This window comes from Candoia aspera, chromosome 3, assembly GCF_035149785.1.
Source record: "Candoia aspera isolate rCanAsp1 chromosome 3, rCanAsp1.hap2, whole genome shotgun sequence".
Classification (NCBI taxonomy): domain Eukaryota; kingdom Metazoa; phylum Chordata; class Lepidosauria; order Squamata; family Boidae; genus Candoia; species Candoia aspera.
In genome coordinates this window covers 137,088,057-137,160,145 of record NC_086155.1, presented here as the reverse complement: position 1 = coordinate 137,160,145, position 72,089 = coordinate 137,088,057, and the positions used below count along the sequence as shown (strand labels likewise).

Below are 72,089 nucleotides of genomic sequence, written 5' to 3'. Positions count from 1 at the left end.
CAATCACCCTATGGCATTGATACAGCCAGCTTTACAGGCTATTCATGCATCCTTGAACTCTTATGATTTTAAAAAACTCTTATGATATTAAAAAATAAAACATTTTTTAATGGCATGAATCTTAGTCTCATCCATTATATGAACTTCAGCATCACTATTAAGAGGATGGAAATGAGAGTGTTTCGAATTGCTTTCAGACATGAAAGATGCTATTGGAAACAGAAAAATGCACTATTTGTCTGCATTAACAAAAAGGTGATGAGATAAACCCTCTGGCCCTGTAAGTTACTAAGAGTCATCTCCCTTATTTGAAAAAAAATGAAGTTGTTAAATGCATGGTATTTCAGGTTTGAGGCTATCCATCTCGCATGAATGGATGGAAGTGAAAGAACCCAACGAAACAGTTCAGCCTCTACATTTAATGTCTATTCAGACACAACACTTTATTTCCTACTAAGACTTCTGCACTTACTAGCTGTTGAATCTGTAGCCTCCTCTCAAAAAATGATGTCAGAGAGGGTTTCATCCCAGGATGAGAGAAAATTAATGGCAGACAGGATGAAGATTGCCTTGCTTCTCTATAAAATTGTATATTAGAAATAAAATAAATTGCCAGAGTTAGGCAACCTGGTGACCACCAAGTAGTTGGACTACATTCCCATAGTACCTGACCTTGATTATACTGGTTGTAGGAGCTATAAGAGCTGTAGTCCAAACCACCTGGAGATATCCACTGTAGCAAAGTAAAGGGTCAACATTGCCTGTTTCTCAAAATTTTCTTTTAAAATTCTTTGTCACCACATAAGCAGGGAGATAAACTAAGAGCACACAATATGAAAGTCACCTCATGACAAACAGGCAGAACCTTGACCTGTTCAACTTCTTTGAATGTTTTATGAACACTTTGTGAATGCAGCTAAATGCCAGAAAACATCCAAATCTCCTTTTCATGGCCACCAGTGCTATCCACCAGTCCTCAAGCAGGCAGAAAAATATGCCAGCATAAATTATGATTTCCCCATTAGGGGGCTGGTGAAGGATGCTGTCCTTATGTACCTATTGCAGGCCTAGTTAAGGAAAGGGATTGGTGGATTCCCCTTCTTTCATTTATCCTCCACCTGTCAGCAAGAAAGTGACCACTCTTCCTAATGTGAGGTGGAATTAAGTGTGGTGCTTAGAGATGGAGTTATCCCCCTGTCAAGTTGTCCAGTTAACATTTTGTAAATACAGAAGGGTGTGTGGAGTGAAGAGGGAGGAAGCACCACCAAAGCTTTTGCTCACAGCATCCCCTGTGTCTGTCATTTTGGATATTTCTCAATGTGGTTCTAGCACTCTTTGAGAAGAGTGCCAAACCCATATTCAGAAATAACCCAGGTGACAGGTCACAGACATGGAAGAAGTGAGGTGGGGTACTCTGTGATAAAGCAACAAATGATAAAGAGTGAGCTCCATCTTCAGATATGGCCACAAAAAATGGCAGTGCTGACAGTGAATGACTAAGGAATCCATTTCTGCCTTTGTGGCCAGCAAAACCTAGTGCCATCAAAGCAAAAATGGAATGGGCAAAATGGCATTTCTCCCCCCAAAGTAAAACCAGTAAAAAGTAGACCACATGAAAGCCCTTGCTAGCCAAAGGCAACATCATGAGGACATGGTAATATAAAATGGTTACTGAGACTTGTTCATGCCATGGATAGGAGGCCGTGAGAATGAGCCCTGGATCTTCATAACATTGTCTTTGTCTCATCTCCAGCTCACAGCGGAGGCAGCTTAAAGCCATATTTAGCTGTTCCAATTTAAAGTAGTACTTTTCTTCTGAATGTGATCCACCCTGCTTCATAAACAATGTGGTTGTTGATGTGGTCAGGAGTAGAATTTGTCCAGCTTCTACTTGTCACTTCAAGCTGCTGTAGGCATGGCCCCTCACTTCCAGGCTCTGAGAACTGCCCTCCATGAACATTCAGCTTTGGGCTGCAGGATAGATTGGGTATGTGATCTCCACAGAGGTATCTGCCTGCATGTTTCAGCAGCACTTTCCACACCTGTCAGCTCTTATGGAATGCTAAGTCTATTTTATTAAAACTTAGGTTTAGTGCTGTTTGGAAAGGACACTTGATCTGTGTTTTAAAAATAGGACTAGCACTCTTGAGCGAGCACTAGCCCTGGGCTGCACAGAAGGTCAATTTAGACCAAGAAAGATGGGTTCTGCCAGTCGTGTGTGGCTGGTCCTGTCATCTTGGGGGCAGTACAGGTATTCTGCTGCCTCTGCCAACATGGAGTGTCAAAAGCCAGAAAATGCCAAGAGAGGCTTTCTAACATGAAGATCAAAAGAGTTTCTATCATCTTTCCTATATTACTTAGCTAGTGTCCTTAAACTAAAACTTGACTCTTAATGACTTCATGGACACACTCAGGCATTTTCCTTGGCAGCAGTACAGAAATGGTTTGCCAATACCTTCTTTGGGGAAGTTTTTTGACTTCTGAGTCTAGCCTACAGTCCTGGTCTTCCCTGCAGGTCTCCCATCCAAGTATTCACCAGCCCTGCCCTTGCTTAGTTTCTGAGCCAGGCAGGCCTTGCCACCTACTGAGGAACTTATCGTACTTGCCCTTTTTATTTCATTTGTTTTTCTTAATTCCACTCATTTGTCCAAGACATTCAGGCCAGCCTAGATGTTGAATTCCACCACCTACAGAGAAAATTCCATGTTTGCTGCTAAAGGCACCCTGAGTACAATCAAGCATTAGCATGACATAAACAAGCAAATGTCTGATTGCTCTGTAATCACTTAAACCATTTTTTTTTGCCTGTATCCACTTCCACATTAAGAAGATTGCATTTTCTGGGATCATTCTCCCATATTTTGCTTCTTCACTGGTGAGGCTATTGCCAGCTGCGCCTCGTGCCTCCCTGTTCATCACTCAGTCACAGTTGCTATACTCCAGTTGATGAAGGTGCAGTTGATGAGAACAACGCAGAGGAAAAGCAGGTAGAGTATCTGATGGCTTACAAATGGCTTCAAGAGTTATGCTAGGGAAGCGCTGCTTGTTTTGGCCCCGCAGTATTCTTATAAGGTTGATTCAGAAGAGAAACAGCAACTGGCCCAACATCACCAAATGTTAGGTTCATACAATACACTTAACCTGATTACTGAATTAGCCCATTTTCTGTGTTTCCATAATACATTGATCTGTAAAGTAATCCTAAACTTGTCGTCTGAACTAAGTCTTTAATTGACTCTGTTAGGCGTGCTATATGAATCCCAGACAGTGAGATTCCCGGATAAGAAACAACATCATGGCATGCTTTTATGGGAATGGACATCATCCTTTCAATATCCTGTGGTGTGAAAAAACGTATTTGGAAGTCTAAAATATGTTGGAATATCAATCTATTGCTCAAGCAGCAGCTTATTCCTTACAAGAGAGATAAATTTTAGAAATGGCTACAGAAGTAGCTGAGACATTCTAATGAATATATTTCTTCAGGCAGAAATAATATCAGCAGTTGTGCCTCTAGATCCCACAAAGATGGTTAGCATTTCTATTCTCAATATAAATAAAAGGCACAAAGAAATTGAGAGATAAAATAAATTTGTATTTAATAAGAAACCTGCCCTTTGGAATATGGATAATATTTCCAATTACCTGTGGAGAAGCTGATAGATTTTCCTTTCTTTTCTCAATTCTCCACAGAGATACTTGAATATAAATGACCATCTTCTATTTAGAAAAAGTGTAAAATGAATTCCACAAGTAAATAAATAGTCAAGCACTGGGGAGACATAGCAGAAAAACAAAGTTAGATATTTTCAACTTCAAGATACATACCATGATGACAATTCACTATTTTATATCCTAGTGAGACTGATCATTTTTTAAACTTGTACTTCTTCTAGGCATGCTGTCATTTTGCTGCAGATAATTCTAGGTACATCAGCACATTTTATCTAGAATTATATAGTCCTAAGCCAAAACATACCACCACAAAGTTTTGTGGAAAGAAAGATGGCTTGGAGAACTATGGCCTTGGTTTCATATTCTTTAATTTTAGTCTCAGATATAAACTGTGAGCACAGCATAATATACTGTATATTCTGACTGGTGAAATGTATGGTGTTATTTCTTTTTTATTTGTAAGAGAATAGATGTCAAACTATTTAAATAATTCAAAAAATGGGATTTTTATTTATCATACATACTGCCTTATGCACATTTTACAGGATTTCAGACACTCTCACCTTTGATTTCTAGTCTTCCTGTTTCTTCTGTCTTGCTGTATTAGAAAAACACCTACTAAGGATGGAAAGATGGAGAAACTAACTATATAATGTCTATTCACTGGTAACACTAGACCCACCCATCTCTGTCTAGTCTCCAACCATCCCTTTTTGAGAAAGATTGTTGAGAAGGGCTCTAGAAGAAGTGGATTATCTGGACCTGTTACAGTTGGATTTCAAACTGGGTTTCAGTACTGAGATGGCGTTGATTGCACTTATAAATGACCTTTGGTGGGCTTGGGATGAGGGTAGTGTATCCATCCTGGCCCTCCTTGATCTCTTGACAGTTTTCAATACCTCCAATCATGGTTTCCTTCTGGGCCAGTTGAGGGGGTTGGGAGCAGGGAGGCACACTTCTGCATTGTTTTCCTTCCTTCAAGATCAGTTCAGTCAGTTTGTGGGGGAGGGAGGTCTAGGGCTTGACTCTTGTAATGATATGTGGGAATGACCTTGGGAGACAGGAGGGAGAGCCACAGATTGGACAACTGGCATATAAAAGCTAGTACTCCTGGCTATGCTTCTTGCCTGGACTACCTCACAGGGCTAACAGCTCTCTCCTTGTTCCCATTTAACATCTTCATGAAGCTGTTGAATTAGATCATCTGTCAGCATGGGGGTCAAGGATCGTCTCTGCCCTGGGCTGTCCAAGTGATGTCATCAAGATGCTTTCCCAGTGCCTGGAGGCACTGCAGGTCTGGATGAGGAAGAATAGGCTTTGGCTCAACCCTGACAAGACTGAGTGCTATGGGTTTTAGGGCCTTCCTTATGTAGTGATCTTCCATCATTAACTCTGGATGGGGCACTCCCCCAGACAAAGTTGGTGCACAATGTAGGAGTCCCCCTGGACTTGCACTTTCTGCTCAAGGAGTAGATGGCATCCATGGCCAGGATGGCCTCTGTACAAACATATCTTGTGCACCAGTTGTGTCCACTCCTAGATTAGGAGGCACTGCTCATAGTCACTCATGGCCTAATCACTTCCTGATTTGACTACTGCAATGCAGTCTACATGAGGCTGCCCTTGAAGAACATTCAGAAGCTTCAGCTGGTCCAGAATCCAGCAGCATGTGTAGTACTGGGTGCACCACAGTACATCCATGTAATACCACTGCTACGTAATCTGCGTTATGGAACAGCCTCCCCCTGGAGATTCAGAATGTCCTGACCCTGTTGGCCTCTTGATCATTAGATTTTAGGGCATTTCCACTTCTAAGATACCCATATGGGGGCAGACTATGTCCAGATGGGACTGCACTCCAGAAAAGGAGCAGTTATTGGGTAGTTGTTGTAATAATTTTATTTCAACATTTCCTAATATTAGAATGCAAGTAATTACATGTGTGCATTGCTGAACACTTTACTTCATCTTTATAAGGAATCAGTATTATCAAAATGTTCATTTAAGTCCCTGCCTGTTTAGGAGATCTGTTTAATCACTATACAAGTGCTTAGGATAGTATTGGATGTGCCAGCAAGTTACCTTAGTGTGAATTTTATTACTTATTTATTTAATAGTTCAATTTATATGGCCATCCATCTCAAATTCATGACTCTGGGTGGCTAACAGTATTTTAAAACATCCTCCTGCTTCAATTACATTGAGCAAATATACCAATACAAATGTTCAGGGCTGATCATTTGGCAAACTCACTTCACTTCTTTCTAATTGCACTCGCTTCCCCTTCCAAGTCTACTTATTTCTTGTGAGGGTGTTTTAAACATCACTATTTTCCTATGAAGAAGCAGGACTGTGGTATTAGCATTCATGTTAGTTAATAATTGTGTTTATTTTTGGTTACCATGGTAACTCATAAAAAATAAAGAACTTTCTTCTTTGGGTTTTGCTTTTACTCTTGAAGAGCCTGGGAGGGACTATTTCTTCTTCTGGAAGAAGAGAAGAATTAACAAAAGCTTTCTTCCGGTTGCTGTTATGCTATGTAACTCGTTTCTTGAATAGACTGAATATTCCCAATGGCTAGTCATATATAGAAACGAATCTATTTTATCAGTGATGTAAAATATCCTTGTTACAAGATGGACCTGTGCCAGATACTTTGGTCAGTTGAAATGTGCTTTGCAAGCTATCGTTAATGAAAATCATGACTTGCCACCTTGCTTCAGAACATGGCTTCTTACCTGGTTTGTGGTATCTTATCTTTGTTTTTTTTAAACATAGTGTGGCATAAACATAAACAGAGAATCAGAAGAGAGACCAACATTTATTTATTAAAATTATGCCCCATTTTTTCTCAGAGGGCTTCCTAACAGTGCTATGGGGTGGGTTAGCATGAGATTGACTGACTGACCAGAAGTCACTCTTGGACTCCACAATTGAGTAGGGATTTGAACCCAATCCAAGCCTAACACCTTAATACAGCAAAGCTGGCTGGAGAATTCTGGGAGTTGAAGTCCACACATCTTAAAGTTGCCAAGGTTGAGAAACACTGCCTTAATACATTAAAGTGGCTCACTGATTTAGCACTACATCTAAAGCTTGCTTAGTTTTAAGCAGGGCAACACGATAATGCTGACTTTCCTGACAATTGCTTGTTAATTTTTCCCACTCAGTGGTGGGCTGTTCAAATGTGTATAGATGATGAAATAAGTGGGCCACTGACATTTTCCAGAAGCAAAGCTGTAAGAGGAAGAATGCTGAATCCTTCTCCAGATGCTGCTTTCTCCTTGCAACCCCCTTCCCTCTTTGGGCTAATTTGGTACTCAGCAAATTGATGTCTGATATTATGGCTCTTGTTCTTAAGTATGAAACTCCATACCATGAGGGAGATGTGGTGCAAATTGCTTGTATATCCCTAAGTGTCGCCACAGCAAAAGGAAACATGTAACTTATAATCTGTGATGAAATATATACAGCGCCTAATCTTTCTCTACAAAGAAATTGATCCACCGTATGTGAAATGATCAGGTGGAATCCAGCCAGATGTTATACAAATTATTTAGAAATACTGTAGTTGCTGCTAAACTCAGTGAGATGTATATTCAGTTGTATGCACCAATGCATCTTAATTTCTTATTACAAAATACGACTTTTAAAATAATTATATACCTTCTAAGATGAAAATTATGAAGTCAATCAATATTAATGGCCAACATTAGCAGAGAAGCTGTTTGTGTGAGCGCTCCACTAAGGTAATATAATCCAGAAACCACAATCTGCAATGACTTTGTTAATTAGACCAATTTGTATGGTGCCTACATAGTAGACTCTACACAGTTTACATGTCTAACATAACAATAAAATTAATAAAATAAGATCAATAAAATCCCCACAGTCCTCAAGTATGGAGGACGTCCCATCTCAAACACCCTACAAAAAGGATTGTTTTCAGTGCCTTCCTTAATGACAGAAAGGTGGGGTCTGTCTTGACCTTGGGTCACAAGCTCTTCCACAATCAGGGGGCTCCTACTGAGAAGGCCATCTTACTGGCTCCTACCCTCTTGATCTCTCAGGCAAGGGTACCTGGTGTACCCTGCCCCCATAATTAATCCTTGTTAGGTGGGCAGATTCCACCTAGAACAACTAGTCCCAAAGGGAGCAAAGGCCCAAGCCATATAGGGCTTCATAACCACCAACACCTTGAATTGGCACAGAAGCTTATTGTCCCAAGACTCCCACAAGACAGATGTTATTCTGTTGAACCAGTTATTGCTGGTCAGTAGGCAGACAGCTGTGTTCTGTGCCAGCTGCAGCTTCCAGGTCATTTTCAAGGTTAAAGCAGATTGCAGTGGTCTAACTGAGAGTTGAAAAGGGCTTGACTTATTGTCTTCTGTGCCTACAGGTCCAGGAAGCTAGCCAAAGTTTATCCTGGCCATGACTTCTAGCTGCTGTTCTCAGACATCATGCCTACTCCTTCTGGGGAAGGCAGTCTGATCAAGAATAGAGCCTGTAAGCCTTCTACACTAACAGCAACTCCATCTTGCTGGGAATCAATCTGAGTCTGTTCTATGCCATCCAGTCCCTCAGAGAGTCCCAGTACCAGGTCAGCACTCTGACCACATCTCCTGCTCAGCCTAGAGCAGAGATGTAAAACTGAGTATAATTTGTATATTGATGACATCTAACCCCAAACATAGATGACTTCATCCAGAGCCTTCATGTAGATGTGAAAAAGTATAGTGGAGAGGGCCAAGCCTTGGAACACTCCTTACTGAATTCTCTGATGGCTCCATTTTTCCTCCCCTATTAACTACAATAGGAACCAAATCACTGACCCTGATCCCTAATTCTTGCAGCCACTCTAAAAGGATACCATTGTCAATGCTACTGAATGCTGTTTGCAGATCTAACAGGACCAGGAGATGTAGATCACCCTCATTTGAGTCCTGTTGCAGGTCATCCACAGAAGTTGCCAAGATGGTTTCTGCCCCATGCCTGGCCCTGTATCCCAACTGAAAAGTATCTAGATAATCTGTACTTATAGCATAACCACCTTCTCTACAATATTATCTAAAAAAAGCAGATTGGAGACAGGTCAACAAATGTCTAGGGCAGCTTGGTCAGGTAATGCTGTTTTGAAGAGGAAGAATGCTGCTTCCTCCTTCAAATCCAGCAGTATGATTGTCCCTTCCTTTCTGGGAGTCAGGAAGAGTGCAGATCTAATTTGCAGGTGGTTGAATTCATTCCACAGGGGGTCCTATTCACTTCCTCAGGTATCACAGGCTCATAAGAGTCCCAAATGACCTTGTAAGTTGTTACCTTGTCATCTCATGAGATGGTGTCTACCTCAAAGTGACTGTGAGTGATTGTATCTATAAACTGGCCACAGTGAACAGCAGGAAGGCCTTCTGGATCACAGTTCCCAAGAGGAACTGAGTCATCCTAATAACAGTGCTGGTTGGCATTCCAAAGGCTCAATAAGTGTGGAGAAGTATTGACGCTTCTCTGCTCATACTGCCATAGCACATATTCAAATTTCTGTCCACGCGCATATTTGATCATCCTCACTCCACATCTTCCACCACTCCAAGCATTTCCTCATGTGCTTGATTTCTTGGAGCTCTTCAGTAAACCAGGAAGCATCCCTGGATCAGGAGAAGCTGAGGGGGTAAGCCTCTCAAGCACTTTTGTGGTCTCCATATCCACAGCAGTTCATGAGCAAATTCACAGCTCCCATGTTACATTCACATAAATAGTGCAGTGTAAGGGCCTTTCTCCACTGCTAGCCACCCAATCTTGACTCAGCACAAAACATAAAGTTTGCTGGCCCCAGTGCCAGCATAAGCTGTGCTGTCAATTGCTAACCCCTTTTCTGCCTCTGTTGTATATCTTCTGAGTCATTGCTGAATGGTATTCTTCACTTGCTGTTGAAAAAGTGATTAGTTTTCCCCTGATTTTGCTGCCACCCCCCCTCAATGTGCTACCAGCCAGCAGGGAAAGCATCCACCAGTCAGAATGAATGGGAAGGTCTGACTTCAAGACCTCCCCTGGTTTCTTGAGGCTGCTTGGTCTTCCGCACCCCATCTGGGCATCTCCCAAGTTAAAATAAATGTGAAGAAACTGGGCAACTAGCTGTTTCCTGTAAAATAGGAGACATAAACTTTCTAGCTGCTGGGCAACCATCTCTCATACTTGTGGGGTGAAGGGAATGACTGAAACTAATGAATAGTGAGAAAGTGGCAAATAAGCACAAATACACGTCCTCTTTTTCTCTAAAAAGTCCCTTTTGAGAGATGGGCAGTGATAAATTTGATTAATAAATAAATAAGGTTAATAAATAAATGAAGCTATTTTACCCTATGGGAAGCCTATAGAGATGTTGCTATTAAAAAGAGAATGGGGTAGAAATGACAGACAAGAAAGGAATTTGGGAAACAATGCTAATGAAGAAGCAAAAGCTGCAAAAGGGGTGGTGGAAGAGAGTAGTTAGTGACAGGGACGTGCTTACATGTCCCAACACTCCCAAAGAGGCCATCTTCACTACTGGTCACCTGATTTTACCTCCAAAGCAATAGGTGGCAAAATATAACAGATTTTATTCCTTTTTTTTACACATCTGTACACACCATTGTTAGAATTGGAATAAAGGGGGAAAAGCTGCTTTGATACCAGTATAGCTAATGATGACTTAAGTGTGTCTCATTTATGGGCTGAGGACAAGATATGGGCAACTTTACAAAGGGTGCAGGGAGGGTGAGATTTGGGTTATCAGGCCATCTTTGTGCCCTGGTTAAGAGTACGTTGGGGTAGGATCTTAAGTTGAAATTGACTCTGAGGTTATGCAGAAAGCGTTTCTGCTTAGAGAAATACAGTTCAGCAAGGTTTCAATCGTTTTTGAAACACTCTACTGCATGTTAAAATGAATTCATGACAGCTGCAGTAAAATATATAAAAAATGAAATGTGTGAAAGGGGATATGATTTTCCCCCTGACTCATCTGCTTCACAATAGTCAATTTTTAGAAATTTATTCTGCCAGCCTGAACATCACTAAGCAGTGGCTTACTTCTCAACTTTATCCAATTGACAAATATCCATAATTTCCGTAACTTTCCATGCAGTTATTCAGGAAGCCAAACAATGATGCAATGTACACCATCCTTTATCTTTCATGGAATGTAATATAATTGCATGCAGATGGGACAATCTGGTTCTATAAAGGAAGCACCTTCCTAGAATCAGATTTAAAATCAACGGGGAACAAGTCAACACCCCTTGAAATACCACCCCACTCCTTCCAGGCAGACCTAAAACCATCCCACTCAATTTCAAGAAATGTAACTGAGCCTGCCCAGTCCCGCCCTCCCCCCTCAATGTGGCTTTCTTTGCTCAAAAGCAAAACCCTTTGACTTCCTCTTCTGTACTCTCCCTCTTACCAGTGCTGTCAAACACTGGAATTCGCAGCCAAAACTTTTGTCGCTCTAGCAGCATTGCATCACCTTGGGCTTCTCTCCAAGGTTGCTTTCTGGAGAAGCTGAGGCAAGGCCTCAATTCACCATGTTCTCATCCACAGTCCGGTCTTCCCTTGAGAGGTTTTGCTCTGCAGCCGTGGCCTCCCACATCAGTTTTTCCACAACATAATTTGAAAAAATAAAATCTGTCTCTGAAACAACGTTGAAGCCAGATCCACGAGCCAAGACCAGACATCTGTGCTTGTGTTTAATGAGGCAGCTTCTCCAGTCCAGCCTGAGGCGGAGGTGGGAAAAACTTTACTTCCTCCATTAATCATGCCTGTGGTGGGTCAGTGGCACTAAGCAACAGCAAAGTCCTAACAATCTCCCAGCTCCGAAGTGAGGGTGCAAAGCTTTCCTGTTCACATATTTTAATTTCAAATGGAATGTGCACTTAAAAAATATTAGTAAACTTCCCCAAGAGTTTTTCTTGTGTTTCCTCTTGATGTGTAAGGAACTGTGAAGAACAGAAGGATAGAAGAGTGGTTTCATTACAGGGCTGACCTGTAATTTAATACCTGAATAAGAAAATCCTATTGATAAGCTTCTCCTGTAATTAATAGAGCCTGCAATCCAGCATGAAGCAGTCCCATGCCAGCTAATATTAGTAGAATATTAGTGGAAGCTTGAGATGGATTACCCTGTACAGGATTCTGGCACTCGGTGTATTTTAGGCTGCTTAAAGGGCTACTGTGCTGCTCTTAATGGCATGGCTGAATCCACTGCTTTTTATGACTCATCATTTTCTTTTTTATATATAATTTTTATTAAAGTTTAGAGATACAAAGATTAAAAAACTAATTCAAACTAAGGAAAATATAAAAGAATAAAAAGAATGCAGAGGGAAAAAATTAAAAAGGAAATAGAAAGGAAATAGAAAAGAGATATATAAATAAATGACTTCTCCCTTCATCAATATAAGTACAAACAATTTCAGTAACTTATCACCTTCTCTGATACTACCACAAAAGAATGACTCATCATTTTCAATGTGGACCAATGGTTCAGGACTAGTGGATATCAACTTTCCTTTTTCCAGGCATGATCTTTTGTGGGGAGAAAGAGGGAAAAAGGTTCTCCAGCATAGGCATCAAAGGCATTTTTATTTGCATCTGTGTAAACTGAGGGCATTGTTTCATGTGACAGTGGTAGGATTTGCCTGATCACCTGCTTTTGGGGAAAGCCTAGTGTCTGGACCTAAGAATAGCCTTTCATGTCTTTTTTTTCATCCTCTCTTCCAAGAAATGCTGGATGACTAAGCATAACTGCCATTTAATCAGGCCACTGTAGGAATTTAAAGAGGTAGCAAGGCGTGACACCAACCCTACCATTAGACAGTGCAGTATCTGCAGCAGTCAGCAGATGTTGGATGTCATGAAAGAGCAGCTAATGGGTAATTATTATTACTGTCTTTTAACTGGCAGGGGAATACTGTGGGATTAGGTCTCAGGGCCCAAAATAACTGCCTTGGGTATTATGCCTGGCAGGGAAGGAGGACACTGTTTCAACTCAAGCAACCAATGTTTGGGGCTAGTCCTGAGTGTAGAGAGCCAGTTTGGTGTAGTGGTTAAGGCACCAGACTAAAAACCTGGAGACTGGGAGTTCTAGTCCTGCAGGAAGCCAGCTGGGGGACCCTGGGCCCGTCACTCTCTCTCAGCCCTGGGAAGCAGGCAATGGCAAACCACTTCCAAAAATCTTGGCAAGAAAACTGCAGGGACTTGTCCAGGCAGTAACCAAGAGTCAGCATTGACTAGAAGGCACATCCTGAACACACACAGTCCTGAGTCTAACATTCTGCCATCTTCTTACTATTAGGAAAGGCCACCACATCCCATTGATCTCAGAGGGGGCCAAATGGGCCCCGAGTCTAGCCAAACCTGGAGCTGGCCCTGGCATATGCTCTTCCTGGGTCAATCCTTTGGCTACACAGAACTGAATTGCTCAATTTAACGTGATTTTACATGGGGCTGGCTCAGCGGGGATCGGTTCTTACAGCTGGTACCCCTGCTTTCTCAGTTGTACTTTGTGAGCCTGGATTGCTTAGCACTCAGATCTGCTCCGCCCTTTCCAATTGTTGCAGACAGAGCTTGGGACTTCACTTCTTTCGTTTCCGAATAGCCCTCGCCGGGAAGGGACTTGCGTGAGTATCCGCGCCACGCTCCGCTTCTTGACACTTCAGTGTAACTCACACTCAGCGGAAAGGAGGAGGCGCGTAAATTGGAGACGCGCCAGTTGCTCGGCCGGAGACGAAATTGGTCTCTCCGGAGCGGGAAAGAAGCCACTGGTTTCCCCCGGAAAATCACTTTGGATTTTCTTGCAACGAAACAGGGAGAAGTTAAGCTCTGACCTCCCCAGCCCCGCAGGACCAGAGATACCGGGAGGACAGAGGGAAAAGCCAGCGTCCCCGCGGTCTTTTCTGCCCACGATCCACCGCACCGTCTTTCTCCAGCAAGTGGTCAAACCAATCTGTTTTTCGCGTTGTTGCGTCGCGGCCTTTTAAGAGCATGTGTCTACAAAAATCTGCCAACACCTGATCGAGAACTAATCTTCCAGCACTTCCCCTGCCAAAAGAATCGGGCAGACTAGATTCGAAGCAGCGGAGCGCATTTGCGTCTTCCTGCCCCTTTTTCCTTCCACGTGTGGATTTGAACCTCGGCGTGGAGTAAGAAACCTGAAGCCCAAACACCGAGTTTGCCTGTGAGGGGGCGCGTGCGTTTCGTTTCAGACCAAAATCTTCGCCCTGCCTCCCAAACATTCAGGAAGATTGCAAAAGAAAAAGGAAGAAGCGTCAAAGACACAGAAGCGACGCCACCCGGCGAGCAAGTCTGCTCTTTCGGCCTGAAAAGAAGAACCTCGTCTGATTTGCCCGACAGCTCCTCTACCCCGGCCCGCGCTTGTGACTAGCAAGCGGTGGCGGCAGCAGAAAGCAACCGTAGTCAAAGAGAGGCGGCGGCCGGCTGGGCCCTCCCCTCGTCTCTGCCTGGGCAAAGAATACCGGAGGCGCCTGTGGCCGCCCTGCGCGGAGCTTGAAGACAGCGCCTTGTGCTGTCGACGCCCAGCTCGACCATGGTGGCTCCCTCTTCCTGACGCCTAGTGGCTTAGCGAAGGACGGAGGATCTCCGCCGTCCCCTCGCAGCGGGGTGGTATGCGCGGGCAGCGGCGGGATGGCCTCGGCTGTGTTTGAGGGCACCTCGCTGGTGAACATGTACGTGCGGGGCTGCTGGGTGAATGGCATCCGGAGACTGATCATCAACCGTCGCGGGGACGAAGAGGAGTTCTTCGAGATCCGCACCGAGTGGTCGGACCGGAACGTCCTTTACTTGCACCGCAGCTACTCTGACCTGGGCCGCCTCTTCAAGCGCCTGCTGGACTCCTTCCCGGAGGATCGCCCCGAGCTGTCACAGTCCCCCTTGCTCCAAGGTTTGCCGGCCGCCTCGCTTTCTGACTTTCTCCCCCACCCTCTGCCCACTTGGCGAATCGCCGCTAAGTTGAGAGGAAGTTCCCTGAAAATGAGCCGCGCTTCCTTCCCGCCACGATTGTGGGGTCGGGGAGTGGGGCGGAAGCCTTTTCGCCTCCTTTTGAGTCTGTGTGCTGCCGAAGCCTAATTAGAGCCGACGTTTTCCTTGAATTCTTCCATGTAGTAGAGTAAGGCGACCAGGTTAAGGCACAGCGTCTCTAAGAAGGTTTCTAACAGTGACAAAATGTTCAGTTTTCTGCTTAGCCATGAAGGAGGGCTATAGGAATAGAGGGGGAGAGAGCCACGTGGCTCCTCGGCTGCACCCTAGACTTCCTTGAGTTCAGCTTTTGAGACAGAGAAGTCCTGTGTGGATCTTTAGGCTTCTGTGGGTGTTGAAAAATGGTTGGCCTGTTGCACTGCCCCTTTAATTCTGAGGATTGTTCAAGCATGTCCTAAAATGAAACTTTACTGTAATTGTGGTCGCTGCTATATGGGGAGTTGTGATGGAATACGTTCATTTATTGGGATATTTTGGCTTTGGGGGCACTTTGGCATGGGGTTGCAGCAGCCCTCAAGCATTCCCTCAAAACTGAGATAACAGGAAAACAGCCAAGAAGTAGCTACAAGGCACATTTTGTTCTACAGGTACCAATTACTGATTGCTCACACAAGTGAGCCCTGTTTGTCCTTTGGACTCTCAGCAGTCACTTCTGTCTGTTTGCAGCTGGTGTGAGTGCTGGACATCCTGATCCATCCAATATTTACTGGCCCAAATGGGTAAACAGCTACTGCAGCAAAATAAGTGAAGCAAACAATGAGACTCAGGTAAAGTGACTTTGCCCGGGGATCCATGATAGCAACATGGAAGGCAGATTTATCATTTTGTCCCTTCCAGCCCTATTCTGCTCCTTCAGATTTCTAACTTACTATAAAGATTCAAACGGCTTGAAACATACATTAAAATAGATGCTTTAAAATAGTAAAAACCGTAAGAAACGTGCCATCACCAACCAGCATTTCTCTGCTGTTTCAAGATTATAAATATTGCAGGGACTTGAACTTACTTAGGTCTCCAAGGGAATCCTGTAATTATAGTGCAGCTCTCAGAAATGCCTCTTCATTCATCATAGGAAACAAAAGTTGAAACAAAAATGACTCAGGTGGAATGCAGTCAGTGTAAATGTTAGAGCAGATCCTCAGAACCAACTTATCCTTGTCATAAATTGGTTCTCCCCTTTCAGTATTGAGTGATCTTCCTGATAATTATTGAAGATGATCCCAGAAAAACACTTGCCACAAGGGGCAATTAAGCTACAGTTTTGTATTCCCAACTCTGTAATTCAGGTGTAATTACCATATTGGCAAGTTTCACATGTGATATTTATATGGTTGCATCCAACATATATACATCTGTTTCAAATAACGTATGGGACTCTCACAGGCAGATTTCATTTGATGTGTAAAACATGTTCTTACGAAGAGCTTTTGACTCCCAGCTACTTGGTAGCATTTGTAAGACTCAAATATTTCAATGCAAAGATGCACTTAAAACACCTTGAAAAGGTAAACACCCTGTATTACATTTTTTATTCCTGTTATCATAACACCTCCCTCAGTTGAATCATATTCCCAGCCTAAGTTATATCAGATAACCTGTATTTATTTTATTTATTTTGGGTTGATTTTAACTGAAAGAAAAGAAAGATATTAGAGAAAAAAGGCAGGTTAGGATCAAGATTTTAAGGTTTTTTTAAAAGATGTGGCTTGTTTTGAATAATGAATACAGAGAACTGCAGCCCTCAAAAAAAGAAAAGAAAATGGTAGTGGTTATACAGTGAAGGGGGGAGAAAAACCTAGATGTATTACGGTGATTAAACTTAACTAAATGTGACAAAAAGAAGAAGAAAAAAGGCTAATTGACTAAAAAAGAGAGAAAAGATCCATATAATATCCATTGTTATTGATATAAAATTAATACAGCCCTTAAGCTTGTAATTAAATATAGACCCCTCTCTGCAATGTTAAGAACCCTTCTCCCCACTCCATTGTTCCTTCCAAATTGTAGCCTCAGCTACAGTTGTGTTTTATTATCTTTTTTAAAAAAAAGAAGAATGAAATGCCACACTGTGAAAGGCCTTGGTTATTCCTTGTGTGACTTTGCATGGGGCCATGTATACTATGGCAAGAGGATGGCCATGAGAACAAGCACGGCAGTCAAGTCACGTTAAAACGCTTGGCAGGCGGTTTTGTTGTTAGTTCTGTGGTCGTTCTTTGGCTCTGATTGCTGGGAAACTGAACGGGGTACTCAGGCTCTATGTACACAGGCTGTACATAGTTGCTGCTGAAACCGCTGAATAGATATGCAGGGAGAAAAAGTTGGATTTTGGTGTCCTCTGTTTCAGCAACTGTAAAACTGTGGAGCGATCTCCTGGATGGCGAGCTCAGAATCAAAACTTGGAGCCTCAGAGCTAGTTCTCTGCTGTGGGATACCATCCTTAGGGAAATCTGAGTATTTGTGGTAAGGGTGTAAATGCCTGGTAAGTCTCATAAGGAGTAAAGCATCCTGACAACAATGATTTGAGGCTGATACCGATAGTTCAAGTAATACTTTGGAGGGCACTGTGTAAAGCCCTTGTGTGGTGACCTAATTTTTTTTTTTTCTTCTTCTTTTCTTCTTTTTTTCTGGCTGGAGGAGAAGTGGCCTTGGGTTTGGCAGTCTGAATAGCAGTCCAAATAATAGCTTACTGAATGTTGCAGAGCAGTTTGAGTTGGCGACTATTTGATGGCCAGAAGATGTAACTCAGAGTAGTACCACATCATTTCTAGTTGGTTGATTATCACAACTAGGGATTAGTCCAAAGGGCAGAGTTCACACACTGTACATAGATGGAGCTTCCTTTGGTCAGTAGAACTGGAAATCACCAATTGGCCGCAATACATTTGAATGGTGTCACTGTTGAGCTTGTTACATCTGGTAACAATTTAGAAATTGGTCCTGCTTTATAGTTCCTCTAATCACACAATCCATTGAATATGGTTACTTAGCAACTAGGTGAGGTTCATAAGACATGTTAAGACCATAAACAAACCAGGGTTAAAGCTAATCAAGCTTACCGTGCTATGCTTGATGTCTTTTCCTGACATGAGCTCCTATGATGTCTTTTCCTGACCTGTTGGATGCTGGATGAATATCACCTGGGAGTGGGGATGGGGATAGGTATCATGCTGCAACTGTATAAACCAGTCTTTCTCAACCCTGGCAGCTCTAAGACTTCAACTCCCAAACTGGCTGGGGAATTCTGGGAGTTGAAGACTACTCAACTTAAAGCTGCCAAGGTTGAGAAATGGTATAAGTTGTATAGGTTATGCATATTACATATTGTGTAGGTAAGGAACTGGTTAATATGACTGAGGTATTCATTTATATCTTCAGCAAAGGATCGTTACCTTGTCGTGGTGCTGGAGCTTGAGCACCTCAATGATGCCATGAGCTAAACCGTGAAGGGCCACCCAAGACGGGAAGGTCATGACAGAGAGGTCAGACTAAATGCGATCCCTGGGGAAGGTAATGGCAACCCACCTCAGTATTCTTGCCGTGAAAACTAAATGGATCAGTACAACCAGAGATATGTCGGTATACCATCGGAAGATGAGACCCCCAGGTCGGAAGATGGTCAAAATGCTACTGGGGAGGAACAGAGGATGAGCTCAACTAGCCCCAGACGTGATGACGCAGCTAGCTCAAAGCCGAAAGGACGGCTAGCGGCCGACGGTGCTGGTGGTGAACGGCGAATCCGATGTTCTAAGGATCAACACACCATTGGAACCTGGAATGTAAGATCTATGAGCCAGGGCAAATTGGATGTGGTTATTGGTGAGATGTCAAGATTAAAGATAGACATTCTGGGCGTCAGTGAACTGAAATGGACTGGAATGGGCCACTTCACATCAAATGACCACCAGATCTACTACTGTGGACAAGAGGACCACAGAAGAAATGGAGTAGCCTTCATAATTAATAGTAAAGTGGCTAAAGCAGTGCTTGGATACAACCCAAAAAACGACAGAATGATCTCAATTCGAATTCAGGGCAAGCCATCTAACATCACAGTGATCCAAATATACGCCCCAACCACAAATGCTGAAGAAGCTGAAGTAGAGCAGTTCTATGAGGATCTGCAGCACCTACTGGACAACACGCCTAAAAGAGATGTTATTTTCATCACAGGAGACTGGAATGCTAAGGTGGGCAGTCAAATGACACCTCGAATTACAGGTAAGTATGGCCTGGGAGAACAAAACGAAGCAGGACACAGGCTGATAGAATTTTGCCAAGACAATTCACTCTGCATAACAAACACTCTCTTCCAACAACCTAAGAGACGGCTTTATACATGGACTTCACCAGATGGACAACACCGAAATCAGATTGATTACATCCTTTGCAGCCAAAGGTGGCGGACATCTGTACAGTCGGTAAGAACAAGGCCTGGAGCTGACTGTAGTTCAGATCACGAACTTCTTCTTGCACAATTTAGGATCAGACTAAAGAGATTAGGGAAGACCCACAGATCAGCTAGATATGAGCTCACTAATATTCCTAAGGAATATGCAGTGGAGGTGAAGAATAGATTTAAGGGACTGGACTTAGTAGATAGGGTCCCGGAAGAACTCTGGACAGAAGTTGGCAGCATTGTTCAGGAGGCGGCAACAAAATACATCCCAAAGAAAGAGAAAACCAAGAAGGCAAAATGGCTGTCTGCTGAGACACTAGAAGTAGCCCAAGAAAGAAGGAAAGCAAAAGGCAACAGTGATAGGGGGAGATATGCCCAATTAAATGCAAAATTCCAGAGGTTAGCCAGAAGAGATAAGGAATTATTTTTAAACAAGCAATGCGTGGAAGTGGAAGAAGACAATAGAATAGGAAGGACAAGAGACCTCTTCCAGAAAATTAGAAACATTGGAGGTAAATTCCAGGCCAAAATGGGTATGATCAAAAACAAAGATGGCAAGGACCTAACAGAAGAAGAAGAGATCAAGAAAAGGTGGCAAGAATATACAGAAGACCTGTATAGGAAGGATAACAATATCGGGGATAGCTTTGACAGTGTGGTCGGTGAGCTAGAGCCAGACATCCTGAAGAGTGAGGTTGAGTGGGCCTTAAGAAGCATTGCTAATAACAAGGCAACAGGAGACGACGGCATCCCAGCTGAACTGTTCAAAATCTTGCAAGATGATGCTGTCAAGGTAATGCATGCTATATGCCAGCAAATTTGGAAAACACAAGAATGGCCATCAGACTGGAAAAAATCAACTTATATCCCCATACCAAAAAAGGGAAACACTAAAGAATGTTCAAACTATCGAACAGTGGCACTCATTTCACATGCCAGTAAGATAATGCTCAAGATCCTGCAAGGTAGACTTCAGCAGTTCATGGAGCGAGAATTGCCAGATGTACAAGCTGGGTTTAGAAAAGGCAGAGGAACTAGAGACCAAATTGCCAATATCCGCTGGATAATGGAAAAAGCCAGGGAGTTTCAGAAAAACATCTATTTCTGTTTTATTGACTATTCTAAAGCCTTTGACTGTGTGGACCATAACAAATTGTGGCATGTTCTTAGTGGTATGGGGATACCAAGTCATCTTGTCTGCCTCCTGAAGAATCTGTATAACGACCAAGTAGCAACAGTAAGAACAGACCACGGAACAACAGACTGGTTTAAGATTGGGAAAGGAGTACGGCAGGGCTGTATACTCTCACCCTACCTATTCAACTTGTATGCAGAACACATCATGCGACAAGCTGGCCTTGAGGAATCCAAGGCTGGAGTTAAAATCTCTGGAAGAAACATTAACAATCTCAGATATGCAGATGATACCACTTTGATGGCTGAAAGCGAAGAGGAACTGAGGAGCCTTATGATGAAGGTGAAAGAAGAAAGTGCAAAAGCTGGTTTGCAGCTAAACCTCAAAAAAACCAAGATTATGGCAACCAGCTTGATTGATAACTGGCAAATAGAGGGAGAAAATGTAGAAGCAGTGAAAGACTTTGTATTCCTAGGTGCAAAGATTACTGCAGATGCTGACTGCAGTCAGGAAATCAGAAGACGCTTAATCCTTGGAAGAAGAGCAATGACAAATCTCGATAAAATAGTTAAGAGCAGAGACATCACACTGACAACAAAGGCCCGCATAGTTAAAGCAATGGTGTTCCCTGTAGTAACATATGGCTGCGAGAGCTGGACCATAAGGAAGGCTGAGCGAAGGAAGATCGATGCTTTTGAACTGCGGTGTTGGAGGAAAATTCTGAGAGTGCCTTGGACTGCAAGAAGATCCAACCAGTCCATCCTCCAGGAAATAAAGCCAGACTGCTCACTTGAGGGAATGATATTAAAGGCAAAACTGAAATACTTTGGCCACATAATGAGAAGACAGGACACCCTGGAAAAGGTGCTGATGCTAGGGAGAGTGGAAGGCAAAAGGAAGAAGGGCCGACCAAGGGCAAGATGGATGGATGATATTCTAGAGGTGACGGACTCGTCCCTGCGGGAGCTGGGGGTGTTGACGACCGACAGGAAGCTCTGGCGTGGGCTGGTCCATGAAGTCACGAAGAGTCGGAAGCGACTAAACGAATAAACAACAATTCATTTATATGGTCATTGTCAGATTGCACTTCTTCTGGCAGATTAGATGTTCTTCAAAATCTTCTGATGAGGTCACCAGGAGCATGAGCTAGCCTTATGTACTAAGTCTTCTACTTACCAGAAATCAGCTGTGTACAATAGCATTTCCCATCATTCTTCTTTGTGCATATCATTACAGCATCATCAAAAGCTTTTAAGGACTGGCACTTAAATCAGCATCAATTAGGTGACACTTTCTGGCATCATGACACATGTACTCTTTCTAGATGGTGTTCCCAAAACACATTAATTTCATTTTTAAAATTACTGTAACCAAAAATGACATAGGGTTGACAATATCACAAGATTTCAAACAAAAATGGCAAACTTTGCAAGATTTAGCTATCTCTGTGTATATTATAGATTTATTTTTATTTTTTGTACCTGTATTATGAATTACTTGCAGTATTCTTGCAGGCTACCAGTGGTCACTGGTCAAAGGATTGAAGACCACTAATAAGGAACAAGCATGCCTGAATTTGCATAGGGTTACTTGATGATGGGACGTGGTGGCGCTGTGGGTTAAACCGCTGAGCTGCTGACCTTGCCGATCGGAAGGTCGACGGTTTGAATCCATGGGACGGGGTGAGCTCCCGTTACTAGTCCCAGCTCCTGTCAACCTAGCAGTTTGAAAACATGCAAATGTGAGTAGATCAATAGGTACCGCTTCAGCGGGCAGGTAACGGCATTCCGTTTAGTCATGCCGGCCACATGACCATGGAAGTGTCTACGGACAAACGCCAGCTCTTCGGCTTTGAAACGGAGATGAGCACCGCCCCCTAGAGTCGGACACGACTGGACTTAATGTCAAGGGAAACCTTTACCTTTACCTACTTGATGATAGAGAAGAAATTAGTTTACTGAGAAACTTGTCAGCCAGAGGCTTAGTTTTCCGGGGGGGGGGGTTGTATTTGTTGGGCAGAGAAAGAGGGTGACAGATATACTGTTTTAGCAGTGTTAGGCCTGTTGTCTTCAATTAAATTTTAGGTGTTTCTGGTAATCTACCTTATTGCAGTGTGGTTCTCAGGGAATCACAGAGTTTCACTTCTGTTTCTGCCATGTAATCTTCATTATATTGCTCTGGGCTGTTATTTCTTTTTCTGATTTTGGAAATGTGAAGTTATTCCCACATTTGTTTCTGCTCAGCTGGAAGCAAGAGGCTGAAAGGATTTTGGCAGAGACTCACTGTCTTAAGCTGCCATCTGCAGTCAGATCTGCAACACTGCTGCAGAAACAAACAAATGCAATTCCTTAACTAAAAAAAAAGTCTTTCAAACATTAATAGTTTACAGCAGCCTTTCTCACCCTTTGACCCTGGAGGAACCCTTGAAATATTTTTCAGGTCTCAGGGAACCCCTGCACATTCAGGCTCAAATATAGGCCACTAGTTACAAAATTAATATATTCATTTTATGTGTAGGCCTGTATATATGCATTAACAGTATTCTTAAACTAAAAATAAAGAATGAAACTTACCTCTTTAATGTGAAGATGCCCATATTTGAAATATTTCTTTTAAATAAATTGTGATCTCCCAGGGAACCCCTAATGCCCTCTCGTGGAAGCCTATGGTTCCACAGAACCCTGGTTGATAAACCCTGGTTTACAATGAATTTGAGCAAAGCATAATGGAAATATTTTTTGCAAAGTTGGTTGTGCCAAGCACCTAATGTGTTACTTTGCAGGATTTGATGTGGGAGTTTCAGAATAGGTGAGAAGATAATTTATTTCCTTTGAAAAGACAATGTGCAGGAATTTGCATTGCAGAGGCCTGTTTAGAAGCATAAAGAATTCTGTGCAATGTCTATTTTGCAGAGCCCTTTATAACAGCCTTTTGTATAAATAGGGATGATGACTGCCTATGATCCTCCTAGAGTTGTCAAGTGTTATGATTCTGTAGGATGTTTTCATGATAAATAAAATAAAGAAGCACACATACTATTATGCAAGATTGCACAGCGGAGACCAGTGCCTGAAAAGCGTTGACATCCTCTGACTTATGCAAATAATTTGCTTTGATATATTTACCCCTATCACTGCCCAAAACGTTTAGTACTGGATCAGACCTACCTAAAGGAGCACTTTGCAAAGAGCTGAGAGAAGAAGAAGCAGAAGCTAACTTTATCGTTCTTCTTTTCCCCTACGCTTGTCCGAAACTCTGGTGTGGAGGGCTGGGGAATTCTTTGGAGCAGCCTAAGAGGCAATATAAATAGCTGTAGAGGCAGTTGATGGAAACCCTTCCTCTCCCTGCTTGGAGAACCTCTGGATGCAAGTGCATTTTCTGCACAAAAATGGGCTTTTCTCATCCTGGAATGCTCTTCCCATTTCTTCTGTAAAAGGCTACTTGTGCCTAGCAGAGGTATGAGTAGGCCTGTGGCTAGTAAACAAAAAATGTAGACTAGAAACTTCTGTGGACTTATTTATAAGGCTAACTTGGTTGCAATTAGCTTACAGGGAGTCCTTGTTCAGTGACTTGACTCATTTAACAACCATTCACAGTTAAGACAGGGATGAAAAAGTAACTTTGCGACCAGTCCTCGCATTTACAACCTTCACAGATCTGTAAAGTATTGGAAAGCTGAAGTAATATTGTAAAATGTGATGTTTCCCTTAGCAACTGCTTAGCTTAACGACTGAGTTGCCGGTCCCAATTGTGGTCACTCAATGAGGACTACCTGTATTCCTTAAAAAAGAACATACATCAACTCAAAAGCTAATATCTGGTTTCCAGGAATGACTAGAGTAGTTGCAGCACATTGGCAAGATCACTTTACCAAAATGCATAAAAGCAGCTGATTCCTACCAAAAATGCAAACAAACTTCTGATTTTGTATGTTGTGCCTCATGATGTTCAACCGCCACCATTAAAAAAAGCAGCAATTACAGGAGAACAGTACAGCTAAAAATTTACTTTCAGTTAGATAATTAAAGAGTCAGATCCTTTGTTTACCAGGCAGGGCTTTATTAATGGACTGTTGACATTGCCACAATAAAACGTGCCACAGTTGATGAAACTAATCCTTATCACTGCAGCGTAGCAACAGCAGCTACTGTCTGTGGAAATAGCTAATTTACCTCTAGATCATAATACATCAGTACAAATGCTGCTTTCTACCAGTAGTAACTTTACTGTATGTGAGTGTGCAAACACAGCGGTATTTAAAATAAACCCCCTGCAATCAGTGGTACTTAAGTCCATCAGAACTAATTTGAGCCCCATCGGTTTCAGTCCATTTACATACATATGTCTAAGACTGGATTCAGTTGATTGTATATAACCAGATGTTGTCTGAATGGAGAGGAAAGGGGTTTTTTTCCCCATTCTTTTGCATAGCTGATGTTTAGATAAAGTAAATGCATAGACTTTATATTGTTACTCCCCAAACAAGGAAGAATGGTTTGTTGCCCAGTTATGCACTTCCTGGAGGCAAATGGCTGGCCTCAGCTGAAAAGTGGATCTAAAATAGTGCTACCATACCTGGGTGCAAAGATCCAGATGATCACTGGATGGCAGCAACATTTACAGGTAGTCCTCGGCTTACAACAGCAATTGGGACCAGAATTTCCATCACTAAGCGATGCACTTGTAAAGCACGACTGCATCACTTAGTGACAGCAATCCCTGCAGTCCTGGTTGCCATTGTTAACCGAATCCCATGGTCATTAGGCAAGGCAACTTCCTGCTGGCTTGCCAAAACCAAAGTCAGTGGAGAAGCCAGCAGGAAGTTCTAAGTCCTAGGCCTGCAGGCAGGTAAGTGGCTGCCGCCGGGTGGGGGAGGAAGCGAGAGGGTGCAGGTGTGTGTGTGTGTGGGAGGGTCGGGGAGGGTGTGCGGCAGTGCGCAAGAGGCAAGGCATGGGTCAGTGAGGGGTTGCAAGGGGTGTGTGAGAGGCACGGGTCGGGGAGGGTGCATGAGGGTGTGAGGGGTGCGCAAGAGGTGCAGCGCAGGTTGGGGAGGGTGCGTGGGGGTGCGCGAGTGGCCAGTGTGGTGCGAGCACAGAGGGCTGTGGGCGGGTGCACGGGTGGGGGAGACTTACCCCAGCGACTTGCAACCTTCTCTGGTGGCTTCCCGGTTGATTTTCTGGGGAAGCCGGCAGAAAGGTTGCAAATAGTGTTCATGTGATCGCAGGGCGCTGCAACTGGTTGTAAGTGTGAACCAGTTGCCAAGCGCCCAGATCGTGATCTCATGACTGCGGGGGTGCTGGTACAGCCAGAAGTCCAAGGACGAGTCTTAACCACCATTCATTCAGCACCATCGTCGCTTTGAACAAATGGTTGTAGGCTGAGGACTACCTGTAGTCACATTCAGCCAGGGGGCTCTTTTGATGTTCTTCAGGTTAAGTACAGCAGTTGTCCTTGCTCCAATAAGGTGAGCTTGTATGAGATTTCGCGGTATATCGCTGGCATGGATGCTGCCTTTATACAAATTGCCACTGCATGGTGTCCAGCAATCACTCTGAGATGATACCGGGTGGCATCTCCTGCGGAAATGGACAAAAGCAACTTTATCATATCTTTGCACAGAAAACATCTCTAATGTTTAAAATATATTTTGGGATTTCCGTGTTTTCAAAAATGCAGCCTATTTCAATCCCTGGGCAAAACGTCCAGAAATTTTTCTAATGGCCATTGTAATTGTAATGTAATGCAAGAGAGATACCCCATAAAGACAGCCCTACACATTGTGCATATTTATGAGTAATTTAATTATTACATCAGAACAATTAATGCTGGAGAATTTTTAGCATGGCTTCAGTTTGCTGTTTCTAAAGTCAGACACTCAGGACAGCATTACATAAAGTTCTGCTCAGTGTGCTGAACACAGATGCAATCATTACAATCCCACAAAATAAGGTTGCTGTTAAGTTTTTTCATAGCAAGGAAATAAATGGCATTTTGTTGACAGCACTTTTAAGAATATCCTTGGGAGAAGAGCAATGACAAATCTCGATAAAATAGTTAAGAGCAGAGACATCACACTGACAACAAAGGTCCACATAGTTAAAGCAATGGTGTTCCCCATAGTAACATATGGCTGTGAGAGCTGGACCATAAGGAAGGCTGAGAGAAGGAAGATAGATGCTTTGGAACTGTGGTGTTGGAGGAAAATTCTGAGAGTGCCTTGGACTGCAAGAAGATCAAACCAGTCCATCCTCCAGGAAATAAAGCCAGACTGCTCACTTGAGGGAATGATATTAAAGGCAAAACTGAAATACTTTGGCCACATAATGAGAAGACAGGACACCCTGGAGAAGATGCTGATGCTAGGGAGAGTGGAGGGCAAAAGGAAGAGGGGCCGACCAAGGGCAAGGTGGATGGATGATATTCTAGAGGTGACGGACTCATCCCTGGGGGAGCTGGGGGTGTTGACGACCAACAGGAAGCTCTGGCGTGGGCTGGTCCATGAAGTCACGAAGAGTTGGAAGCGACTAAATGAATAAACAACAACTTTTAAGAATAAGCACACTCAGTGTATGAAAGAACAGATGTTTGTCAAACTATGAGTAAGTGGCAGGATGCATTCATTTTTCAGATGGTGTTTAAAGAGAGAGGAAATCACCCTTATTTCCACATTGTGTGTCAGCGATAATACTAATGTGTTTCAGGAAAACTTGTGGTTACTTTTAGAAGTCACTCCATTGATGTTTGGCCAAAAAGTCATGGCATAAATTCCATTGAGGTTTTTTTTTTGTGCTTGTGAGCATTTAGTGGAGTTCCAAAGTCCAACTTAATAAATATTTTCTAAAAACATGATCCATAAAAATAAAACCCAATTTTAGGAAACATCAAATCCTATAGCATCTTGAAATGATGAGCTTTCTCAACAGAAATCCCAATCTCATTCCTAAAAGAAACATTTCTATCACTGTTGAATTCCTCAGTTTCATCCATTACATCCCCAACCGGATGACACATTTTAGAGCTCATATTTTCCACAATGTCCTGAATGTCTTGTATAAAAACTTGATAGGAGTCAGAAAAGATCTGTTTAAAATCTTGATGGAAGTCAGAAAAAATCTGTTTAAAATCCTCCATGTCTTATGCAGTAGATTATGGTGCCCCCTAGGAGCTTAACGAGTGAAAGTCAAAATTATGGAAAAGTTCTGAAGTATGTTTACACAAAGTGAAAGTGAGATAAGCAGACAGTTCCCAAGGGAAAGTAGAAACAGAAAGCTGAAGGTTTAAATCAGCCAATTCAACATGTAGGAAAATGCTAATATCTTCAAATTTAATACCAAAATAACAGGAAGTCAATTGTTTACTCTCAATCCTCCTTTATATTAGGAAGGAAAATGAATTCCAAAACTTAAAAAAAAAAATTTTTTAAGTAGTCCCCAAAATAACGATAAGCACTTTCTACACTCCTTGCTGTAGAAAGCCTCTCTTAGGGTGTGCATATTTAAAATATATATATAAATATGGTGATTTAGAAATGGGACAATGGGTCTTAGTGTCCCTTTAAGGCTACAGCATGTCTTGGAAAGTGATGACGTCCCAGCCTCCCAGCTAGCTCTTACCAGTCGAATGGGAAATGCTGTTTGCGATCTTCTGGCTGCAAGCAGCCATCCAGAGGACAGATGGGGTAATTCCAGGTGTTTTCCTTTATCCAGAGAACACTCCTGGGCTTCAGGAAAACCTGCCTGAGCCTGAAAAAAAAAAGCTGCATTGTCAGTTCTGCCTGCTAAGCCTGGTGCACAGGTGCTCAGTCCGCTATGTCCCCACCGGAAGTCCAGGCTGTCCATGACTCTTGTACACAAGGTCTTGAGTTCCAGGTGGGGTCAGGAGTAACTTTGGGGAGTGGTTGAAAAAGTCAATTTGGTGGCAGTTGGCTGTGCAACCAAAGCTTCAATTGTGTGGTCACAGATGCCATCTTGACTTTTTGGACCCTCCATGGATATCCCTGGCTGCCAGTTAATACTGATGAAGGAAGGACCAGACCACCCCCAAAAAGGAAAGATGAGACAAAAGAACACAGAATCACCAAGAATCGGACACGATTGGATAGCACCATCAAACGTGTGTACTGGGAAAGTCCACATTAACATACAAAATCACAACAATTTAGAAAATAGATGAACAAAGATAAAAAGGGGAAGCCTTCACTAACAGCACTGTAAACAAGGGAAGCCATTGCAGGAAAGAACACCCAACCAATTTTGGACGGAAGACCATCAAAAAATCCCAGGGTTATAAGCTAGGCTGGGTTGTCAAAACAAATATCAAAAGGCAGTTGCAAACTACTTCCATATTGTTCCCAAGAGGACTACCTGGACCTGCCCGTGTGGTTAGCAGGGGCCAACTCAAACCAAGAGAGCCTTTACCTTTACTTAAACAAAAGGTTCATGAAATACATGCATAACACTGATGCTGCCAAACATGGCATTTGGCAATGTGTGGGCCACTGGTTCTTCGCTCCTAAAGGATGGAGGGCTCTCTCAGGTCGTAAAAAAAAAAAAGGAAGAGCTTTTTTTAGAGACAGAATAGGGCTCAGCCCTAGTCCCTAACCGCAGGATTTCCTTGAGGAAACCCCTAAATATTTGGGAATAATATGTGGAATTCCTCTAGCAGCAACTTTTTCTACTATATACATGCAAAAAGGAAAAGCCACCCTTAGGGAATGCAGTTCTGAAAAGCAAATGAAGCCATCTCAGGATTGGGATCAGGCAATCCTAACGTGCGTAGGATTATAAACTAAATCTCAAAATAATCTCCTAAACAGAATAAGGAAAGTTTTGTTAATACATTGCAAATACGGAAGCAAAGCTCAAAGCCGCATACTTACTGTATAGGGAAACACTGGAGGAGGAAATGTTATGTGCGCTGCCTGCCGCTCCTGGTGGAAAGAAATGCAGGATAGAAAGCTAATGAATAAATGCATTATCTTAGACAATAGAAGACCTACCTTTGCCCAAGAAGCCTACCCCCCCTCCCCGCCACACACAGATCATAGCATTGATTATAGAGTTGCAATCAGCATATTCTCCTCAAAGGCAGTGCCATATCTTGCTCTTGAGACAAGCACTCCAATCTCACCAATATCATCCTTCCCGGAACATCATCAGAGAAGGGGCCATCTTGCCTCCAGGAGCAAGTTAAGCCATAGGAAAGGTGCCCGCGTGAAGGACTCTGGTTTCCCCTGTTGGTAGGTTTCCCAGTAGGTGGAAACTCTCAACTAACTCTTCGCTGCTTTATGGTGGCTGCCCCAATTTTTGCAGCCAGATCTGGGAGTCTTAGCCCTAGTCTTTCTTGAACACAGAGCAACTATTTGCCTGGAAGTGGAGACATTTTAATTGAACAGAATGTAGGAGAAATAAACTGACTCTGTGTTTTTGATTTCTCACACAGTGTAGAACTCTTTTGACCAATTACCTCCTCCAGGGCAGGAGGACATTCTGGCCAAAAATATTAAATTAATTCCAGGCAGGCCATTACTTTAAAATATTTTGAAATAAACCTCTTGTAGGTCTGTATTGTCCATGCCTCAAACTAACCTTGAAGACAGTCTTGAATATTGGACTATCTGCCTCCATCCCAATATTTAAAAATTCACCTGAAAATTTACTGTCTTTTTCCTGGCTGGATGTCAAAAACAAAACAAAATAGGAAAAAAGATGTTACCTTGTTGAATGATTAGGAAGGAACTAAATAAATAAATACATACACACAGACCCTTGCTTGGCTGCTAGCATTTATACATTAAATATAAATTACATTTACAGCCTCAGAAGGAAAGAATAATCTTAAATCATGTATACACACTTGCTCAGTAAAACAGTGCTTCATTGTACACTTGAAATGCTAAAGGGACAGAAGAACTGCAGCCAGGGGGTCAAACCAACAAGTTCAAACATGCCTTTCCATAGAAAAGAAACAGCAGGCAAAGAGAGATGGTTAATATACAGAGAGCTCTTAAAACAAGAGCATGGAAAATATACTGTAAGATGAAATCAAGAGATCAATTGACTGCAGAGGGATTTAGTTTTCAATGGTTTTCATATGCACAGTTAAGAGAAAGATTTAAGGTACATAACAGGACATTTGGAATTGAACAGCACAAAACAATTTAAAATTGAACTGTGTACAAATGATGAACATGTAATAGCTAAAACGTATAAACTTTTGTTGAAATTTGAAAGGAAAGAAGAACAAGTGAAAGAATGTATAATAAAATGGGCTAAGAAATTTGATTATAACATACAGATGGATCAATGGGAAAATATGTGGCTGAAAGGACTGAAATTTACATTATGGTATAATTTAGAAATAACTTTTATAAAATGATGTACTGTTGGTACATGACTCCAGAAAATTTACCTAGAATGTACAAAGGTACTTCAAATTTATGTTGGAAATGTGGAAACATGAAGGGTCATTCTATCATAGCTGGTAGACTTGCAAAAAAGCCAGAAAATTTTGAGTTCAAATACACACAGTGATACAAAGAATTTTAAAGATTAATATTCAGTTGAAACCAGAAATTTTCTAATAGATAGACAATTAGAAAGGAGTTATGGGAGTTGTTTTTATATATGATAACTGCTGCAAGATTATTATATGCACAAAAATGAAAAGACTCTGAAATACCCACAACAGAGAAATGGCTGTGAAGATGACAGAATTAGCAGACATGGCAAAATTGACTTGTTTGATTAGAGAAAGGACAATAACTACATTTATTGGTGAGTGGAAACCCCTTATGAACTTTTTGCTGAAACAAGAAAAAAATGAACTTGTGATTTATGGGTTTTATAATTAGAAAGGGTAGACAATAGAAACAAGGAAATTATGCTGTAACCTTAGAGAGGGAGAGTTAAATATAAATGTACTTGTAATTGCTGTTAAGAACGTTGGAAGCCACTTCTTTATAACTTTTCCTTTCCTTTCCTTTTCTTTCTTTCCCTTCTTTATTTCTTTCCTTGCACTTTTTTCACCTACTACTTTACTTTCTGTACTTCTTTCTTTCAAAATTTGTATTTTATTATTTTAAAATTTTCTTTAATAAAAATTACACACACACAAACACATGCACACCTTTCGAGTAAAATGCAACGTAACTGCATAACTGCATTAACAGTACACACACACACACAAACACACACACACTAGCTTAGCCATCCAACCAGCATTCAATCTTTGGCATTTGAAGTCGCCACAAATAAACAGGCACAACAGAATGGACTGGGTGCAAAATGAATAAACAGTAACACCAACATCAAAAACTCCAAGAGGCAGCTGTTAAGATGCAGGGTTTTTTTTAATCCAATCATGTCTGATTCTCAGAGACTGCCTGGACAAGTCCCTACAGCTTTCTTGACAAGGTTTTTCAGAAATGGTTTGCCATTGCCTCCTTCCTAGGGCTGAGAGAGAGTGACTGGCCCAAGATCACCCAGCTGGCTTTGTATCTAAGGTGGGACTAGAACTCAAGGTCTCCTGGTTTCTAGCCTGATGCATTAAGCACTACACCAAACTGGCTCTCTTAAAAAAATGTATATTTAATACTAAAATTGTTCTGTATGAACTGCTTTGCTAACTTAGATGGAAAGTAAAGTGAATTTCTGGGTGCAGATCCATCCATGAGATGTTGCAGAGCATGGAGGTTTAACAGTTGCTATTTGTTTATTCGTTTAGTCGCTTCCGACTCTTCGTGACTTCATGGTCCAGCCCACGCCAGAGCTTTCTGTCGGTCGTCAACACCCCCAGCTCCCCCAGGGACGAGTCCATCACCTCTAGAATATCATCCATCCACCTTGCCCTTGGTCAGCCCCTCTTCCTTTTGCCCTCCACTCTCCCTAGCATCAGCATCTTCTCCAGGGTGTCCTGTCTTCTCATTATGTGGCCAAAGTATTTCAGTTTTGCCTTTAATATCATTCCCTCAAGTGAGCAGTCTGGCTTTATTTCCTGGAGGATGGACTGGTTTGATCTTCTTGCAGTCCAAGGCACTCTCAGAATTTTCCTCCAACACCACAGTTCCAAAGCATCTATCTTCCTTCTCTCAGCCTTCCTTATGGTCCAGCTCTCACAGCCATATGTTACTACGGGGAACACCATTGCTTTAACTATGCGGACCTTTGTTGTCAGTGTGATGTCTCTGCTCCTAACTATTTTATCGAGATTTGTCATTGCTCTTCTCCCAAGGATTAAGCATCTTCTGATTTCCTGACTGCAGTCAGCATCTGCAGTAATCTTTGCACCTAGAAACACAAAATCTGTCACTGCCTCTACGTTTTCTCCCTCTATTTGCCAGTTATCAATCAAGCTGGTTGCCATAATCTTGGTTTTTTTGAGGTTTAGCTGCAAGCCAGCTTTTGCACTTTCTTCTTTCACCTTCATCATAAGGTTTCTCAGTTCCTCTTCGCTTTCAGCCATCAAAGTGGTATCATCTGCATATCTGAGATTGTTAATGTTTCTTCCAGTGATTTTAACTCCAGCATTGGATTCCTCAAGCCCAGCATGTCACATGATGTGTTCTGCGTACAAGTTGAATAGGTAGGGTGAGAGTATACAGCCCTGCCATACTCCTTTCCCAATCTTAAACCAGCCCGTTGTTCCGTGGTCTGTTCTTCCTGTTGCTACTTGGTCATTATACAGATTCTTCAGGAGGCAGACAAGATGACTTGGTATCCCCATACCGCTAAGAACTTGCCACAATTTGTTATGGTCCACACAGTCAAAGGCTTTAGAATAGTCAATAAAACAGAAATAGATGTTTTTCTGAAACTCCCTGGCTTTTTCCATTATCCAGCGGATATTGGCAATTTGGTCTCTAGTTCCTCTGCCTTTTCTAAACCCAGCTTGTAAATCTGGCAATTCTCGCTCCATGAACTGCTGAAGTCTACCTTGTAGGATCTTGAGCATTACCTTACTGGCATGTGAAATGAGTGCCACTGTTCGATAGTTTGAACATCCTTTAATGATTCCCTTTTTTGGTATGGGGATATAAGTTGATTTTTTCCAATCTGATGGCCATTCTTGTGTTTTCCAAATTTGCTGGCATATAGCATGCATTACCTTGACAGCATCATCTTGCAAGATTTTGAACAGTTCAGCTGGGATGCCATCATCTCCTGCTGCCTTCTTATTAGCAATGCTTCTTAAGGCCCACTCAACCTCACTCTTCAGGATGTCTGGCTCTAGCTCACTGACCACACTGTCAAAGCTATCCCCGATATTGTTATCCTTCCTATACAGGTCTTCTGTATATTCTTGCCACCTTTTCTTGATCTCTTCTTCTTCTGTTAGGTCCTTGCCATCTTTGTTTTTGATCATGCCCATTTTTGCCTGGAATTTACCTCCGATGTTTCTAATTTTCTGGAAGAGGTCTCTTGTCCTTCCTATTCTATTGTCTTCTTCCACTTCCGCGCATTGCTTGTTTAAAAATAATTCCTTATCTCTTCTGGCTAACCTCTGGAATTTTGCATTTAATTGGGCATATCTCCCCGTATCACTGTTGCCTTTTGCTTTCCTTCTTTCTTGGGCTACTTCTAGTGTCTCAGCAGACAGCCATTTTGCCTTCTTGGTTTTCTCTTTCTTTGGGATGTATTTTGTTGCCACCTCCTGAACAATGTTGTGAACTTCTGTCCAGAGTTCTTCCAGGACTCTATCTACTAAGTCCAGTCCCTTAAATCTATTCTTCACCTCCACTGCATATTCCTTAGGAATATTAGTGAGTTCATATCTAGCTGATCTGTGGGTCTTCCCTAATCTCTTTAGTCTGATCCTAAATTGTGCAATAAGAAGTTCGTGATCTGAACTACAGTCAGCTCCAGGTCTTGTTTTTACCGACTGTATAGATGTCCGCCACCTTTGGCTGTAAAGGATGTAGTCAATCTGATTTCGGTGTTGTCCATCTGGTGAAGTCTATGTATAAAGCCGTCTCTTAGGTTGTTGGAAGAGAGTGTTTGTTATGCAGAGTGAATTGTCTTGGCAAAATTCTATTAGCCTATGTCCTGCTTCGTTTTGTTCACCCAGGCCATGCTTACCTGTAATTCGAGGTGTCATTTGACTGCCCACCTTAGCATTCCAGTCTCCCGTGATGAAAATAACATCTCTTTTAGGCGTGTTGTCCAGTAGGTGCTGCAGATCCTCATAGAACTGCTCTACTTCAGCTTCTTCAGCATTTGTGGTTGGGGCGTATATTTGGATCACTGTGATGTTAGATGGCTTGCCCTGAATTCGAATTGAGATCATTCTATCGTTTTTTGGATTGTATCCAAGCACTGCTTTAGCCACTTTACGATTAATTATGAAGGCTACTCCATTTCTTCTGTGGTCCTCTTGTCCACAGTAGTAGATCTGGTGGTCATTTGATGTGAAGTGGCCCATTCCAGTCCATTTCAGTTCACTGACGCCCAAAATGTCTATCTTTAATCTTGACATCTCACCAATAACCACATCCAATTTGCCCTGGCTCATAGATCTTACATTCCAGGTTCCAATGGTGTGTTGATCCTTAGAACATCGGATTCGCCGTTCACCACCAGCACTGTCGGCCGCTAGCCGTCCTTTCAGCTTTGAGCTAGCTGCGTCATCACGTCTGGGGCTAGTTGAACTCATCCTCTGTTCCTCCCCAGTAGCATTTTGACCATCTTCCAACCTGGGGGTCTCATCTTCCGATGGTATACCGACATATCTCTGGTTGTATTGATCCATTTAGTTTTCATGGCAAGAATACTGGGGTGGGTTGCCATTACCTTCCCCAGGGATCGCATTTAGTCTGACCTCTCTGTCATGACCTTCCCGTCTTGGGTGGCCCTTCACGGTTTAGCTCATGGCATCATTGAGGTGCTCAAGCTCCAGCACTACGACAAGGTAACAATCCTTTGCTGAAGAACAGTTGCTGTATTCATTCCTTGTCTATTTTCATAGATCCAAATCAGAGGTTGAACAAATAGTCTAATCATTCCAACATGAGCAAAAGCTACCCATTTTAATTTCACATTCAAACCATGCAATTAAATTGTTTGTTTTATGTAGGATTCATTTGTTTAATAACCGTTCATTTAATATTAATTCAGTAGGTTGACACTTCGTCAACATATTGAAATTCCATCATGGAAATGCATGTTGTGATTAGATTCTCCAGTGGGAAGAATTTTTGCCCTTAGAAGACAGTAAGATGAACCGAAGCCCATGATTACACTGGCATGCTTTCCTGCAATTCTGAGGTGGGAAACATGCCAAAATTGAAGAGTAAGCCTTAAAATATGCTTTATATAGATAAACAGAACAAATAATAATCCCACTCCCCTTTGCAAAAAGGGAAAAGACAGATCTAATTATCACTTTTGTGTCATCCAATGCATTTCTTGTTGCCCCCCCTTAAGTCCAGCCCCTAACCATGAAAAGTTCTCCTCCTCTACTTTAACTTTTTTTAGCCCCAGGTTTCCAGAAAATAAAGCAAATTGTTTTGCCTTTTTTTCATGGGGCAAATATATAAGAAAAGCCATGGAACTTTTATCCAGGATCATATAGATTTGTAAATAAATTTCAAAAGAATATTGTTTCTTCCAGGCTCAGTGTCAGAGATCACTTCTGCAAATGGCTGACTCTTCTGTGCTCCCTAAAAAATGTGAATGAACTCAGACTTTGTCAGTGGATATCTTCCACATCAATAACCCTAATAAATAGCTGGAGATGATAGCAAGCAAGAAGCAGAGTGAGCAGGACAGTTTAATGAGAAATCCTTCATATTTCCACTGATATCTCAAATAACTAAATGTAGCTCAGGCCAAAGTCAACACACACATACATAGATTCATCAGCCAATCTGACCTAGTGGAAGATTTATTTTGGAATTTAAATGTATAGCTGTTTGGACATGTTGATATTTTTATGGAATTCTTTTAAGCACCACGGCTGTTCTTCAAACAAATCCTGGGAGCTTTAGGTTGAGAATGATGCGAAGGAGTCTTATTCAGGATCTCAATCAGTGTTTCTCAACCTTGGCAACTTTAAGATGGGTGGACTTCAACTTCCAGAATTCTAAAGTTGCCAAGGATGAGAAACACTGAACTAGATCCTTAAGCCTGTGTTTCAGACTGCAAGAAGGTCTTGTGAGATTGACTTCCTCTCCATAACATAAAATCCCTTACACTTACATTTATACTGTCAAATGAGGTCAAAAGCTAGCCTAGACTTTTTGCCCAACAACTAGATTTCTCTGTGCAGGAATCCTCTCCCTTTTTTCCTTCCTTATTTTTATTGAAATGTCAGTCTCCAGTAGGTATCTTGCATTGCTAGATGGTTGTTTCTCCACTGAATGCAGTGGGAGTCCCTTAACTAAGAGATGGTCTGTTGGTCTAGGCCTCTTGGTCTGTGTAATCTACACAGATGTGAGCACATGTAATTGGACAAAATATCTGAATTTAACAGAATGAAATTAGTGTTCAAATAGGTTCCATAGAGTTTAGCAGTGACAATGTGTGGAGGCATGGCTCCCTCTATTGGAGACTGGCCAAACTGCAGTGAAAAACCTCTTAAGGTCAGAGGATTTTCTGAATAAAGTTGGAAATGTATTTAACAATTTCTTCTTCCTTTTTCCCTGACTTTTAAATCAAGGCAGCTTTATTTTGAATTAAGAACAACATATCAAATAATAAGCATACACACACAAAGACACACACTATTCTAGATATACTTAGAAAAAACAAATTCCAAACATTTTTTACACGATAGAATGGGAGTGTCATGAGTAAGGATGGCGAGCAGGGGGCTCTCACCCAGACTGTCAAGCGCATGCGTAGCACTGAGGAACTGTTCAGCCATTCAAAGAGACACAGATCGGGACCGCCTTAACCTTTGGGGTTTATATGGCTGGGTTTTCCCACGCTTTCTCAGTTTGTTAGGATTCTTGTTAAGTACTACTAATAAATATTAGAGACCAAGTCCTCGCCTCAGTGTGTTTCCTGGTAATCAGGACAGGGAGGAGGAAACAGAACCAGGATGAGCAAAGAGAATTAAGGAGGTTATAGCCAGTCCTAAAATATTTATTGGTCAGAAGGTAAAATAATGAGGTTACACTGACTCTGTTCTGCACTGTGCTGCTTCCTATCACTCCAACTTAATTTTTCTTTGTGGGAACACTTCCAATGTTTTATTTCTAATTATAGAAAATTATTTCCATTTCACATCTGGAGGAATTTTCATGGAAAAATAATGGAACACTGCTTTGCAGCATGTTAGTTTCCCATTTATATATTTAAAAGCTGCTTTAGAAAGGTTCTTGACAAAGGTTCTTTGCCAAGAGGGACAAGCAGAATCAAGCAGAATGTCTGGGAATAGCCCCAATCTGCAAGGATGCAATCAGGAAGGCTAAGCCTCAGAATGAGATGAGTCTTGCAGTGAACACCAAAATAGCAAGAAGTTATTTGACTATGTGTGACACGAGGCAAATCAAGGAAGTGAACAGTCTGGTAGTTGGAGAAGATGATGAGATGGTGATACTTAGCAGGGAGAAAGCTGCACTGATTAATTCCTAACATGTACCTGTCTTTTTGCAAAAAGAAAAAGTGGTCCAGCCTCTCAGAAGCTACATGGGGAGCAGGGGTGGGGCAGAAGGGAAACACAGGTCAAAATAGGTAAGGAATTGGTAAGAGAACACCTTGCTGCTTTGAATGAATGTAAGTCTTTGGGACTGGGTGGATTACATCCCAGGGAACTAAAGGAACTGGAGACATAATATCAGAACCACTGACTGTAGTATGAGAACTCCTGGAGTTCAGGAGAAGTGTCAGAAGACTGGAGAAGAGCTGAAATTGTTCCAGTCTTTAAAAAAAGAAAAAGGTGGACCTAAGGAGCTACAGACCAATCAGCTGGACATCAGGGTCTGGGAAAATCCTAGAAAAGATAATCAGGCTGTAGGTTTGCAAGCACATAGAAAGGAACAATATGATTATTAGAAGCCAGCATGGGTTAAAAACAGATTGTGCCAAACAAATCTTACTGGTTTTGTTGACAGTGATGAGATTAGTAGACCAAGGGAATTCAGTGGATTACTGCACTTAGACTTCAGTAAGGCTTATGATAAACCTGAACGTACAGATTTCTTGGAATAGAAGTAGCCCAGGTTTGCTGTACATACTTGGTAACTAGGTTGGACTAGAGGTTTTTAAGCAATTGCATGGTAGGAGGGTTCCTACCCTGGGCAGGAGATTAGAAGACCTCCAAGGTCCCTTCCAATCCTATGATTCTATGTTTCTATGACAAGGAACTAGTGGATGTCACGGGATGTCTCTGCGGGTACGTTGGCATCCATATTTAGTATGCTGAGGATTCCAGAGGTAAACACAAAGCATTTCACTCTGATACTGTTGCAGTGAGAATATGGACCTTTCCCCACCATAGCATTGTCTACTGATCATTGAATCAACCCAATTAATGCTGCTGTAAAGTTTGCTACCCCGTTTCCAATTCCTGTCTGCTTCTATTGCATCTGTTCCAAATCACAAATAACAATGTCCTGATTTGTGAGTGTGCCACTTGTAAAAACAAGGTGATTGTTCTTTTGGCTTTGCTGCCATCCTCCTTCAGGCATTACCTGCCATTACCTGCAGTGTACAACCACTGCTCTTACTTCTGGGGAAGGAGTGGAAATGTTTGAAACTGACAAATGCAGGGGCAAAGTTTTCTTAAAGACATTCTTGACTCCTGATGATTCCATGGACACATTTGTGTTGTTTTCTTGGTGAGAATATGGAAGTGGGCTTGCCATTGCCTTCTTCTCAACTTCCCATTCTAGCCTACAGCTCTGGTATTTCTTGGTAGTCTTCTGTGCAAGTACTAACCATGCCCAACCCACTTAGCTCCTGAGATAATACAAGGTCAGCCCAGTACTGCCTTCTGCTGAGATGCCAAACACAAGGAGACTGGGAAATGAATAAAAAAAATTGGTTGTTAAGATTAAGCTTTTCAGGGTATGTCAGTTTTGTGGCCAGTTGCAGTAGGGGACAAGGCCTCTGACTCATCTGGTTCCTCATTAACAGGGAGGAGGTAATGTGCCTTCCACACAATCATTCATTAATAAAAGCACGAAATACAGGTGTGCTTCAAAGCAGGCATATTCTATGGATGCATGTTGGTGGAAAGTGTTAAATTATTCTTTCCTTCCGCTAGATTGAGGCTTTACAGAGGGAGCCTTTTTATTTGTTTGTTTGTTTATTATCCCACCTTAATTATTTTTTATAAATAACTCAAGGTGGCGAAAATACCTAATATTCCTTCCTCCTCCTATTTTCCCCACAACAGCAACCCTGTGAGGTGAGCTGGGCTGAGAGAGAGTGACTGGCCCAAGGTCACCCAGCCGGCTTCCATGCCTAAGGCAGGACTAGAACTCTCAGTCTTCTGGTTTCTAGCCCGTTGCCTTAAACCACCAGACCAAACTGGCTCTCTTCATTTAGGATGAAAGTATAACCCAGACAGATCCTGATGAACATCTGGAAAAGGTTAACTTTCAGGATCAACTGTGTGGTTTTTGTGATATTATTGTGGTGGATTTCGGCAGTGCCGCTGGTTCTCAGGAAGGAGGGAGCACATTCCAAGGAGGTGGTAGCAATAAGAGGAGGCACAGTCCGGGAAGCAATGGCGGGAAAACGAAGAGGTTCAAAATAGCCCCGCCCTACAGCTCTCCCAGGTTATTTACCCTTAGATTAGGTAGAGTAGCTTTAGTCTGGCAAGATTCTGTCTATACGGTACGAGCAAATAAAGAACTGAAGTTTGAATGGACTGATTCTTTGTTGTTCTTGGGTGGGCCTGACAATTATAGTCTATAAAGCTCAGGCTTCAGCTAGTTTAAAATCCCCTTCTTGCTGCTTTTTAAAACAAATTAATATTCTGACCAACAATATGACTTATATTCATATTATAGTAGACTCTCAGTTAACCGGAACTCAAGCAACTGGCACTGTCAAGCAACCAGCCCAAAAATTGAACTGGAAAAAAACCAGCACTCTCAAGCAACCAGCAAAAAAAAATCTGTATCTCTCTGCTGCCATCTAGTGGGTATTAGGGTTTAATAGTAACTCTCAAGCAACCAGACACTACATTTGTCTGGCATATACCAATCCCCATGGGTGCCATTAACTGAGAGTCAACTGTACAAGGTATGTGATAAGAGGGCATTAAAAAACTAAGGGTTTTTTTTCTGTTTAAGCTATCATTTAATTGTTAAGAGCAGTGGTGGATAATTTGACAAAGGGTTAAAGAATATGGATAAGATTTGTTGGTCATATGTCTTTTATATGTGTAAATGGGGGTTGTTTTGTCTCATTCATTCTTACCACTGAAATTATGTTCTCGTATCTTGAGAACATAAAATACAGATTGAAATGTATATAATTAAACATCAAATGCTAGCTTTCTGCCTTACAAATCTTCTTTTCCCCCCCAGGGTTAATTACAATTAAAGAGTCTCATGACATAGAAGCCAGGCTGAATGAGGTAGAGAAGCTCCTCAAGAATATTATAAATATGCCTTGGAAGGTAAGTAGAAGAGATGCTAAACTTCAGTGAAAGTTTGGTCCATGTTGATTTTCCAACTGTTCCCTTTTTATTGCCTGGCAGACATGGAAAACTGGTGAAGTAGTTAAAAAATGTCCGCTAATGTAGTCTTAAGAACTATACAGTCATGGCTGGAAGAGAGCCATGAGTGGCTGCATTTTAGCCTAGATTGCTTCGAAACACTAAAACTGTAGCGTTAACCCTTACAGGTTATAGGAGACTCCTGCTGAGACCATGTGATAGAAGGATGGAGATCTCAAACCTCTTCTCCCAGAATTGTTTTCACATCTTGGTCTTCCCGTCTGCCTTCCCTCCTGTCTTCCTGAAGGACCCTCACTTGGCATCCTCCCTCGGTTCTGCCTTTCCAGGGATGAAAAGGCCAAAAAGCAAAAAAGTGAAATGGTTTCTAGAGCACCACTTCCTGGCCTTTTAGTGTCAAGGTGTGTGGCTAGAGGATTCAGCCCTACTCGCCCACCACATGGGAGATGAAAGGCTCTTGATACAGCCCTGCAAAGCAAATTGATGCCCCATTTCTGGATAACACAGGAGAGCATCTGCCTCACAGCAGCTCCCTTGCTCTCTTTCTGCCTTCTTTTACACTTTCAGAGAAGCCATTACCTTCAAAGTGAAGTGGTTGAGGTAAAGCAAATGCTTTAGTTGCAGGCGTTGAGGTAAGGCACCTTACTTTCCATGAGGCAGTGTCGCTTCACTCCAGCCCTTTCAGTTGAAGCTACACATAGAAGACCCTGTGTGTGTTATACAAAACATCTATTCTGAAGTAAGGGCCAAGCTGGACATCCCAAATCCACTATTCAATTATTCTTTGAATAGTTACATGTTTATCTAGAGGTAATTTGGGAAGGGATCAGAATTGCCCTCCAAACAAGGATAGTTACAGAGAAAATCCCATTGATCCCAGTTAGAACTTTAAAAATAATATTCCTAGCTGTGCTACTGAGACAGTTTCTGTGGTGTGGGGGCCTGGCTGAGAGAGGAGAGATAAACTTTCCTTCCTGTACATTGTGACATCCCACTTCCAAAAAAACCTACCCTGCTCATATAAAGAATATCAGAAAGTGAAGCTATGAGCAATATATTAAATATAATTGAGTTGGGCATTGGGTGTCCTTGAGTTTAATGAGGTTTCTCCAAGAAAGCTCTGATAGGATCACAGCCTTGAACATCCCATTAATAATATTTTTCCTTTGAGAAATTTAGAGAAGCTTATGGCAGAAACATTTCTGTTTACGGTTACATTCAAGGATTTTTCATCCTGAATGTGGAAAAGAGTAGTTAATTAGTGCTAAAATGGCTAATATCTGTGATGGGTGCAGATGTGTTGTCTAAATTAGGAAACAAGTGGTTCCATGAGATTTACTCTTAGGAAAACATAGGCAGGATCATCATCCATTCTAGAGGGCTGAGGTTTGCCCAGTTCTTCCCCAGCTGGATATCTTGGTATCCAGTCCTTCTGGGAGCCTCCCTGCCCCACCCACCCACCCACCCCACTTTTTTTCATTTCTGCTTAATCCCTGCAGGACTGTTTTGTCCCTTCTCCCACCTCCCAGCTACCCCTGCAGTTCTCATCCTCTCCCATCCCAGAAGGTCCACAGAGGACCAGTTCTAACCAAAATACCCCTGTTCCTCAGAGCAAAGAGGCAGGGCAGGGGAACAGCAGGAGACCTACGCTTCCAGCTTCCCAACTGAATGCCAGCTAAAGCCATATCCTTGGGGGGAAGGAAAACCACTTCCTTGTTGTATCACTTGAATTGAGCACTTGCCGAGGTGTTGCGGTTGATTTGGGGAAATGGAAATATTACTCTTCTTCTTGGGGATCAGTGTGCCCTGAGGCCTGTCTTTCCCAACTCATTTCCCTTGCCTTGGCTGTTATCAATCTAACTTTTTTTACAACTGACCCTTCCTTCCCTCCTTCCTTCCCTCCTTCCTTCCCTCCTTCCTTCCTTCCACAAATGGGCTAGACAATACCCCTGGGAATGAATCTCCCGGAGTCCATGCAGCTGTAGACCAGAAGGAATAACTTCCTGGACTGTGAGATCTTTTTAGTACACAGGAACTACTAGAAAGAAGAAATCCAAGAAACATTATGAACCAATTAGAGAAATACTGCATGTGTTGTTCAGAGTTTATGTTTCTAATGTTATTTTAAACAATTGAGGCGGCTACACAAGACAAGGCATAATCCAATTCAGATAGTCCTCACTTAACGATGCTAACTGGGACCAGAAATTCCATCGTTAAGCAACATGGTCATAAGTCGAAAAACCATATGACTGTGCTGCCTAGCAACAGCAGTTCCAGCAGTCCCAGTTGCCAACATTAAGCAAGGACTGCGTGGGTTGTTAAGCAAGGACCTCACATGACTGTGACTTCCGACTTCCTGCTGGCTTCCTCATTAACTTTGCTTGTGGGAAGCCGGCAGGGAAGGTTACAAATCACAATCACATGACCGCGGGACACAGCCACCATTGTAAATGTGCGGCAATTGCCAAGTGGCTGAATTGTGAACATGTGACCACGGGGATGCTGCAACAGCTATATGTATGGAGACTCGTTGTAACTACTACTTGTTCAGCACTGTCATAAGTTTGAACAGTCACCGCACAACACATGGTCGTTAAACAAGGGCCATCTGTAAAGCATTTGCTGTAGGAAAAAGTTCTTCTGCTACAAAGACCAGATCATTAGGTAGTATAGCTGAGAGGCAGGCAGCCTTTCCTTTGGGCGAGGCCAAGTATTGCATTTTTTAAGGGAATAATAGTGGGATAGCTAGGAAAGGATGTCACCAAACCGAATTGGTTGGGAATTCTAATAGTCTTGGCTGTTTTTACCCTGAGGTTTGTGGGGTATAGATTTTCTAGTATGTTAAACCTAAATGAAATGCCTATTTGGTTTGTTTGTTTTATGCCAAAAACAACAAAAAACAAACAAACCACTTATCAATAGTTTATTGCTGAATTTTAGCAGCACAATTTAGCTGTTACATATAGCATGCAGATCTCTGGATTGCCCACTTTCTGTCAAGCTCATTACCCACTTCAACTTTCTGCAATCTATAGAGTTGTTGGGACTACAGCTTGCAGAGTTCCCAACTAGTGTGAAGGACATCAAGTCTGAGATAGTTGATCTGTATACTGTAGGGTTTCAGGCAGAAATCTTCCTGGTCCTACCTGCAGGTGCCAAGATTTGAACAAAGGGCTTCTAGTTTGCTCTGTAAAATATGCCTCAAATGTTATTTTCTTTCCTCCTGTGATTATAATTCTCTCTGTTAATTTTATTTCAGTATTCCAGATCTGAAGTTGTCCTCACCTTTTTCGAAAGGTCTCCTTTAGATCAAGTGTTAAAAAATGACAATGTCCATAAAATCCAACCAAGCTTTCAGAGTCCAGTTAAAATTTCAGGTGAGGTTTACTGGTTTGCTTCAAACTGCATTAGGTAATATTAAGATTGTGATTCATCTCAATAAAAAGCCCAAACTAGTGGAGTATGGGATATTTTATAGAATTCTGGGAGTTGAAGTCCACCCATCTTAATCATGCCAAGGTTGAGAAACACTGATCAAGAGATAGTGAGCAAAATCTTTAGGGATTCACAGACAAACATTACTGATTATGAAAGGTTTTCCCTGATTAGAGGAAAACTCCATTGTTTTTGCACAAAACCTTGACATGTAAGATACATGAGTCTTTTCTCACTCCTCTGTATTCTTTTGCCATTTGGAAAACAGTTCCTGAAGGCAGTCATTACTTGGCAAAAGTCTGTTCAGCTCAGGAGAGCCTCAGCCTCCCACACACCAACCGAAGGCTGAGCACTGTTCATGCTCTGATTGTTGCTGCCCAAGACAGAAACCATTAAAGATAAAAAGTCACAAAGATCCTAGAGAATCACGGAACAGGTTAGAGAATTGGAAGAGTTTGGTGGGCCACTCGGACTCAATTCCCTGTCCAGTGCCAAAAACTAAGAAAAAAAGTAATATGAATAGAATACGAATATATATAAATATATTGCACCTATACATACATACAAATATGGAAATTTATTTAGGACTTGGAAATTATTAAGGAATATATGTATTATGTATTATATCTGACAGAATAATATTTATCATACATTTAGAAATTTATTTTGCAACTTGGAAAAAAATTCAAGATGGAGATTTATACTATTAAAATTTCAAACTGAACATGGGAAAATAACATGTTTGTTCTGTTTATGCCTCAAATGATAACAAAACAAAAAGTGTTATTTTACAAGCTATTTAATTGATAATTTAAAAAATTCAATCACATCCTGAAATTGCAGAAGGTGGTCTTTCGATTCTTGGAGATATGAATAGTTTTTTCCCTCAACCTTGATAATCCAGCTCATATAAAAGGAACTTTGGCAAACTCTCCAAAATGTTTCAGACAGTATGGAGGCACAATACCTTTAGAGAAGACCTGCACAACATGGAGCCTGCAGGCTGCATGTGGCCTTTGAAGCAGCCTTGTGCATCCCTGCTGTTGTTTTCTGAAAACTTAACAAATCCACCACCGCCAAACCTCACTGCTGCCAGGAGAGATCCACCACCCCTGCCTAATTTTTTGCAGCCACCTCCACCCCCAAAAGACATGCTGCCGAGTATCTCCAATGCCTCCAGGCCTCACCAACACTGCCAGCACCAGTGCTGCTCCAGTGCTGCTAGCCACCAAGCAGCTGATTGGCACACCAGCTGTTCCTTTGTGGCTCACAATTATTTTTAAGGTATCAATGCAGCTCTTCCCCCTCTACAAGTTGTGCAGGCCTGCTTTAGAGAAAGAATGTATGTATTATTTTCCTATCATTAAAACATATCCAAGAATAGACATATGGTAGATATCCAGTTCATTATTAACCACATCTATAGATGTGTAAGTCGCAGCTCTTACCAATGGAGATCATAATACAGTAATGTAAGAGACTTAATAGTCTATTATTACTGCAAGAAGATATTAAACTGAAGGTAAACTTGAATTATAGGGACGCAGTGGTGCTGAGCTTGCCGATCAGAAGGTCGGCGGTTCGAATCTGCGTGACGGGGTGAGCTCCCGTTGCTAGTCCCAGCTCCTGCCAACCTAGCAGTTCGAAAACATGCAAATGTGAGTAGATTAATAGGTACCGCTTCGGTGGGCAGGTAACAGCATTCCGTGTAGTCATGCCAGCCACATGATCACGGAACTGTCTACGGACAAACGCCGGCTCTTCGGCTTTGAAACGGAGATGAGCACCGCCCCCTAGAGTCAGACACGACTGGACTTAATGTCAAGGGAAACCAAACTTGAATTAAAGGCCTTCTTCTAAACCAACTTAACTCCTGATGTTCCTTTATCTACAGTACGAAATACTAGTAGCACATTTATGAGAGGACAATTTGTCTCTTTGGCATCAAATATAAAGAAAGTTATAAAAAAACCAAAGGGACACATTGATGAATTAACTGAAGCAATTGGAATCAAGACATAAAGTTCATCTCAGCTGGATCTAATGAAAGCAAATGAAACTTATAAGAATATGAATTTTGTTAAAAAGACATATTTTGAAAAAGGTAATAAATCAGGCAAATCACTGGCCTATCAACTGCAAAAAGAACAAGAAAAATGAACCATCACCTCCATTTGTGATGGAAAGAGGCATGTCTCAACTACAGAGGAGACACTGAATCAATTTGTTAAATATTACTCTCTGTTATACAGAAAACAGGTATTAAACCAGGAGAAGATGAGAGATTACCTAAATACAACACAGGTTATGAGATTTACAGATCAACAAAAGGAAGCCTTCAAAAAATCTATTACAGAAGATGAAATAAAAGAAGCAACACAGAAATTAAGATTGAAGAAATTTCCAGGACAAGATGGTTTTTCTGCGATATATTATAAGACCTTCTGGGAAATTTTGATTAAACCATTAACTTGGGTCATAAGTGAGATGCAACAATGCCAGGTGCTTCCTTCCTCGTGGCAAGAAGCTTTTGTCTTTGATTTAGAAAGAGGGGGATGATTCAGATTGTCCAGAGTCATATAGATCTACCTCTCTATTGAACATAGTTTATAAGCTTTTAATGGCAATACCTGCAGAAAGATTAAATGGTCTTTTAACTGATGTAATACATTGTGATCAATCTGGATTTGTCCTGAAGAGATGCATGAGGAACATATCAGAGGTATTTTGAGTGCTATTGATAATATAAATCAGAAAAACAAGAAAGTAGCTATGATTTTTCTTGAGGAGGAGGAGGAGAAAGCCTTTGATATTTTAGAATGGCTTTTATATTCACAACTCTTAAAGAAGAAGATAAATTGTGGTTCAGATTTTCTTACATGGATACATGGAACATTTATAAAGAACAAGAAACTAAGATAATGGAAATGGACTTTTCATCACAAAAATGTATTATAGCAATGAGGACAGGACAAGGTTGTCCCCTCCTTTATTTCTATGGCATTAGAACCACCTGCAAGGAAGATGCAACCCCCCAAAAAAATTTTTTAGCAATTAAACTGGCAAATCAGGATCAGAAGTTAAAATTGTGTGCAGATGATGTCATTACTCATCCAAGGGATTCTTTAAAATTTAAAATGGGACATATACAACAGATTGGTTTGGTATCAGGATATCAGATTATTAAGAACTAGACTCAGGTGATTCTATGGAATATACCTGAAGAAGAAAAATGGTATCTGCAGAAAACAACAGACTTCAGTATCACTGTTAAAAACCAAATTTAAGAATGATTATTCACAGACTTGGAAAAACATAATGTCAGACATTTTAAAGTGGAGAAAGTTAAAATTGTCCCAAAATTGTTAAGAACAGAAGCAGTGAAAATGAATATTTTATCAAGAGTCATTTTTTTATTTCAAAAGATTACATTATGAATTGAAGACATGCTAATAAACAAGTGGCAAGACAAATAACTATGAATGAGGGGCATTGGCAGTACCGAATTTCAAACTGTACTAACAGATCAGGTCTTTAACTTGGAACATGGACTGAATTATATCACTTTATAGTTGAATTACCTGTATTGAGGGAGCAGGACTCCCAGGTTTGCATAAATACCTTTGGTTGATGCAAATAGAAACATACAACCCGTAAGAAATTATTCACTCATAAATAGTGTATTAAAAGTATGGGATAAACACAGAAAAAGGATCTGCCCAGACTTATTACTGTATACAAAAAATTGATTAGTGGAAAGATAATAATTCATATGGACTACAAGACCTAATTTTTAATAAAAGGTGAAATTGGTGTTCAGAGTGGGGGGGAAGACAACATTTTGAACCCATTTTTCAGGACAATATAAGGAGGGTTTGGAAATACAGTAGTTTCTTCCTCCTCTTTCCCTCATCCTTCATTCAAGAATGTCTATATTATGATTGTGTTTTCAGGGATTATGTTTTTAAAAAATTGTCAAGAAAGGCCACATTATTGTTGTTTTACTTGGAAGTTAAAGCTGCAGTACTATGTCAGTGGAACTGACTTCTGAGTAAGCGATGCAGGATAATTGGGATTTCCTGATCATTTTAATATTGATCCAAAAGATGACCTGTAAATTCCCTGGAACATACACCCTGAAATATAATAATAGACTTATTTTTAAGCATACTTTTATGCCCCTACCTTTCAGGAATTAGTCCATGTTTGTGGAGATTCACTTTCCCTTTTCTTTTTCCTTAGAAATTATGCGTTCTAATGGATTTTGTTTAGCTAATACCGAAACAATAGTTATCGATCACAGTATACCAAATGGCAAAGAGAGTCACTTGGATGTTGATTCAGCAGAACACTTGTAAGTAATCACAGTCCCTGGATGTACATCCTCACCTGTACATATGAAACCCTCTCCTCATTTTTTTTCCCATGTTGAGTGTAATTGAGAAACAAAATATTGGACACCTGTTAGGGAGGAGGAAGACAGTGTATTTGCCACTTTTCTGTGCTGTAACCTAAAGGGGACCAGTGAGAGATTAAAGAGGCCAATGTGTATCTTGCAGCTCAGATACATTCTAAGTCTCCTGCCCTTTTCCATTTAACGTGGGTCAGAGGGCTCACCCATTTAAGCTCCATGTAGCCTTTACAAGATCTCCTTCCAGACTTGCAGCCATAGGCTTCCATTTCAAGACCTGTTTCCTTTTTCTCTGAAGGTATTTCTAAATTATGCATTACCCCTTGGTTGCTGTGCATTAAATATTGCACTAGTTTTGCTGGTTGTAAAAGCAAGGGTGAATTAGGTCTTCTCTCCCCTCCCACCACCAGACTACTGTGCATGGGAATTGGAGACCGTGTCCCCGATGCAGAATTGGAGCTGGAATTGCCTGCGGTTATTTCCTCTTCTGCTTCTATCTTTATCGTGCCAGAGCTGGGTTTATAGGCTGGCAGCCAGATCCGTTTAATACAGTCTTTGTGGATAATAGGATGACAGTCAGAACTGTGTCACAGAGGAGCCCTGGGAAATCCTATTGTGGCAGATGACTGATGTGTCACTGCCAGAATTTTACAAGAGTTTAAATATTTGGAGTGTAAAAATTGAGTCTTGAACAGGGTGGGAGAATGAGAAAAAATACCAATCACAAAATAAGTTACTAAGGATCAACATTATATTAGGTATGTTATATGGTTGGAAGAGCTCATGAAGCCCTGTACCTGTGTGTATGTATGTCCTTATTTTAACAGATCCTGTGTCAATTCGTGCAGTCACATTACCTGTCACACACTATTATACTGCTATTTCTACTTCTGTGCATTTAGTCTAAAGACAGGATCGAATACATGCTGACTATATTCCCCCATGTGGGTGAACTTTCAGACTTGTGAAATGATGGAGAGTGGTTTGGTTTTTAATTAAAGAGGAAGCAGATAAATTAATAGGAGTCCTTCAGAAAGCAATGTTTTTAATTCAGTCGGTGGCACTCTCTCCTCTATGTCTTTACCTGTATAGCATATTGTTGCTGCAGTTATGATAGTTCTGAAATGATCCACTTGTACATAAAACTCAGGTTATGGTCAGTTAATTATATACATTGTGGGTCAGAAAATGTACAAGTGAACCATCATCCACTAAACAAGGTATCTAAAATACAAGAATCATGAAACCTATGGAGAATGTCAAAAAAGATTGGGGCAGAGTTGTTGTTTATTCATTTAGTCGCTTCTGACTCTTCATGACTTCATGGACCAGCCCACGCCAGAGCTTCCTGTCGGTCGTCAACACCCCCAGCTCCCCCAGGGACAAGTCCGTCACCTCTAGAATATCATCCATCCATCTTGCCTTTGGTCGGCCCCTCTTCCTTTTGCCTTCCACTCTCCCTGGCATCAGCATCTTCTCCAGGGTGTCCTGTCTTCTCATTATGTGGCCAAAGTATTTCAGTTTTGCCTTTAATATCATTCCCTCAAGTGAGCAGTCTGGCTTTATTTCCTGGAGTATGGACTGGTTTGATCTTCTTGCAGTCCAAGGCACTCTCAGAATTTTCCTCCAACACCACAGTTCAAAAGCATCGATCTTCCTTCTCTCAGCCTTCCTTATGGTCCAGCTCTCGCAGCCATATGTTACTACGGGGAACACCATTGCTTTAACTATGCGGACCTTTGTTGTCAGTGTGATGTCTCTGCTCTTAACTATTTTATCGAGATTGGTCATTGCTCTTCTCCCAAGGATTAAGCGTCTTCTGATTTCCTGACTGCAGTCAGCATCTGCAGTAATCTCTGCACCTAGAAATACAAAGTCTTTCACTGCTTCTACATTTTCTCCCTCTATTTGCCAGTTATCAATCAAGCTGGTTGCCATAATCTTGGTTTTTTTGAGGTTTAGCTGCAAGCCAGCTTTTACACTTTCTTCTTTCACCTTCATCATAAGGCTCCTCAGTTCCTCTTCGCTTACAGCCATCAAAGTGGTATCATCTGCATATCTGAGATTGTTAATGTTTCTTCCAGCGATTTTAACTCCAGCCTTGGATTCCTCAAGCCCAGCACGTCGCATGATGTGTTCTGCGTACAAGTTGAATAGGTAGGGTGAGAGTATACAGCCCTGCCGTACTCCTTTCCCAATCTTAAACCAGTCCGTTGTTCCGTGGTCTGTTCTTACTGTCGCTACTTGGTCGTTATACAGATTCTTCAGGAGGCAGACAAGATGACTCGGTATCCCCATACCACTAAGAACTTGCCACAATTTGTTATGGTCCACACAGTCAAAGGCTTTAGAATAGTCAATAAAACAGAAATAGATGTTTTTCTGAAACTCCCTGGCTTTTTCCATTATCCAGCGGATATTGGCAATTTGGTCCCTAGTTCCTCTGCCTTTTCTAAACCCAGCTTGTACATCTGGCAATTCCCGCTCCATGAGTTGCTGAAGTCTACCTTGCAGGATCTTGAGCATTACCTTACTGGCATGTGAAATGAGTGCCACTGTTCGATAGTTTGAACATCCTTTAGTGTTTCCCTTTTTTGGTATGGGGATATAAGTTGATTTTTTCCACTCTGATGGCCATTCTTGTGTTTTCCAATTTTTCTGGCATATAGCATGCATTACCTTGACAGCATCATCTTGCAAGATTTTGAACAGTTCAGCTGGGATGCCGTTGTCTCCTGCTGCCTTGTTATTAGCAATGCTTCTTAAGGCCCATTCAACCTCACTCTTCAGGATGTCTGGCTCTAGCTCACTGACCACACCGTCAAAGCTATCCCCGATATTGTTATCCTTCCTATACAGGTCTTCTGTATATTCTTGCCACCTTTTCTTGATCTCTTCTTCTTCTGTTAGGTCCTTGCCATCTTTGTTTTTGATCATGCCCATTTTTGCCTGGAATTTACCTCCGATGTTTCTAATTTTCTGGAAGAGGTCTCTTGTCCTTCCTATTCTATTGTCTTCTTCCACTTCCGCGCATTGCTTGTTTAAAAATAATTCCTTACCTCTTCTGGCTAACCTCTGGAATTTTGCATTTAATTGGGCATATCTCCCCCTATCACTGTTGCCTTTTGCTTTCCTTCTTTCTTGGGCTACTTCTAGTGTCTCAGCAGACAGCCATTTTGCCTTCTTGGTTTTCTCTTTCTTTGGGATGTATTTTGTTGCCGCCTCTTGAACAATGTTGCAGACCTCTGTCCATAGTTCTTCTGGGACCCTATCTACTAAGTCCAGTCCCTTAAATCTATTCTTCACCTCCACTGCATATTCCTTAGGAATATTAGTGAGCTCATATCTAGCTGATCTGTGGGTCTTCCCTAATCTCTTTAGTCTGATCCTAAATTGTGCAAGAAGAAGTTCGTGATCTGAACTACAGTCAGCTCCAGGTCTTGTTTTTACCGACTGTATAGATGTCCGCCACCTTTGGCTGCAAAGGATGTAGCCAATCTGGTTTCGGTGTTGTCCATCTGGGGAAGTCCATGTATAAAGCCATCTCTTAGGTTGCTGGAAGAGAGTGTTTGTTATGCACATTGAGTTGTCTTGGCAAAATTCTATCAGCCTATGTCCTGCTTTGTTTTGTTCACCCAGGCCATGCTTACCTGTAATTCCAGGTGTCATTTGACTGCCCACCTTAGCATTCCAGTCTCCCGTGATGAAAATAACATCTCTTTTAGGCGTGTTGTCCAGTAGGTGCTGCAGATCTCATAGAACTCCTCTACTTCAGCTTCTTCAGCATCTGTGGTTGGGGCGTATATTTGAATCACTGTGATGTTAGATGGCTTGCCCTGAATTCGAATTGAGATCATTCTATCATTTTTTGGATTGTATCCGAGCACTGCTTTAGCCACTTTACGATTAATTATGAAGGCTACTCCGTTTCTTCTGTGGTCCTCTTGTCCACAGTAGTAGATCTGGTGGTCATTTGATGTGAAGTGGCCCATTCCAGTCCATTTCAGTTCACTGACGCCCAGAATGTCTATCTTTAATCTTGACATCTCACCAATAACCACATCCAATTTGCCCTGGCTCATAGATCTTACATTCCAGGTTCCAATGGTGTGTTGATCCTTAGAACATCGGATTCGCCGTTCACCACCAGCACCGTCGGCCGCTAGCCATCCTTTCGGCTTTGAGCTAGCTGCGTCATCACGTCTGGGGCTAGTTGAACTCATCCTCTGTTCCTCCCCAGTAGCATTTTGACCATCTTCCGACCTGGGGGTCTCATCTTCCGATGGTATACCGACATATCTCTGGTTGTACTGATCCATTTAGTTTTCACGGCAAGAATACTGGGGTGGGTTGCGATTACCTTCCCCAGGGATTGCATTTAGTCTGACCTCTCTGTCATGACCTTCCTGTCTTGGGTGGTCCTTCACGGTTTAGCTCATGGCATCATTGAGGTGCTCCAGCTCCAGCACCACGACAAGGTAACGATCCTTTGCTGAAGTGGGGCAGAGTACTCAAATTTATATCCTTTTATCTAAAATGTAAACCTCAATTGTCCATGATTGAAATGGAGATCGGTTTTCTGTCTCACACATTCTCTCTGACATGTATTTATTTGGAAAACATTTAAAATACTGTTCTATAAAAAGACCCCAGCCCATGTTCAAAAATACTAAGGTTTCCTGAGAAACTGGTCATGGAGAGCCTCTGCCACAAATCCAAGTCAACAGACTATTCTGTAACCAGTTTGTGACATCAACCTGGGCATTTATGAGGCTATTACTTGATCCATTCAAAACAAGTTAACCAAGAGATGATGGCTTATATACCATTGTCAAGAAGTTATGTATTTGGATGAATTCACCCTGGAATAAAATGTTATCTATAGTGCAGTGTTTGTATTTCAGTGTTGCAAACGTCAGTGGCCAAAGAGATGCCATCTTTATTTTGAGAGGTAAAAAAATTGAAAATTTCATTGGGTTCTGCTAAATATAAAGACCTTTAAAGCAGCTGCCAAAAGCTTTCTGGAGTGAAATGGGAACATCTGGCTTCAATTATATGACTCATTGTTCAAGTGCTTTCTAGCTAACTTCTTTTCTTCATTCTTCACTCAAGTTCATAATAAAATGGAGCATCCTGACTTACAGATAAGTCCCTTGTCAGCGTGACCTGTAAATTAAAATGCATGTACTCAATCAGGATACAAGATTTATTTGTGATTCATCAATTGCATAATTTGAGGAAACTTTTGTGGATATGCAAAACTATGGCCTGTGCCCATTTGAAAGCGGCTTAAATCTAGTGAGTTACCATAATCAAAAGACTCGAGCAAAATGCCAAGGTAGTTTATGCTTAAACTCAGTTTTCACAGAGGACAAAGGGACAAAGAATGCTGCAAATGACCAACTAGCCCTGCTGAATGGTTGTTGTTGTTTATTCGTTTAGTTGCTTCCGACTCTTCGTGACTTCATGGACCAGCCCACGCCAGAGCTTCCTGTCAGTCGTCGACACCCCCAGCTCCCCCAGGGACAAGTTCGTCACCTCTAGAATATCATCCATCCATCTTGCCTTTGGTCGGCCCCTCTTCCTTTTGCCTTCCACTCTCCCTAGCATCAGCATCTTCTCCAGGGTGTCCTGTCTTCTCATTATGTGGCCAAAGTATTTCAGTTTTGCCTTTAATATTTCCTCAAGTGAGCAGTCTGGCTTTATTTCCTGGAGTATGGACTGGTTTGATCTTCTTGCAGTCCAAGGCACTCTCAGAATTTTCCTCCAACACCACAGTTCAAAAGCATCGATCTTCCTTCTCTCAGCCTTCCTTATGGTCCAGCTCTAACAGCCATATGTTACTACGGGGAACACCATTGCTTTAACTATGCGGACCTTTGTTGTCAGTGTGATGTCTCTGCTCTTAACTATTTTATCGAGATTTGTCATTGCTCTTCTCCCAAGGATTAAGCATCTTCTGATTTCCTGACTGCAGTCAGCATCTGCAGTAATCTTCGCACCTAGAAATACAAAGTCTTTCACTGCTTCTACATTTTCTCCCTCTATTTGCCAGTTATCAATCAAGCTGGTTGCCATAATCTTGGTTTTGTTGAGGTTTAGCTGCAAGCCAGCTTTTGCACTTTCTTCTTTCACCTTCATCATAAGGCTCCTCAGTTCCTCTTCGCTTTCAGCCATCAAAGTAGTATCATCTGCATATCTGAGATTGTTAATGTTTCTTCCAGAGATTTTAACTCCAGCCTTGGATTCCTCAAGCCCAGCTTGTCGCATGATGTGTTCTGCATACAAGGTGAGAGTATACAGCCCTGCCATACTCCTTTCCCAATCTTAAACCAGTCCGTTGTTCCGTGGTCTGTTCTTACTGTTGCTACTTGGTCGTTATACAGATTCCTCAGGAGGCAGACAAGATGACTCGGTATCCCCATACCACTAAGAACTTGCCACAATTTGTTATGGTCCACACAGTCAAAGGCTTTAGAATAGTCAATAAAACAGAAATAGATGTTTTTCTGAAACTCCCTGGCTTTTTCCATTATCCAGCGGATATTGGCAATTTGGTCTCTAGTTCCTCTGCCTTTTCTAAACCCAGCTTGTAAATCTGGCAATTCTCGCTCCATGAACTGCTGAAGTCTACCTTGCAGGATCTTGAGCATTACCTTACTGGCATGTGAAATGAGTGCCACTGTTCGATAGTTTGAACATCCTTTAGTGTTTCCCTTTTTTGGTATGGGGATATAAGTTGATTTTTTCTAATCTGATGGCCATTCTTGTGTTTTCCAAATTTGCTGGCATATAGCATGCATTACCTTGACAGCATCATCTTGTAAGATTTTGAACAGTTCAGCTGGGATGTCATCATCTCCTGCTGCCTTCTTATTAGCAATGCTTCTTAAGGCCCACTCAACCTCACACTTCAGGATGTCTGGCTCTAGCTCACTGACCACACCATCAAAGCTATCCCCGATATTGTTATCCTTCCTATACAGGTCTTCTGTATATTCTTGCCACCTTTTCTTGATCTCTTCTTCTTCTGTTAGGTCCTTGCCATCTTTGTTTTTGATCATACCCATTTTTGCCTGGAATTTACCTCCGATGTTTCTAATTTTCTGGAAGAGGTCTCTTGTCCTTCCTATTCTATTGTCTTCTTCCACTTCCGCGCATTGCTTGTTTAAAAATAATTCCTTATCTCTTCTGGCTAACCTCTGGAATTTTGCATTTAATTGGGCATATCTCCCCCTATCACTGTTGCCTTTTGCTTTCCTTCTTTCTTGGGCTACTTCTAGTGTCTCAGCAGACAGCCATTTTGCCTTCTTGGTTTTCTCTTTCTTTGGGATGTATTTTGTTGCTGCCTCCTGAACAATGCTGCCAACTTCTGTCCAGAGTTCTTCCGGGACCCTATCTACTAAGTCCAGTCCCTTAAATCTATTCTTCACCTCCTCTGCATATTCCTTAGGAATATTAGTGAGCTCATATCTAGCTGATCTGTGGGTCTTCCCTAATCTCTTTAGTCTGATCCTAAATTGTGCAAGAAGAAGTTCGTGATCTGAACTACAGTCAGCTCCAGGCCTTGTTTTTACCGACTGTACAGATGTCCGCCACCTTTGGCTGCAAAGGATGTAATCAATCTGATTTCGGTGTTGTCCATCTGGTGAAGTCCATGTATAAAGCCGTCTCTTAGGTTGCTGGAAGAGAGTGTTTGTTATGCAGAGTGAATTGTCTTGGCAAAATTCTATCAGCCTATGTCCTGCTTCATTTTGTTCTCCCAGGCCATACTTACCTATAATTCGAGGTGTCATTTGACTGCCCACCTTAGCATTCCAGTCTCCTGTGATGAAAATAACATCTCTTTGAGGCGTGTTGTCCAGAAGGTGCTGCAGATCCTCATAGAACTGCTCTACTTCAGCTTCTTCAGCATTTGTGGTTGGGGCGTATATTTGGATCACTGTGATGTTAGATGGCTTGCCCTGAATTCGAATTGAGATCATTCTGTCATTTTTTGGATTGTATCCAAGCACTGCTTTAGCCACTTTACTATTAATTATGAAGGCTACTCCGTTTCTTCTGTGGTTCTCTTGTCCACAGTATTAGATCTGGTGGTCATTTGATGTGAAGTGGCCCATTCCAGTCCATTTCAGTTCACTGACGCCCAAAATCTCTATCTTTAATCTTGACATCTCACCAATAACCACATCCAATTTGCCCTGGCTCAAAAATCTTACATTCCAGGTTCCAATGGTGTGTTGATCCTTAGAACACCGGATTCGCCGTTCACCAGCAGCACCGTCGGCCGCTAGCCGTCCTTTCGGCTTTGAGCTAGCTGCGTCATCACGTCTGGGGCTAGTCATCCTCTGTTCCTCCCCAGTAGCATTTTGACCATCTTCCGACCTGGGGGTCTCATCTTCCGATGGTATACTGACATATCTCTGGTTGTACTGATCCATTTAGTTTTCACGGCAAGAATACTGGGGTGGGTTGCGATTACCTTCCCCAGGGATTGCATTTAGTCTGACCTCTCTGTCATGAGCTTGCCGTCTTGGGTGGCCCTTCACGGTTTAGCTCATGGCATCATTGAGGTGCTCCAGCTCCAGCACCACGACAAGGTAACGATCCTTTGCTGAAGTGCTGAATGATAAGAGTAGACTAAAGGCTTTTATGAGTGCACTTGGTGGGTTCCATCCCTTCCCTGAAGAGTGGAGTCTTAAAGAGGAAACTTTTTGGTTTGAAGTGTATCACTCCCATTCCTTTTCAATTATTTATTCTAGGTTTTTGCTAGCTGACATAGGGCATTGTGTTTGTGCCATGGATAGGGGAATCAGTTTTCCTGGCTTGGTGATTACAGGTGCCAGATCTTGACTCTGAGCAACGTGATTCAGGAATCCCTGATTAAGTGGGCTTGGGTTATACCATAGATTTAGCTATGTGGTTGTAGCTTTCTGGTTGACTGTCTTTGTTGCTCTTGGTCATCTCATAGACCCAGTTCGTCTCCTTCTCTTAGGAAGAGCCCACTTTGCTGCTTAGAATTGGAATCCTGATAAATCTTTTGGAAAGGATAGAAAGAAAGAAAGGCATCATTCAAATCAGGCAGGAAACAAGAGACAGAGCAGACAGCAAAGGTCAGGGAGACTGATGTGCATTCAAGATCAAGATGTTCAGATTCCATAGGCATGCGGCATCTATGCAGGTTCTCTTGTAGATTTTTCAGACCAGGGAATCTCTCAAAGAGAGATGTAATGGCAGTTACATTTGATCAGTCAGTCCCCTATTGGTTCCCCAGATGATTTGATCTGGTTTGGCTAATGAATTGTAGTACCTGCCTCTGGCCGTTATTTTGGTGGTGTTACAACATAGAAAGACCGACAGGAAGCTCTGGCGTGGGCTGGTCCATGAAGTCACGAAGAGTCGGAAGCGACTGAATGAATAAACAACAACAACAAACAACATAGAAAACATAGACCAGTATCTCCTTTTCTGTCAGGGTTGCCTTGGGGTGATCATAATAATATGCTGGGACAGCAGTGCCAGAGTCCCTGATTTGTATCCCCAGGTGTCTTATGGTATGTGATTTTTCTGCCTCTTCGAGATGTTTTATTCTATGCTGATAAACCAGGAAGAGTTTATCTTTATTGTATCATATGTCTTGGTATGAATGACAGTTCTTTGTTTTATCCATTTCTAGGTTTGAGAATGTTAGTGAATTTACCTCTGAGCTGCAGGACACTGATGACCCAGCAGCTTACGTCACCAACTTGTCATACTATCATCTGGTTCCATTTGAAACAGATATTTTGGACTAAGACTGTCAAAAAGACTTCACGGCTGACATCAGGCAACCGTCTTTTCTTGAGACATTCAGTGCCCCGTAGTCTTGCGCTGATCATGCCTACTACAGGTATATCATGCAAGGCAGAAAAGGATTCCTACAAACGTATATCTTGAAGCTGATATCATTGTTTGATTCTTCACTGTGGCTCCCTGGGGCAACTTGCAAGAATGCCGTTCTCTAGTGGAGAAATAAATTTTTATTTTGCCAAAAAGAATGAAACAAGGACATCTAAAGCTAAGTTGACTCAAGGAAATACATGGTGCAGTGGCTGTCACACACTGATAGAACTTTGATGATACCAAAAAGGAGACAAAGCACCAGTGGTACTAAGAGTTACAGTGAAATTTGTGAAGAGCTTCCATTTCCTCCTCTATCAAGCTGTCTTTAACCCCTCCCAACATTTTAAACTTTTTAATTGAAAGATTCATTATGATCAGACACTAGGAATATTTTTCGTTTCTCATGACAGCTTATACGAAATGTCTAGTAATTTGTTCACAGAGAGTTTCCAGAGTAAATGATGCCTTATGTCATGTGTGCCTACAAGAAATAAGCTCATGAATTGAGTGCATAGTTTAACTTATTTGAAGCCAGGGATTTTATTTAGTCATCTGAGCACCTATCATTGTCTCCTGAAATAATAACAAAAGAGTAAATAAGCAAGTTGTAGCTCAAGGAGAAAGGGAAATACTCATGAGTTTTAAATGGTCCATCTGAACGTTTTTTTCCCCCTAGGAATCCTCCTAATGATTTTTTTTTCTTTTTCTTTTTTTGTCCAGAATAGGAACACTTTGCAATTCTCAGTATTAGTGTTTACACAAGTGGGGTACCTTTCTTCCTGTCACTTAACTTTCCATGGACTAGAACATGTGATTTCCATGGTGAATAACCTTCAGTGCTTCCCCTTTTAATATAAATAACAACATGGGAACATGGAGTGGAGTTCACAGTTTGGTGGGGCAGATTCGTGTTATCAAATAGGTTTAATGTTATGAACACGGCCAGAATTATGTGCCACAGAAATATTGCTTTCCGTGGTAAATCAGTGGCAAGTGCAGCATGATCTTCAGCCCAGAGATAAATTAGGTGATTTTACAAAGCAAAACTTGAGTACTAGTGGAAGGAGAGAATATCTCCTTCCACTAATAATAGGAATACAACCTATTATTCATACTATTCACTCAGCAGTAAGCTTAAAATAGTTACTACAGCTCTCATTCTTTGAAAGTTACCACACTGTTCTATTTAAGCACCAACCTTCCTCCCCAGCTTATCTTCTGCAGTAACTGAACAAGCACTCTTTTTCCTGTAATAGCAGCACAGGAGGGTGAAGGTCTACAGTATCAACACGTTGGAGTGACAGGAGATGCAGCCTTTAGTGAACCTCTGTGCTCATTTGTTAAGAATACAAGCACTCCCCAAAGGTTCATGTTCCCTGTAGTTCTCTGGAACTGTTATTCTGTATGTAGAGTTAGGGAACAGTGAATTATTGATGCCAAACTGTGGTTTACAAAGATTGGGAAATGACCGTGTAGGTAGTATTAAACCAATACATGCTTGTAATGTAGATTAATGTCCATAATGTAATGGAAATAAGTACATTCTGTTAGTTATTCTGTTTTTCCCTTCTTGGCTGTGAAGGATATGGTACATCTTCCCCATCTCTAAAGCTTTTCAGAATCTTTTGTATAATAATTGTAAAGCAACATTTTCAAATGTAAATATTAATAAGTTATTGAAAACCCTAACTCTTTTACAAAATCTGTTTCCACTATATTTTAATGAAATAAAAGCATTACTCATCTTCAATGTAACATTTGCAATTGAACATGATTTTTTTTTAATTGTGCAAAGGCTCCTTATTGGCCTTTTTTGTTCAGTTTTCCCAGATATTGTTGTCTATAAATCTCACCATCTCTAGAGGTCAGGGATTATGGGATTGTAGTCTAATAACATCTGGGGACACAAAGCTGATACAAGTCTATCTAGTATTTTCTTTAATTCTGATTGTCACAGGAAGGTGGTATCTTTCTCAGCCCCTTTATCTGATGCATTTTCAGTGGAAATGCAAAAGATGTAACTGAGTTATGAATCCTAAAATGAATTCTGGGCATATTTACATTAACCTTCCTTTCAAAAGTCAAGGTGATATACATCTCATACACAATGCAGCTGAAAATTTAAATTCATGTCATAAAACTCCTAGTTGACTAGGAACTACTGCCTGTTTCTCTCCAGCCTACTTAACGGTATATCATAAGGGTTTTGGAACCTCCACAGGTGGCATGGTCCAGAAGCTAAGCAGGGTTAGGTCTGGTTGCTACTTGGATGGAAGACCTCCAGGGAACAATAGTGCTATACACTAGAATAATTTAATGGCAAACCCTTTCTGTTTTACTACCAAGAAAACAACACAAAACATTTCCTGGAGAAGAGCTTGATGGGAAGGAGACTTTACTTTATATGTGATTTGGGGGAAAGTATGTCAAAAATGATTCTTCAGAATCTAATACTTTTTTTCTTTTAAATTAACTTTTATTGAAGTTTTTTACAAAGTAAAAATGATATAAATTAAAAAAAAAGAAAGTAAAGTAGAACAAAAGTGGTAAGTAACTAGAAAAGAAATGAAAGAAAAAACAAAAAGGAAGAAAAAGATACAAACAAGTGGTTTCTCATCTTCTTTACAGCAGTTATAAATGCATTTATATTTTATCCACTCTCTTAAGGTTACATCATCGCTCCCTCCTTTCCATATTCTACCCTTTCTAATCATCAAACCCATAAATCATAAGTTCATTTTTTTCCGTTTTCAGCAAAAAGTCCATAAGGGGTTTTCAGTCACTAACAAATGTTGTTATTGCCTTTGCCCTAATCAAGTCAATTTTGCTATGTCTGGAAAATTCTGACATCTTCACCAACCATTCCTCCATTGTGGGTATTTCAGAGTCTTTCTGTCTTTGTGCATATAATAATCTCACTGCAGCTACCATGTACAAAAACAATGATCCATAAGTCTTTTCTAGTTGTCTGTCCATTAGTCCCAGCAAGAAAAGTTCGGGTTTCAGTTGAATATTAACCCTTAGAATTCATTGTATCACTGTTTGTATTTGAATCCAAAATTTCCTAGCCTTTTTAACAAGTCCACAAAGCACGATAAAATGACTCTTCATGTTTTCCACATTTCCAACGTAAATTTGAAGCACCTCTGTAGATTCTAGAAAGTTTTTCTGGTGTCATATACCAACAGTACCTCATTTTGTAAAAATTCTCTTTCAAATTATAATGTGAATTTCAGTCCTTTCAGCCACATATTTTCCCATTGATCCATCTGTATGTTATAACCAAATTTCTTAGCCCATTTTATCATGCACTCTTTAACTTGTTCTTCCATTTCAAATTTCAGTAAAAGCTTATACATTTTAGCAATTGATATGTTCATCATTTGCACATAATTCAGTTTCAAATTCTGTCTTGTTTAGTTCAATTCCAAATGTTCTTTTGTCTACTTTAAATCTTTCTCTTAGCTGTACATATGAAAACCATTGGAAACTAAATTGATCTTTTGACTTCATCTTATATTCTCCATGTTCTTGTTCTAACTACTCTTGGTATGTCAATCATTTCTGTTTGCCCACTGTTTCTTTTCTATAAAATGCTTCTTGTGCTGAGATCCACAAAGGCATTCCAACACCTCTTTTCTGAGTACTACTACAGTATTCAGAACATACTACAGTTCTCTTGTGTGTGTTTCCCCCCACCCTTAACTTGTTTAGTCAATGGTACAGTACATGTAATTAATCCCCAAGAGAAAATAGTAACTCCTGTTCCTAGTGCTGAATAATTCTGCCATCAATGAAGCATCCTAGGAATTGCCTGAGTTCTTGGGAGATTAAATCCAACCTAAAGCTCTTTCTATAGTAAAGTAGCTGATAAGAACCTTATATTGCCAGTCATTTATATACATTACAATTTATTTCTGCCCAACGCATTTTGTAACTCAGTTCTTCTTGAGCAAATGATCAAAAAGCAAATGGATCAATCAATTTCAGCAAAGAAGAATGCCAAAGAGTACTTTTCATGAGAATAGGAGCCAATTGCCTCTGAAGAAGTAATTTAGTTCTGAATTTATATGACAGAAATAAATTTGATACCAATACCTTCCTTTTATTCGTAAAAAAAGATTCTCTGTTGCTCATTCCTGCATTCAGTGCTCCCCACTTTTCACTTTATCCTATCCTTTTTAGTCTTAAAACTTAAATATATGGATAATTAGCATAATTCTAATATTTTCAGCTATACATGCTAGCTGAATATTTTGTGATTTGCTTAGGTTGATTATGAAATTAGGGACCAAAACATGTTCCCATGATTTCACATTATCAGAGGAAAAAAATGTCTCATTGATCTACTTCAGTCATTTTTATTAAGAATTTATTTTATACAGAATGCCAGATCTAATGTGCTTATTTTTTGGACAGCGATTTGTTCAAAGTTCAAAGCTCAGACAGAACTGAATCTTGGAACTGAATGTTTCAGGTCCTGGAGTGTCAATGGAGGTGACAAAAAGTGGAAAAATCCCTTCAGCTTTTGTTTGTGGCTGGCCTTCTATTAGAAATACAACACCTGGAATATGTGTGCCTTTTTTGTTTCAGCAAAGTAGGAATTCTATATCCAACCTTCATGCTCAAGATCAGCCAAGTACATTGGCTGCCAAGCTTATTTTAAAAGGCTTTCTGTAGATGAAGCCAGTAATGCAATAGTTAAATCACCCTATTAAAAACAGCTACTATACTTAAATTCTTAACATGAACTGTCATAACTTTTCTCTTGCTCATCTTAAAATTCCTACTTTTTTTTATCATGGTCTCTCTGTGTTGTCATTTTGTGTAAGTCCCTTGAGTGAGCCCCCTGCCCCCCCGGTCAAATTCCATTTCCATTTTCAAACTCAAATGCATTTCCTTTGCAGTGTACATCAATCAATATATTCCCCAGCGCTTGGCAGCTTGGCATAACCAGCAGGTAGATGTATATAACTCCTTGACGTCATATTTTAAAATTGCTGCCTTCGCTTTCTGTTTCCAAGAAGGTTCTCAAAAGATGAAATGAGCGGTGGTGGATGATGTGATTGCATTCTGTAGTGGATGACAGCATGAAGCTGTAGTATCCTGGATATAAATGGTCTGCTTTTGCCTCATTGAAATGGCCCTGGTATGGAAGCAGGGGCATTGCCATTAATACCACTGCCACTTCACAGCATATGTTTCCTCCGAAAACAAAACTATCAGCACAAAAGCCTTTTCTGGAGTATGAATCATTGCCTCCCTACAGGATAAATTTCAACTGATTTACAAAGACACATGCACCACTGCCTGTAATGAATGTATTTTCCATCTAAAATTGCCAAATAATTCCTACAGTGTGCTCACTAACGTATTCCTGTCTGTAAAGAAAAACACCAGGAGGATGTGAACTTCCTTTCCGTTCTTCCTTTTTGCTTGATGGTAGAATTCCATCCAATGAACAAAGGAACATGTTGAGATTAATGGTTCTAAGCAGTCGGAAAACATTGAGTAGCCATGTCTTCTGCTTTACAGAGGGAAATTTTTAACTGGCAATTAAATTTCTAAATTTGCATCTATGTCTGTCCACCTATCAATGTCATACATTTTTTTTTACTCTGCAAGGAACTATTGCTTCATACGGTTAGCTACTACTATAGGATTCTTGCCCCCCTTTTTTGGGGGGGGGGTGATGCATATCCTCTTTGGTGATACCATCCTAAGTGGAAATTACATCTTTGCTAAATGTTAGAATGTGAATACTTCTGTAGGCTTTAGTTTCTTGGATCAAGCTCCTCCATTTTCAAATTGGGACAAGTGTGGAAATAAAGTTCTTCCTGTTGTGATTGCAGAGGAACCCAGGATCAACACTGCTGCTCCTTAGTCCTGTAATACACTTACTCCTTAAATAAAAGGGAGAAGATGGGAAAATAAATATGACCTGATGTTGCTATTAGATATGGGGGTAAAAGGGAGGGAGCCAGGGAGGAAGTAGGTGAAGATACAGGGGAAAGAACTGATGGGGAAGAGGCCATAACTGAGTAAACCAATGTTGAGCATCATCTTTCAGTGTTTCCCAATTTTGCTCCATGGGGAGTTGCTCATAAAGACAGCTAGGTAAGAGTAATGCATTCTTCCTTCCATGTCCCATTTGAAATGTGCCACAAGGGCAGCAGGACCATGATGCAACAAGGGGAGCCAACCCAACCTTGAATAGCTATGGGGTACCTCCAAGTTGCCTGCTTTGTTTACCACTAGAAACAGGAAGGCTTGATCAAATTGCATTGAAGATGGGGCTACTTGGCCTTTCCTTTTTTTTATCACCTTGAGACCAGCTCCTATTACCTAATTAAGTGGAAAATTCTCCAGGTTATGCATTCACTAAAAGCAATAGGCAAATATCCCACCTTGATACTTTTCTGGATGGCCCTGAAGACATGGTTTTGTCAACAGGCCTAGGGACCCCAGGTTAATACAGAGCCAATCAACTGGCTGATTTTATTGTGTTTGTAGCTGCCTTGGGGGGGCGGAGGGTTGATGGGTTTTTGTATTGTAGATTTTAATTCTGCAAGCTGCCCCAAGTCACCATGTATGAGTTGGACGGCTATATAAATGTGTTCAATAAATAATAAAATAAATAAATTTCAGAGGTGGAATGGAACAGCAACTAAAATGCCAAACCCAGCAGAAATTGTGTACAGGGAGATCTGTAATTCTATACTTAAAAAGTCTTTGAATATAATTGGAATTGCTGCACAAATGAGATCCCTGATCATGGATATACAGAGTGTGCCTTATGCTGTACATTAGGACTGTGCAGTGTTTCAGGTTCAAATGCAAAAAGTTGTGTTGGAACACATGGGGATGCACTTGTAACAGGAGCCAACAATTCTGTCTTTTTTCCTGGGAACATACTGCAGCTGCAGAGGACAGCTGTGTGATCCCAGCTGCTTTAAAGAGTTTCTGACAGCTACATGAATAACCCCATGTGATCCAAAGCACCATTTTCCTTTTGAATCTGAAGAACTGCCCAGCCGTATTATATATGCACAGTATTCCTTTATGTCTCATTCAATGCAGAAAAGTACAAGTGCAATCTGCCTCTTCTTTTTTATGTTCAGGTATCATGGTTTGAAAACAATAATAGGCTACAATCAAGCTATTCTTGGCCACTAGTATTACCAGCCGCCGCCACCCCACCCAAATCAGCACTGTCTCAGATTCCAGCAGACTCAAACTATTTATTTAATTCATTCACAGCACAGATGAGGAGAGGGGAAAAGCCAGATCCTTCATTATTCAGTGCTTCCTGTTTGGGAGTAATTTACTGTACAAATTTCATTCTATGCCAGTGTTCCCCATTCTGCCATCCTCCATGTCTGGATAAAGTTCCCATCATCTCCAGGCTCAGTTATTGTAGTCCTATACATGCAGCAGGTGCCAGCTTGGGAAATGAGAGGTCAATATGGCAGCAGTATTAAAAATACACTTTTCGCTTTTTGTTGTCCCTGAAAGAAATTATTATTTTCTAGATGATATGAAGTTGTGGAGCCTGAGTGTGGTACAACTATCGCATTTTAGATCTCTCTGTCTTTCTCTCTCTCTCTGTCATCCATCCAGGCTTAAAGATTAAGAAATGATTCCTTAGTCAGCATTTTATCATCTTCTGGATGTTTAATGTAACACAGACAAGGAAAGAAGAATTATTAAGAGTGATTACAGCTTGTATTCTCTTGGGCAAGATGATACATCTTCATAAAGGGAAGGTAAAGTTTCTTATGGGCTTCTATTTATGAGCTTCCACTCTAAAGTTGACTAACATTTGCTAGGAGGACATCAGGTCATAGCAGGTGGCTGGGAGAATTGAGGAGGGGGTGAAATAGGATAACCAGAGAAAATGATGTGCAGCATCTGCACTTTCAGCCTCCACTCTGAGTGAAAAGAAAGCTGTGTAAGTACCTTACCAGCATTTTCATTTTCAAACATCTTAGATGGTAATAATATTGAGCTGCTCCATGTCCCCAACTGTTTGCATGTTTAAAAGTTAAGCTTAAACTTCATTTGCATATAGTTATCCAGGAGAAAGAAATGATAAGCATGAATCTGGGGTGTAGGGATGAACCCTTTGTTGCAGTTTGGGTTTAAGAAATGGGTACTGCACTGCATTGTCATGTAATCTTGTCTGAAGTAAACAGTGAATCACACCGAAGAATCCTAGATGACTAAGGAAAACACAACAGGTTTTAAATCCAGGGTAAATATATTCCAGGGAGCTAGTTTGGTCTAGTGGTTAAGGCAGCAGGCTATAAACTGGGAGACCATGGGTTCTAGTCCTGCCTTAGGCACGAAACCAGCTGAGTGACCTTGGGCCAGTCACTCTCTCTCAGCCCTAGGAAAGAGGCAATGGCAAACCACTTTTGAAAAACCTTGCCAAGAAAACTATAGGAACTTTTCCAGGCAGTCTCTAAGAATTGGGCACGATTGAATGAAATATATACACAGTGTGTGTGTATTCATTCCTAGTGTAGGGAGACATAAACTAAGGAATTGGAGTATCCAGCACAGAAATATTAATGGATGCCCATTTTGACAATGGAAACATGCCATATTTTAATGATTTAAAATTATTATTGTTATTATTATTATACATCTATTGGACAATGATAAAAATGTGATAGTTCAGGTTTTTATGGAAGGTGTAATGTTAAAAAGTTTCATATGATGGTGCTATAATGGCTCCTTTTCAGATTTCACATATCAATTTTGTTCCAGAAGACAAATTGACTTTGGAAAATGCTTACGTTCTTTTGAAATATATATTAAGAGTTTGGAAACTAACAAGAGGACAATGGAAACAAGAGAACAATGGATTTTGCATGCATGTTTAAACAACAAAAGACACTGCACAGCTAGAAGGACACCCATTCCTAGAAGCTAGAAGGATGCCCATCCAAACCCATGACTCTGGGTTTGGGGTGCTTCTGGGTCCAATTCAAGGTGCTGGTTATCACCTTTAAAGCCCTACATGGCTTGGGACCAGCTTATTTGAAGGACCACCTTTTCCCAATTACATCTACCTGACTCACCAGATCGGGGAAGTGTGGTATGTTACTAGTTCCCCCATTAAGGAAGTCAATCTAGTGGGACCAAGAAGAATGGCCTTCTCCATGGTGGCTCCCTCCCTGTGGAACATCATCCCCACAGAGATAAGATTAACCCCCACCTTAATACTCTTTTGAAGGGCCTTGAAGATATGGTTTTGCCAGTGGGCCTGGGGATCCCAGTTTGATATGGAGCCCATCAAGTGGTTTGTTTGAATGCATTGTTGCTGCCAGTGGGGTGGAGGTGTAGTGGGTTTTGTACTTGGGGTTTTATTTCTGTAAGCCGCCCAGAGTCACTGTGAGTGAATTGGGCTGCCATATAAATCTCTTTAATAAATAATAAATAAATAACATTCAGTGTCAGTGATGTAATGGTCTGACAAACCCACCTTTCTACTATCCCCTTTGTCTTAGCAAAAGGCTGATCTTGCAGCATGCTGGTCACTTGGTATTGGTAGCCACTCTGTGATGGCATGTCAAAAAGCATGGAATTCACATTGGTCTACACTAGTAGTTTCTGGGCACTTTATGTGACTTATGTACAATGGCTTACCTAATCCTGTAAAGGAAAACTTGCATCGTAGTCCCTCAAATATTTAAAAGATTAACTTGTGCTACAGGTTTATACACAGAAAGTCTAAAAATGGCAGCAGAACTTACTTACATGAAGTTCAAGGGATGGAACTGATATACCCAATCCTGAGTTTTGTCCATTTTGCTTTTACATAGCAAGTAAAGTGGTGTTTGATCCCTGCAGCTTAGTCATGTGCAAATCTATCAATGAAACAAGGGTTGAACACACTGCAGGGTTCAATGAGTTGGTTATGCAACTAAGGCACAGTAGGCAGGCTGATCCTTATTGTAAAAAAGTGTTTGTGGAAAAAGAGCAAGACTTCTAGGCTGGTGATAGATGTTCTAGAAATCTGTAAGGAACTTGCTAGATGTGCTGGATTCATCTCAAGTTGCTTGAAACCTTTTTTCCACCTTGAGCAAGAAAAATTTGCTTGTGTTCTGTTTTGGTGAATGAAGCTGAGAAATCTATTGCTTGACAATCAAGGGCTGGTTAACACACAAGGTCACATTGACCTATGCAGTTCCACACAGATCATCAGGACAGCATAACATTGATCGTGATACATAACTTGAGAAAGGAGGAAGCTCTACACGTTTTACCTCAAAAATACCAAATACCCAATTCTCTGAACTTCAACATTATTTACCATAATGTAAGACTCTGGTGGAGAAGGGCTGAGGAAATGAATGTAACATCACTACCTGGAAAAGCAGTATGATGCAACTATTTTTTTAAAAGTCCATCTCTCGTTCCAAGACTTTGGCTGGATTTTAATTGTGCACTGGGGAATGCTTAAGAAGCTGCTACTTATTATGCTTAAGAAGCTGCTACTTATTACAGCATGTAAGTAATATATTGCCTGAAAACATAGAAACAGTATCTGTTAAATATGGGCAGCAGAAATGACGGATGAAGAATTATGCTGGTTTCTCTTGATAGAAAAGTCTGCCATGATCTCTTTTTGATAGAAGCTAATCAGGGACGTCCACTGGGTGTGGTTAAAAAAGTTAAGATGGTGGCTACAATGCTGGGATCAAAGTGCTACTGTTTTTTATGGGTGTTACACTTCACACACACACACCAAACAGATGGTGCTTTGATCACATAGTTTCACCCTTCTCAACTTTTTTCCACCCTACCCTGCAGACACCCCTCATGCCAATATTTAGCTTCAACCTTGCTTTTATAGAGACAAACTGCCAGTCATATAACTAGGCATACCAGAAGTGAGCAATCGTTTTGCCACCAAGGACCTATATAAATAAGCAAACACTGATGGGCTATATTTATTTATTACATATTTTTTCCAGGGGGCACTGACCAGTTGTCAGCTCTTCAAGGTAGCCCAGACAAGAAGTATATCCAGGAATACTAGCTCTATCTTTCTTGTAAGGTTACATTAACAGAATCTTGCAAGTCTGAAAGTACATCTCTCCCCCCTCACCTTTACAGTCCAAGAAACTGGAGGGGGGGTCCCTTCTGAGATGTTTGCCATGCCCCCATTCCTTCTGCAGGCTCAGCTGCCTCTTATCTGACCATTGTCTAGGCTATGGCTCTTCCTCCTGTCTCCCAAAGTCATTCCCACATACAGTTACGCCAGTGCAGGAGGTATAATGGTAATTTGGTCACATCACTAGAAGAAGTAGGACTGGGATTTCTAGCTCTTCCCCCCTCCTTTTTTTAAAGAAAAATGGGTATGGTAACAGCTTCAGTACAAACTTATTCAATTCCCACTTTCAGATCCTATATGACAAAGGTGGAGATATGAATCAGAACATCAGTTGTAATTCAAAATGTAAACCCTGGCCCATAATCTGAATAATTGGGGTGATAGACAACTATTAATTAATTTGTTTGTTAAATTTATATTCCATCTTTGTTTCAGGATGTCCAGGCAGAGTACACAGCATTCCCTTTTCCCATTTTCCAAAGACAATCCAAATACTCTAAACTAGTATATACCTTTAGCTCCATATTGTTGGAGATGTTAACAAATCAGCATGCCTCATTAGCATATAGATGAGTTGATCCTTTATGCGCAAGGAAGCTGTTTGTTGCTACTCCCACTTCCTCTCTCTCTCTTCCTCCTTCTTCCACCATCTGAGGAAGCAGCATGTTTTTGCTGCTCTCCCTCCAGCTATGCAGTGCACCTAAGAATCAGAAGGATTCTGCCCTATCAGCACACAGCTCTTAGCAGCTATGAGGGCTAAGAGTTCATTAAGTTTAGGGAACAGAAGAAACAAAGAATCTTCATTTTTCCGCCAAAGGTGGATGTATCTGAACCAAGAATAAAATCAGTAAGACTTTTTTTTACTTTTAAACCTACTTTGTCTAAGCGTATGATTCTTTATGCTTGGGAGGGCTGAGTGTGTAAGATCAATAACCTGTGTTTCTCTGATGTGCTCATTAAAGCTATTTAAGATAATACTCTTTTTCTGTGCACAGCTTCTCCTTTGTGTTAAGCTCTTCTCCATTCAGTGGTCCACTAATTGGCTTCACATATCTCATCTGTTAAAACAAGGCCTGTCTAAGGCTATTTGGACACAAAGTCAGACTTCTGTAGTAGAAACCTGGACTGCATGTTGTTAATCCCAAGAACAAGACTCTCAGAGCCCTGATGAGGAAGGTTTGTTATGTAGAAGGGTCAAGTAACCACCCATGAGTTCCAGCAAATGCTCTACTTTAAACACACACACACACACACATACACATCCATCCATCCATCCATCTTAACGTCAGAATGTTCTGGTTCTTTTTCTCATACTTATTACCAATCTGAGAGCCCATTCTCATATGCAGGATCCTAAAACAAGGAGGAACCTCAGTCCCTTCAAAGGATGCTTTCTGTGTTATTAAATACACACACTGATGGTTTGTTACCATCAGCATGCCAACATTATTCACCAAGCTACACATTTGCTTGAGTCCATGGAGAAGCAGTGGTGGGCTCTCACCCTTATGACTGCCCCATAAAGCTAGCTCTCTCTAAACCGAGAAAGGGTCACAGAAGCGAAACATACCAGCATAAACCAATAAGATGAGCAAAAAAAAAAGTATGTGAGCTGGAAGCCAACAGAACTTTGGGCTAATTGAATTGTCGTCAAGATTCTGCTTTCTTTCTCTCTTTCTTTCTTTTTTTGTAAAAATTCATCCATTTTTTAACATGAAACTGGGAGGGAGGGAATGAGAGAGAGAGAGAATGAAAGAAAAAAGAGACCCTCCTTTTTATATATTCAAACTCTTAACATTCTTTGTTTCCTTTTTCTTAGCCTGCTCTTGTATTTGGATGGAATTTGCCACTGAGTAGTCATTGCCATAGTAACCAGGACATGGCTGTTCTAATAATGAAGAATCCCTAGAGAGTAAATAAATAAACCAGTGGCACAGTTCTCCATTGTATCCATGCACTGTGTGTGTGTGTGGTGTGTATTTGGGATCTGCATCAACTGAGCAACCAGTTGATAAAATATAGTAAAAAGGCCATCAGATGGAATCTCTGAGCTTCCTTGATTTTGAAGTATCCATAAATGCTGCCTGAATTCTAGATCAGCCTTCCCCAACCAGACATATGGGTTGAATAGCATTTCCTATCGTCTTCAGCTCTGTGTAAGAAGTAACTAACTGAAACCTATCAGAAGTCCAGTGTGTACAGGAAGGCTGTTCTAAACTAGGGGGTAAACTACATGGGGGCCCAGAGGTGCACAAAGCCCCACTGATGCAGTCGCCAGAGCTCTGCCAAATATTGCCATCAAATATAAGCGTTAATGCAATACAAGGAGAAAATTTAGTACATTGGGGCTAATCATAAATTAAATCCAAATTAATTT

At 41.2% G+C, this 72,089-nt stretch overlaps 1 protein-coding gene across 1 annotated transcript; it reads left to right on the top strand.

Moving 5' to 3' along the window:
* The first annotated feature begins 13,707 nt into the window (after positions 1 to 13,707).
* Positions 13,708 to 60,342, top strand: PXDC1 (PX domain containing 1). Its single transcript, XM_063298833.1, has 5 exons — positions 13,708 to 14,602; positions 40,708 to 40,799; positions 44,119 to 44,236; positions 48,537 to 48,648; positions 58,382 to 60,342. Exons 1-5 carry the CDS (start codon positions 14,347 to 14,349, stop codon positions 58,497 to 58,499), a joined length of 696 nt encoding a protein of 231 aa, XP_063154903.1. The 5' UTR covers positions 13,708 to 14,346; the 3' UTR covers positions 58,500 to 60,342.
* Positions 60,343 to 72,089: the final 11,747 nt, after the last annotated feature.

Coding starts and splice junctions, on each gene's coding strand:
- PXDC1 (XM_063298833.1), top strand. CDS start 14,347: ATGGCCTCGGCTGTGTTTGAGGGCACCTCGCTGGTGAACATGTACGTG. Junction 40,800..44,118: donor TTATAAATATGCCTTGGAAG/GTAAGTAGAAGA, acceptor ATTTTATTTCAG/TATTCCAGATCTGAAGTTGT. Junction 48,649..58,381: donor GTTGATTCAGCAGAACACTT/GTAAGTAATCAC, acceptor ATCCATTTCTAG/GTTTGAGAATGTTAGTGAAT.